Source organism: Centroberyx affinis, unplaced genomic scaffold, assembly GCF_046629955.1.
Source record: "Centroberyx affinis isolate AG114_WGS23_722 - 3 ecotype Tasmania unplaced genomic scaffold, CSIRO-AGI_Caff_v1 ptg001602l_1, whole genome shotgun sequence".
Lineage (NCBI taxonomy): Eukaryota > Metazoa > Chordata > Actinopteri > Beryciformes > Berycidae > Centroberyx > Centroberyx affinis.
This window is the reverse complement of record NW_027280047.1, coordinates 551-70063: the sequence shown is the minus strand read 5'-3', so window position 1 is coordinate 70063 and position 69513 is coordinate 551. Positions and strand designations below refer to the sequence as shown.

General features: G+C 43.0%; 5 protein-coding genes across 10 annotated transcripts; 4 read left to right on the top strand and 1 right to left on the bottom strand.

Annotated features, from left to right (window-relative positions):
- Nucleotides 1-4996: 4996 nt before the first annotated feature.
- On the top strand, nt 4997-25655 carry LOC139651178 (adhesion G protein-coupled receptor B1-like). The gene is made up of 31 exons (XM_071528033.1): nt 4997-5699; nt 6935-7084; nt 7178-7276; nt 7527-7691; nt 8328-8492; nt 10208-10372; nt 10534-10698; nt 10808-10909; nt 11245-11351; nt 11516-11710; nt 11918-11986; nt 13333-13441; nt 13992-14135; nt 14378-14447; nt 14771-14873; nt 15306-15349; nt 18047-18173; nt 21664-21767; nt 21884-21986; nt 22140-22290; nt 22428-22497; nt 22614-22680; nt 22819-22904; nt 23117-23288; nt 23415-23505; nt 23622-23666; nt 23904-24526; nt 24646-24681; nt 24798-24902; nt 25167-25217; nt 25458-25655. The coding sequence occupies exons 1-31, from the start codon at nt 4997-4999 to the stop codon at nt 25653-25655; spliced, it is 4584 nt and encodes a 1527-aa protein (XP_071384134.1).
- Nucleotides 25656-35766: 10111 nt separating this feature from the next.
- Nucleotides 35767-36860, top strand: atp5if1a (ATP synthase inhibitory factor subunit 1a). Its single transcript, XM_071528039.1, has 3 exons — nt 35767-35902; nt 36297-36409; nt 36548-36860. The coding sequence occupies exons 1-3, from the start codon at nt 35831-35833 to the stop codon at nt 36687-36689; spliced, it is 327 nt and encodes a 108-aa protein (XP_071384140.1). The 5' UTR covers nt 35767-35830; the 3' UTR covers nt 36690-36860.
- Nucleotides 36861-37381: 521 nt separating this feature from the next.
- On the top strand, nt 37382-45357 carry LOC139651179 (heterogeneous nuclear ribonucleoprotein R). 5 transcript variants are annotated; one of them, XR_011695695.1, is made up of 15 exons: nt 37384-37526; nt 38340-38500; nt 38617-38735; nt 38842-38949; nt 39066-39179; nt 39367-39543; nt 40035-40170; nt 40301-40506; nt 40611-40760; nt 40848-40969; nt 41092-41630; nt 43176-43236; nt 44228-44297; nt 44513-44666; nt 45081-45357. XR_011695695.1 is itself a non-coding variant. In XM_071528036.1 (13 exons), exons 2-12 carry the CDS (start codon nt 38344-38346, stop codon nt 43208-43210), a joined length of 1863 nt encoding a protein of 620 aa, XP_071384137.1. In that variant the 5' UTR covers nt 37384-37526; nt 38340-38343; the 3' UTR covers nt 43211-43236; nt 44228-44486. The 5 variants fall into 5 exon arrangements, 3 of the variants coding, with proteins under 3 accessions (XP_071384136.1, XP_071384137.1, XP_071384135.1); XR_011695694.1 differs by having other exon boundaries at nt 44513-44672; XM_071528036.1 differs by lacking the exons at nt 44513-44666; nt 45081-45357 and having other exon boundaries at nt 44228-44486.
- Nucleotides 45358-46890: 1533 nt separating this feature from the next.
- dnajc8 (DnaJ (Hsp40) homolog, subfamily C, member 8) lies at nt 46891-50283 on the top strand. The gene is made up of 9 exons (XM_071528025.1): nt 46891-46972; nt 47641-47742; nt 47910-47966; nt 48092-48158; nt 48339-48433; nt 48558-48629; nt 49124-49215; nt 49623-49698; nt 49820-50283. The coding sequence occupies exons 1-9, from the start codon at nt 46901-46903 to the stop codon at nt 49940-49942; spliced, it is 756 nt and encodes a 251-aa protein (XP_071384126.1). The 5' UTR covers nt 46891-46900; the 3' UTR covers nt 49943-50283.
- Nucleotides 50284-54805: 4522 nt separating this feature from the next.
- Nucleotides 54806-68438, bottom strand: clk2a (CDC-like kinase 2a). 2 transcript variants are annotated; one of them, XM_071528023.1, is made up of 13 exons: nt 68305-68438; nt 67175-67380; nt 66747-67032; nt 65490-65580; nt 64527-64593; nt 63491-63607; nt 62737-62903; nt 61694-61788; nt 60233-60362; nt 57789-57871; nt 57267-57346; nt 57069-57159; nt 54806-56864 (listed from the first exon to the last, which is right to left on the bottom strand). In XM_071528023.1, exons 2-13 carry the CDS (start codon nt 67378-67380, stop codon nt 56676-56678), a joined length of 1602 nt encoding a protein of 533 aa, XP_071384124.1. In that variant the 5' UTR covers nt 68305-68438; the 3' UTR covers nt 54806-56675. The 2 variants fall into 2 exon arrangements, with proteins under 2 accessions (XP_071384124.1, XP_071384125.1); XM_071528024.1 differs by lacking the exons at nt 65490-65580; nt 67175-67380; nt 68305-68438 and having other exon boundaries at nt 54808-56864; nt 66747-66818.
- Between the last annotated feature and the right edge of the window lie 1075 nt (nt 68439-69513).

The following is a 69513-nucleotide window of genomic DNA, read 5'->3' as shown; positions in this document are numbered from 1 at the left end:
CTGCGTTGATATCTGCGTAGTTTGGTTCTTAATCGCCTTTCTCTGTCTCCCTGCACATCTCCCTCCTTCCCTCTCTCCCTCCTCTCGGATTCAAACTCCCTCCCTCCTCCATGCACGGATACAGTCACTCTCTCACTTACACGCACACACACACATACACACACAAACACGTCTCCCCCGCACACTCCCCCCGTCTTGGTGCTGTCTCATTCACTTCAGTACGCCATCCACGCACTGACTCCAACTTGGAGCAGGGGGGGCGGGGTTGGATATAAACCTCTGAGAGCAGGCCACAAGCTACACTGAGACTGGACCCACTTGCAGTGCAAAGACCACAAGCAAGAAGACTCCGAAGCCGGGAGTAGAAGTACCAACATTATTTTTCCTGGAGCTTAGAGAGAAAAGACAAGACCAGATCTTTTGATTCTACGGACTGTCTGCTGGAGCTCCGTTAAAACCAATTCGTCACTCTGCTATACACCAGTTTCTCTGGATATAGCAACCAAGAAAAGTTGGTAGTAAACTCTTTGGAGTTTGGTCAGAGTCGTTTTATTTTCAATTTGCTTGTGAGAGTGGACTGCACTGAAACTTGGGATCGACCCGGTTGGGTCGGGCTTGGACCTGGCACATCGTTTCTGCCGTTTCCACACTGCGAAAGTTTTGGCCAGAGCGCTTCTGCGGTGCAGAGCTGAAGACTTCGAGTCAAGTCAAACTTCATTCAAAGAGAAATTCACACGCTGCTACCTGAACGCAGCTCGAAGACATTTGGGCGACTGGATAGAGAGCTACGAACAAGACTTTTAAGAGGCTTTTTCAAGGTAAGACACACGTCCCCGATATGCATGTTAACAACTTGTGTATTTGCTTTGAATGTGGGATTTGAAAATGTTTGCTGTTTGTCTACTTTATGTGAAATATCTATCTATCATGGTTAAAAAGCAAAACATTTTCACCGATCTCAATGAAGGGACCATCAGTACGCAGAGTTACCGAAGTAGATGAATGTTGTCTTGTTGCTTGTGTGTTGGATTCACTATGTACGAGACTGACCGCATTTGCTAAAGTTTCTGTGCTAGAAAGTTGTCTGTCGCTGTCCGTGGTGCTGAAACGCTGTCCGTGGTCTCTCAACTCGCTTTTGCTGCTGAAATGTCCGAGCAGCGTGCAGTTATTGCACTATTGTCTATTGTCTTCTGCACATATATTCAGTTCAATCAGTTCCATTCGTTCATAAACTTCTAGTTTATGGAAGAATGTGCATGCAAAAACAAACTGTTCAATGCATCTTGCACTCCACACTCGTTTTCTGACGGTTCATATTCGCAACACTGATATTTCCAAAATTGGCTTTTATCCTGTTTCCGTCCAGATCGTTTGAACTGCACGGAAGTCTTAGCAAAATGAGAGATAATGTATCTGATCTCCCATTTAAAAAGCTGTGATTACAGTATTTTGCCATGCCGCTGGGTAAAGCGATCTGGACGATCTGACTGTTCAGCAGCAGAAAGTTACGCTGAGGCAACAGGTTGCTCAGCTGAACTTTCTGCTGTGCCTACATGAAGAGGGACTGCTTGCACTGTTTAGATTATAGGACAGAATAGGGTGCGGTGGAGTTTGCAATACTATGACCTGCATGAGACAAATCCATATATTTTACATTTCAGTGCCACGCTGTAGCGTCTCTAAGTTCACAATACCCAGACATAGACTGCTATTACTATACATGTTACTGCTTGTGCACCTGCTGTCACATGTAGTCCTGAGTGTGTCTTTGCTGTAACGTCTAAAACACAGTCTGCCTCTGAAGCAGCAACACACTGAGCACCTACAGGGAGTTGTTGGAGACTTATTTTCTTCAATTCTCGGCTGGCAAATTTGTTGCTGTCTGGCATTGCACAGCACTCAGCAAACACTGTGAAACTAAGCAACCCAGCAAACGGGGTCGTATTTAGTTGCTCTGCTTGTTTTACTAGTCATTTACTTCTTTTTTTTTCCAAAGGGACGTAAGAACTAGAATTAGAATTACCAATTCATTTCCATTCCTGACAAGCAGCAAAGCATTGACCATCAGAGAGATTCTAAGTGGATCAAGGGATTTGTAATTAAATGCTGGGCCAACTAACATTAATATTTTCCAAACAAACAGAACCTCCAGTTTTTTGTTTGCTCTTTCTGTTTGTTGTTTTTGCTGTCACATGCATTTGTAAAGCAGCCACCAAGTGATCTAGTTTCTTGCACACGTGTGCATGTGCTTGCACATGGCATATGAAAAGAAATAGCGTGAGCAATTTGGGGATGAAGGATGACCCATAATGTTAGCAAAAGTGGCTTTTCTTGAGTTCGTTTCAGCTGTGGGAGTCAGCAAAAGAGAACAACTTGAAAAGGGAAGAATGAGTTCAGGAAACAGTAATGACCCCTCTTTCTCTGTGTCTCTCTTTCTCTCTTTCTCACACACATACACTCAGATGCACACACATACGCACACACACACACACTCATGCCTAAGTCATAATATATATAGTTAATTTATATACACCTAACATCAGGACATGGTGAAACATCCCATCTTAAACGTGTCCATAAAGCATCCAGACAGAAAAGTTCAAATATCAGAGTTTAATTGATCTGTATGGAAAATCATAAGACCAGCCTACCAGAGCCACACACAAGTGCTTTTTTCACATTACAAATGTTTGTCTACGTGTCAGATGAATATCAATCAGACAGTTAATCAAGTTAATCATGCAAACCACTGACTCAACCTCCTCCTGACATTCATCTGTAGCCAGTGAAAAATGCCATGAGGTTCTCATCCAATGCCTGCGCATTTCTTAGTGCGTACCAATGTCGCCTAGTTTTCCCTTGGTTATGCATTCCCCATGAGTTATGCAAAGCCCATCATATCTGTGATGAGAAGGGCTACTTCAGAACTGTGCACAGCAGCATAAACGAGAGCATGTGGCTGATGATAATTTTGCCCTTCTTTACTGTTTTTTTACACTGATCTGCAAAAAATAAGCCCCATCTCCATAACAACCAACTGCCAGCCTTTTAGGCTGCCTGCTTTGCAGAAATGTTGTTGACGACAGCAAATGGACAAGGAAAAGAAAAAAACAGCTAAATATATGGAGAAAAAACATATGGAGGCAAGGCGTAGAAAAGGAGCAAAGCAGAGTGAGGCATTTTTTTTTATGACAGCCGGACCTTTTTCCTTTCACTGTGTGCTTAATCAGATGCCCATTCATGGAGCTTCCGGTTGTTGGGAGGCGGTAGAGAGACATCCACCTACACAAAGCAGAGGTCTTTGCTCTGTTGCTCAGAGAGAGGAGAGAGGGAGAGAGGGATGGGAAAGAGATGTGAGGAACGTAATTATGAGTTGTCTGCCTGAAAAGTGCAGGTGCTTTTCAAATTGAATGTCGCTATAGGCAGAAATTCACACCCATTCATTCCCATATTCTGCTGCAATGTCTCTGCACTGCTCTTTTATGATTAGCCACATTGTTGCATACAGCAATTACATGCACTAATTGCAAAGCCTTACAGAATACTATAAGCCTCCTTCATGCAGATATACAGCCTCTGAATCCCAATCATGCCTTGTGTATATCATTTTGCAGTGGACGATCGCATTGATTTACTCTTCTGACGTTAGTCATTAGCAAAAGAAAGACAGGACAGCCTGGCACACGTGAGAAGGAGTATGCGTGTGAAAGATGTTGCTGAGCAACAGTGTTTCCTCCTGTCTTTTTGGCTCCAAGGAGCGGCTCCAGTCACCTCAGTTCATCCAGTCAAGCACAACGACCTTGATACTGATCCTGTGTGCTTTTTCTCCCGGGCCAGGCAGATTTAGTCATACAGGTCAGGTCACTGTCTCCACAGGATAAAGTATATAGAGCATGTTGAATTGAGTTATATGGAAATAAACTAAGTGGAGAAAATTTAGGAATACTTTATGAGAATGCATGCTCATTCGAATGCATGCCATAGCATTCGAATGAATTGTCATTTCCTCCCGTTGCATCAATTGTTTTTTCAGTGCCTTTTAGCAAGTCACTCAAGTTTAGAAGTGGTGGAACTAATGTGCATGCATCTGCCTTAACATGCATGCATTTGCATTAATAGTTGCAGGACAGTCAGTTGTCATCCATTTGTTTGAAACATCTGTTCTTCATGTATTGGTATGTAACTGAGGAAATATTGCCCAAGCAATCAGTGGAATGCCAAGGCAGGATAGCTAATTATGCTTTTGCCACGGTCACAGACTAACCATCAATCTTGTTTACTGCTCAATACGAGGAACATTGTATAATGTTCATGCATTGTATAAAAAACGGAACTGATAAGCGTCTGTGGTTGCCAATAGCAATGCTTCTATGGACGTCAGTCTGACGCACTTGGATCGCGGCAGTTCAGTGTGTGGGAGGAAAGAGCAAGAGCTTGGAGATACCAGCCTGCTGTGAAGGACTGTAATTGCAGTACCACAGCAATTATGTCCCAAAGTCTGGGCATTTTAGATCACTGAATCTGCACTGAAACACACTGTTAGACAGATCAGAGACAAATCCCTGCAGTGAGGGGGAGCTGTATAGAACTCAGATGATCAGGGGAATATTGTGTGTCGTGTCCAGTTAACATCTAGAGAGAAAACTCACATTTTACTTGGAGGATGCTATTATCCTGCATACTGTGCACACTGTGATATCTGGTGTTCTGTTCTGATTATTGAGATGTTGCAACACACTGACTAATGGATATTTTTTTTCTCCTTTTGATTTCCCTGTTTCCCTGCAGCACCATCTTTGATACAGACATGACAGACTGTCTGATTCACTAAAGCCCATAAACCCTATCTAGTTCTTCAGAGGGATCACAGCGATCAGTCAAAACATCTGAAGCAACTGAAGTAACATCACAACAAAGAAGACAGAGAGAGGAAAAAAAGCAGGTTAAACCAGCAATCACCGAAGCAAGAAGATCCTCCTCTATCTAAGCCGGCCCAATGGCGTGGTCAGCACTTTCCGGCCCCTGTGTGGCCCTCGTCCTGCTCTTCTTTGGTTTGACCTCCTGCACTCCGTCCGGCCCGGCCTCTGCCACCTGCGCCACCCTGGAACAGAGCCGCTTCTTCGGTGTGTTCTCCTCTGCTGTCGCCCTGCCCTCCACGCCGTGCTCCTGGACCCTGCAGAACCCTGACCCACGACGCTACAACGTCTACATGAAAATCACCAAGCCCACTGACTCCTGCGTGCCCCGCCAGATCAAGACCTTCCAGTTTGACTCCTTCATCGAGACTTCTCGCACCTACCTGGGTATGGAGAGCTTCGACGAGGTGGTCCGGCTGTGCGACGCTTCAACCACCGTCACCTACCTGGAGTCCAGCAAACAGTTCCTGCAGATCCGCAAGGTGGCAACGAGACACAGCCTGGAGATGGTGGAGGGAGAGAGCGACGTCAGCGAGTTCAAGGCCGAGTTTCTGGTTGTGGGGAAGAGGAACCCAAGCATGCCTGCCTGCCAAATGCTGTGCCAGTGGCTGGAAAAGTGCCTGTCCAGTAGCACCCATGACAACCCCTGCGGTATCATGAACACCCCATGTCAGTGCTGGGAGACCCCACAGAGGAAGCCAGGCAGCTGCTACAGAGGCGGAGTCTACGTTGAGAAATGCCTCCCAGTCCCCAGAGACAACGGACGTGATGCTGAGATCATGAGTAAGTTGGACACGTGTGCACAGCTGCACTGAGTTTGGGTTTTGTTTTGTTTTTTTCACAGAGAAAACATTTTAAGAATATGCATTGTGTAAGTAAGACCATGAGGTTTATCAAAACATCTCACCTCAAAAGAAACAAACAAAAACTGTGTAATCCCCCACTTTATTATGTTGTTTTGTAATGACATCCACCAGACTAGATTGTTGTGTTGTTGCTGATGGGGGGTGATGTTCTCCAGGACTCCACAGCTCCGTGGGCCATCTCCAGCCCCGCTATTTTCCATTAGCCCCTGTTTGTGTCTGAGGGGCTGTCGAGGGTAATGATCCATGCCTGTAGAGCCGGGACACAGGCAGAGGATGTGCCCTCTGCTGCCCCAAAGTAATGAGAAGTAAATCAAAGGTGTTAGGGAAATACGCCGGTGCTCCTTCAAGCCTAAGTGGCAAGACTACCTGGACCGCACACAGCACTAACTCTCCATTTTGTCCAAGGCAGGCATATTAGGTTGCAAAACCTTTGAGGGTGTGGGGCTGCTTGGCAAAGAGCGGGGGTTTTGGTGAGAGATAGAGGGTGTGTGTGTGGTAGGTGGGGGGCAGAAAAGAGCACAAAGCCCTCATAGTCAGCTGGCAGCGGAAATCGAAGCGCAGCACTTGTGGTAGCCATGGCAACACACCAGCCGGCCTTACGCACCGCTCTGCCGCCGTTCACACCGAGTGGTTGAAAGCAAACAATCACCATTTCAAATGGAACATCTATCAACTTGAGTGTTTGGTTCTGCTCACAAAGAGTCGTCCTTGTCCACATTCTCCAGTAATCACCCTGCGCATCGCACAGATATGACTCACTTCCTGTTCTTACATGCAAAGTTTACTGAGGCACATTAGTTTGAATAGACATCAAGGTGCAAAGTGTGAGCTCCACTACAATACTGCCACAATGCCACGTGAACATGTCACCCTCAGCATTGGGAAGTTTACTTACTAGTTGCAGATTCCTGAACACCTGTTTAAGATTATGATTAATATTCTAATCAATTGGATTACACCAACTCAGTAGCACAACTCTGCTGTACTTTACTTTTGGATTACCTCTGAAATCTACAAAACATTAAGTTATTACTTTTTGTTTTCAGTAACAGTAGATTACCTTTCACCAGTGTTTAACCAGATTACAGTAATCTCAAGCAATTTGTTATTTCCTAACCTCCAATTTGTTCCTCTCCCCATCTCTTCCTGCAGAGGGCTGGAGCGGGTGGGGCCGCTGGTCAGAATGCAGCCAAGAGTGCGGTGGCGGAGTCCAGGTGCGCAGCCGAGCCTGTCAGCCAGAGGATGGTGTCTGCAAGGGCATAGTTGAAGAAGGACAGGCCTGCAACCCTCAGCCCTGCATTGGTGAGCCCACCTGTCAATCATTTAGTTTGCAGCACTTGTCCGCAGGTGAGCCAGGTTCGATTCAATAATCATACATCCATCACATTCTCACAGGCAAAGTGCGCACCAGGAGCCAAGCCCTGCGGTCCATCATTGGCTTGAAGAGAGACAACGTTGAAGATCCTAACCACGGAGTTGTTGCAACCCAAACAGGTGAGATGAGACTGGTTCAGAAAGTTTCGTAAGTTTTTAAAAATTACTCTGCAGGTGAGATTTTTTTTAAAAAGGCTGGGCTTATAAGAACATTGAATCGCAGAAACTAAATGTGACAAAACTCAACAAGTAGGAACACAGTATGACAAAGTTCAATCTGAACTTTCAATCAGCTACACAGCTGTTTAGATTTAGCTTTCCAGATGTTAAGGGCCTTGTGTGCTGACCCACTATTCCATGCTGTTTGCAGTGGACGCCGTTACAGATGAGTGGTCCCCCTGGAGTGTGTGTTCAGTCACCTGCGGGGAGGGCTGGCAGAGCCGCACCCGCTTCTGTGTCACTGCCTCCTACACCACCCAGTGCACTGGACCCCTCCGTGAGAACCGGCCCTGCAACAACAGCGCTGTCTGCCCCGGTTAGTGCCTGGCTCCAGTTCCTAGTGTGTGTGTGTGTGTGTGTGTGTGTGTGTGTGTGTGTGTGTGTGTGAAAGAAGGAGAGAGAGAGAGAGAGAGAGTGAGAGAGAGAGAGAGAGAGGAGAGAGAGTTTGATATACACTGAGTGTGCAAAATATTAGGGATGCTCGATCTTTTCATGAAGTGCACTGATGAGGTGAATCCAGGTAAAAGCCATTATCCGTCATTGATTTCATTTAATAAATCTCTACCAATCACAAAGGAGATGTACTTAAAGCTAGAGAAGGACTTTTAAGCTTTGAGACAATTGAGATGTGGATTGTGCAAAAAGACGCTGCAACTCAGTATCAGGAAGATGTCCCTAATATTTTGTACATTCAGAGTAGCTGTCTGAGAGATAGTATGGAGCACTACTCCACCTAGTGGAGAGTTTACAAAATATACCCATTCAGCCTATGAAATTTAAATATTGATTCTGAACCTCTCTATAAAGCAGAGAAAGTACTAGACAATCACAATAGCAGTTGCACGTTGTTCATTTTCAAACAAACAAAGCATAACTATTTCATAAAAATATCACACACACAAAAAAAAGAAACTTCACATATAAACACTATAACTTTCTTATTTTTGCACAGTTGATGGTGCTTGGGATGAGTGGGCCCCCTGGAGCCTGTGCTCCTCCACCTGCGGTCGTGGTTATCGTGACCGGTCCCGCACGTGCAAGCAGCCCCAGCATGGAGGAGAGCCTTGCCGCGGCCCCGCCAAGCAAACCAAGTTCTGCAACATCGCCGTCTGCCCAGGTGAGTCAGAGAGCTCAAAGGGATTTAGCTTTTTTTTTACTGACATCTCTGATATTTTAGATTTTTTGCAGTGTTGAAAATAACACTATGACATGATATGATATGATATGATATGATATGATATGATATGATATGATGCAAAATACATACACATACACTAGGTCACATTATTTCCTATTATAAATCAAAATTGCCATTTGTCACACAGTACTGATCATTATTTCTGTGGGCTTATCCATTAGTCTAATAAACCACACTTACAAAGCTATGATACTTGACCCCCACTCTTCCTACTAACTGATTCATACACCTGAGTGGCAATTACACAACTTAATGGCATCACCACCAGCACAAACAGCAGCAGCAGTGGCAGGCTGACATTACATCTGACGCACCTACAGAACAAATGCCTCAGGCGTTAGTCAGTGGCTTTATAATAACTGGTGGTGACTCACACTCTCCTCATGGTCACTCAATATATTAAACCCGTAGTTCTTTTCTACTCCGCCACCTACTCAGGCTCTGAGAGTAAACTCGTTTTCGACTCACAACTACAGTTTGAACGTTGCACATTTTCCACCTATTGCCAGGTTAAGGAATTATCATTTGTGTGCTTAAAAAACTGATTTCTTGCTCCATCCAATTATATTGCCTGCCTTGTTGCAATTCCGTACTAAGACCAGCAGATGGCTCCGTGCACCACAACAGAATTACTATAAAAGTCTGTAGCTGGGGATGGGTTGTTGTGGGCAAAGTCATTACTGAGAGATGATTACACATTTCATCTGAAATTGAAGGGCTTTGAAAATTGATTCATCCTTAATAGTCCATTTAATATGATAGAAATATTTATTTTAACCAATTTTGGCTTTTTTTTAACACTTTGCATTTTACACCATCAATTTTCCTGTCTTTTAGGGCAACATTTGATAGCAATTATGATTGATTTCTTCTTTTTGGGCTAAGTACTTTGATCTTTTCAAGACTGTTATCCCCCAAAATTAAATCTGTAAATATGAGCACTATTAAGTATTTTGGTTGTTTTTTCTAACTACTTTTCTATGTATTCCCTCTTATCAATGTTTCTCCGCCCTTTATTAAATACAGATAAAATAGTGTTTGATATACTATTAAGAGTAACATTGAGTCATGCCCCTTGTCTGTTCCCATTATGACAAAAAACTGGGGCTTGGGTGAGTGAAGAAGTTCACTGGCCAGTCAGATGGGCTGAAAGGCTCCTAATGAGGGGAACTGTGGGTGCAACGGAAAACAGTTTCCTCCAGAGGCTTCCAATTAACCCCACCCTAGTGTTTGTTTTGAGAAATATTAGAAAAACACACTCATTATCTTCCATCCAAGGTCACTCATTAGTGCACAAGGCCAAGGCTGTGTGGGTCTGCACTGCTCTTCACAGAGTGATCCCCTCAGCTAAACACACTGCACTCAACAGCTCTCTTAATCCACACAGCGACAGTGATTTGATTTTAGTTTTGAGGACAGCGGACCTTCAAGGTTGAGAGGCACCTGTGGTGGTGCTTGAAGGACAATCCACTGAGCATCAACTTTCTGTTTCACTTAAACTCAGTCAAAGTAGGTCATGTGAAATGTTAATAGCATCAGTGAGTGTGCCGTGATGGCTGTGGCCTGAGGGTCTGTCTTGTCCTTGTGCTGCTCACTCACTCCCTGCGTATCTGCATCTCTCTGCTTCCCTCTAGTGGATGGATCCTGGAATGAATGGGCTGCCTGGAGTGCATGCTCTGCCTCTTGCTCCAACGGTACCATGCAGAGAACACGGGAGTGCAACGGGCCGTCCTACGGGGGCTCCGAGTGCCATGGCAGCTGGAAGGAGACGGCCAACTGCTTCCTGAAAGAATGTCCCGGTAAATAAACACTGTCCCAGTTTCAACATCCAGTCTAATTAGAGTAACTGCCATCCAAAATGTTAAAAGAAATGCAAGTGAAAGGTCAATGAATAGTGATGTAAGTCTATCAGACATATCAGAAGTCAGAGCTCATGGTGTGTATTATTCTCTGTCTTTAGTTGATGGGCGCTGGCAGTCATGGAGCTCTTGGGGCAGCTGCAGTAAGACTTGTGGTGGGGGAATCCAGCAGAGACACAGAGTCTGCGAAGGGCCTTTCTTTGGTGGAGAACCTTGTCCTGGAGAGAAGGGAGAGCAGAGGCACTGCAATGAGAGGAGATGCCCAGGTCAGTGACTCCAACATGTAGCAACACTGTAATATATTCCAGTATGCAAGACAATTTGCTCACATATTGCTTGATACAACATGATAATATGATGTTTGTAACCGTTCAGAGCCCCATGAGATCTGTCCTGAGGAAAATACTGGAGATGTTGTGTGGAAGAGAACTCCTGCTGGGGACATGGCTGCAGTCGGCTGCCCTGCTGATGCTACAGGTACCGTGGCAATAATGACAAAGGACCATATAAGTCTGTTTCAAAGTGTTTTCAAACAACCAACACACTTGCAACTGTGCATTCAATTGTGAATGTGACACATCACTTGAAAGCACACAACCTCTACTGGCCCCAGTGATGAATGTGCACAACACTGCAAATTAGTGTTGTGTGACATTTGAAAATCATCTAAAAGCCTGAAGTGGACGTAAATGTTTCTTCATCTGAAAGCCTCATGCACTTTATCCATTTTGTTTGATTACATTTGCTTGGACATATTTAATTGTTTATCATCTCCCATCATGCCAACCACAAGTACTTTCTCTTATAACCAGGTCTGATCCTGCGCCGGTGCACCCTCGACGCTGTAGGTCTCGCCTTCTGGGAGAACCCAACTCACATCAAGTGTGTCTCCAAGAACTATGAGACTATTCAGATGCTGGTAAGTCAGTTGACCCTTAGCCTGGAAAATCATTATCAGGAGTACCCTAATTAAAATGGTGAATGCCTCATCTGTTGTGTTCTCATATTGCTAATTTCCCAGTAGTGTACTCAAGCCAGAGAATGTCAAGGATTTAGATTAACCTCTCGGCTCTCCTCCTGTAGACTCAGGACTACGTCTCCAAGGCACAGAGGGGTCAGGGGGTGGACGGAGTCTCCGAGGTGATTTCACGCCTGAGATTCTCTTCAGATGAGGGGGCAAAGTACAGTGGAGACCTGTTGGCCGTCGTCGAAATCCTGAAGAACACCACTGAGCTGTACAGGGGAACCAGCCTGAGACTCAGCAATGCAGATGTAGAGGTAAGCTGAAATGTTATCTTATCTTATCTACAACTGAAAATAAAGGTTGTAGTGTTTCTTTGGTGATGTCTTCTACACTTACATATTGAGAACTAAGTTTATGGAGTAGTTTTCATAGAATCTCATGCTTCTCTGACCAAAAATAGTTTTTAATTAGGCTGCATTTGGTATCCTCTCACACCTCTGCCTCCATTTAATGATCTGCAGAACTACGTACAGACAATCAGCAACTTACTGAAGGAGGAACATCGTGACAAATGGGAGGAGGCACAGCTGGTAAGTGATAAGAGGGTGTATGCATGAGCGATCCAGTGTGAATATGAGTGGGGGAGAAAATAAGTCTGTTATGCTAGCGTTCCTGTGATGGGATGAGTGTGTGTGGGACAAATTAGGGGAGAATGTTTTCTGGGTGTGTTTGGCAAGTTGGTGTGAATAGTGTGTGAGTGTGAAAATGAGGGTGAAAGAGATGCAGTGAATGGTGACCAGTGACTCTTCTCTTCCACTGTTTAACACTCCCAAATATCCTTTTACTCACCCGACCATTGGATTAGACAGACTGCAATGGGAATATGACACTAACGGCTAAAACGGGCTAAGATGAGACATTAATGAGAGAAAAAAACACAACAAATGTCATGTCCAGAGCCCATCTAATTATCTAGCTCTACCTCAAAAGGCTGCACAGTGTTACAGACTTCTATCAACCAAAACCAAACCATTCCAACTCATCATGCACATAAGATATTCTTACAACAGATAATAAACATCCATTAGTCTTATGTTTTTTTTTACATTATTCCAAAACTTCTGATGTGTCTATCATGGCAATATGACCACCTGTTGACATCATTTTTCAGTATTTTTAATGACATTTGTCCACTCTCAGTATCTCTAATATACTATGTGAAGAAACACATTCGTAGTTGTCAAGCATCCTACACACACTTAAAGAAAAGACGTGCACAGAGAGGTGAAGAATACAAAAGGCCCTCGATACGCATTGGGAGCATTAATTGAAACTGTACAGTGAATTACCAAGGCCAGTGTGATGAGAGGTGGCGAGCTCTTCAACGCAAAATAGAGAAATAGGGCGATAGAATCACGGCACCCACTCTCCAATCTGTGCGTCTCTATGCCGGCCTACATACCGATGGCAGTTGTAAGGAGACGCAGACAGCGCATCACACACATGCACACACCTTGCGCCCACATTGCTGCAGTTCTGCGTCAGAGACACGCAAGCCAGCCAGCCCCCCCTCCCTTCCACTGAATGAGAGGGAGAGGACAAAAAAAAAAACGGAGTATGAATCAACAGCCTGCCCATTTATGGCCCTAAGGAAGTTCCGAGGTTGCATAGCAGCCAGTAGTGCTTTTTTTATATATTTCAGTGTTGAGTGCTCTGAAGAAATAAGAACTAGTAGCTGCACTGATATAACAGTGAGAGATGTAGACATATATATGCAAAGGTTTTTCTCTCAATACATAGTAGTCTTGCCTAAATGCTTAATAAAATGTATATAATGTGACCAAGCTCTAGATTCATTTTCCCTCTCTCCTGTTTTCCCCCTCTTTTCTCTTTCTGACTCTACCTCCATCCCTCTTTCTATCTGCTTTCCATCCAGATGGGTGCCAACATCAAGGAGTTCCTGCGCCTTGTTGAGGACTTTGTGAACATGATTGGGATGCAAATGAGTGGCTTTCAGGACATTTATGAAGTCACTGAGAATTTAGGTGAGCGCTAATTTCCTCTGCCAGCTGCTCTCTGCTTATGTCTAGTCAGGATGATTTGTCCTTTCTCCCGCCAGAGAGTGCATCAATCTCAATCATGCCTGTGAATGGGAGTCTATATAAGCAGCAAAATGCATCAATTATCACTTTGACACAGTGGCAAGTCCATCAGCTATACCATACATAGGGCCATCGTCAATATATTACTCAGTGCAGGCAGCTGATCATAAGTATATTTAGCATGACACACATATGGCTTTGCATAAGCTAATCAAGCTGTTACATACTGCAAAAGAAAAAAATTCACACTCTGAATGACTCTGTCTTGTGTTATGCAGTTTTTCTCACTCTTGGTTAAGGTGACATTCTCACAGGATTCAGTACCAAATAACTCCTCCGGTCAGACACACATGACGCATGTTGCCAAAATGTCCCTGGCACCACTTGCCACAGTTCATTCAGACAATTCTTCAGCCAACAGAGCCTGGGACTTAGAGATCACCGGTAATGCTTGCTAACGAGGCCCCCGTCTCTCTATCTCTGTCCTTCCTAGTGCTGAGCATCCATAAGCGCCCCACTACTATGAGCTCCAACTTCACCTTCCCTGTGAAGGGCTGGAGGGGAATGCTGGACTGGGTCAGGACCTCTGAGGAGAAGATCAGTGTGTCCCGTGACGCTCTGTCCATCGATCAGTCTGGTGAGACCCTTCACACTCACTCCGCACCTTTTTTGTTATCTGTCCTGTCGTCAGAACTGAAATTCAGGTAGAAATGCCTAAGTGCCAAATGTGTTCTCTGCTCCTTCTTCATGGAACTCACTGCAAAATTATTTTAAAGCGGAAAGAGCTGTCAGACATGATCGTTTAAATGAGGATATGGAGATAAACTGTTTTGCAGTCTTATGAACTTGAGTCTAATGAGGCATGTTTGTTCTTTTCAGAAGGCACCACTGCTTTTGTGACTGGCATCGTCCTCTACAGGAACCTTGCTTCCATTCTCTCCTTCCAGAGGTAAATACCACTGTTCCACCTTTACAAGATTTAAATTCTGTAATTGCAGTTTGGCGCCCCCTGTTGAAAGACAGTGTCACTACTACTGAATTTGTTTTTGTATAGTGATTTTTTCACTCTTGACATTTGTCAAGGACTGACAGCATGTGACAGCTACATATCTGTTTTACATGATTTTGAAGCTGTAAAAGCTGTAAACAACAATTAATTTCCATGTTAGTAGGCCTGAATTGATTGGCACGAATTGTATCAAACCTCGTCCATGTTTTTTTCTGCCTCATTTTAACCACACTAACTGTTTTCTCTCCTCTCTCTCTCTGCAGTAACACCACACTCCTCAACTCCAAGGTGGTGACAGTGATCGTCAAGCCCACTCCAACTCTTGTGTCATCTCCTGTTGAGATCGAGTTCCCCCACCTCCACAATGTAAGTGTTCAGTAGTTACCCATCTAATGTCGCCTTACAAAAAACATCCACCCCCCTCTGGGTGTTTGCTCACCACGGTACACAGAGTTTGACATTTTGTTGACATTTGCAGTGACACTATGACTTTTACTTTTACTTGTGTCAGTTGAAAACCAAAAACATCACAGCAGAACCAAAGCGTGAATGGATAATTATGAATAATCATGTGCAGTTAGGAGTTTGTGTGACTGATTAGAAGCTGTTTTTAGTTTAGGGCATGTATGACGGGGGACGGTGGCGAGAAATGTGGGCAGGTGGCTGGCCGCAAGCTGTTGCATCTCACACATCGATAGTACGCTGTTCCAACTGTGCACTGGTCACACGTCAAACCTACACATTTCCCTTTCTTCAAGAGATTCCTCACTCCGCCTTCTCTGTCTGCCTCTCTTACAGGGCACCATCAACGAGACCTGCCTCTCCTGGGACGAGAGTGAAACGTAAGTGGTGACTGAGTTTGTTTTCTCCTTAAACGTGTGTACACCCATCAATCATCATCAATTTCTGTCCTGGGTGGCCTCGTTGGCTCATCTGGTGATAGCGTTTGTTGTTGTTGTTTATCTCTTTGCCCGCCGCCGAGGTCCTTTCAGTCACGCATCTGTCACTGCATATGAGCATTCAGGCCCCGCAGCTCTACACTCACCAGACACAGAGCAATAATGTTGCATCTATTTTTTTATGTCAATCATTTCCGACAAGGAGGACAGAGCGACACCGAGGCACGTTGACCCATCTCTCCCAGCCAGAAGCACCAGGCTTGTTCATCTGTCTGACATACTTACTGCATGACAGATGGACTTAAGACACGACAACCTCAATGATCCTCAGAACAGCAGCTCCACTCTGATCTAACAGTCTGACTGATCGCTTTAGATGAACCACATCCAGAGCGGAGAAAAACACACACACACACACACACACACACACACACACACACACAGGCGACACTTCGAACCTCATTACATACATCAGTGAGTAAATTCATTGGAGCGTCCCTGCAGGTCAGACCGTAGAGTATCAATCTAAAGACAATGGCTGCTCGCCTCCTGCTCACGTTCATCTGTCATTGCCGAGGTTAATGGCTATGGCGTGTGGGAGTTCTCAAAGATGCTTAGATGCATTTGAATGAATTATGAAAAGGCGCTGCTAGTGGCCTGGCCCGGATCAATCAGCCCCGGGCCCACTTTGCCCTCCTGAAGCATACGCAGGTGGACCATTTGCATTTAGATAGATTTGTACACTTGTGGAGTACAGATAAGCAGTGAAATGCATTGAGCTTCCACCCGCACCTAGACAACCCAAACACCTTCCCACATACACTACTACAACATCCATAGCCACAACACACCACCAGAGCAAAGCAAAGCAAGAGTGAGAATGACTGAAGGAAAAAAAAAGAGTAGGAGAAGAAGAGAAAGAGGAGAAGATGTAATTAAGTCATATACTTTCAGGAGAGAGGGTGACGTGCCTCTAGTCAAATTAGATTCATTTTGGACAGCGGATGTGACTAATGGAAGGATACAGACAGTTGAAATGGCGAGGACGCCCAGGCTGATGGCACAGTTTGGGTCAATGTTTATATCCAAAGCTGCATACGTTTGGTTTAGAGAGCAGGCTCAACAGAGGAAGCACTCCATTTATTACCCCCTCCATCACATCCTCTACCAATAAACTTTAAATAATATAGAAGATGTATACAAATAAAAGGTTCTGCAGCTTTTCATGACATGAAAGCACAAGATCAGAGAGAGATAAAGAGTGCACACATGCATGTCCAAATGTACAAGCTGCCTTTTTTGAGCCCTCAGCATCTCTTACCCCCCCGGGAATGAGCAGGACCTACTTTCCATCACACTTCACCACACAACATTTAACCCATCTGCATGATGTGAAAAGTCAAACAAGGCAATGAAATACACATTAAACGGTGCAGCCGAGCCTTGTAAGATGCCGTGCCCACGTTAGCTGCCATGATATTTTCCGCCCTGCGGCCCTGCGCGTGTGTGGCACTCTGCACCAGGCTCATGTTAGGCTGGAGCTGCTGGCTATGAAGGCATTTTATTTCCACCAGTCGGTCGGTCACAGCCCCGGGACGCTGCTCCACGCCTCACCTCCTCTGTGCTATTCTACCTGCTGGCATCTGCTGCTGCTGTTTACACACAATAGCAGATCCTGAGTGCTTTATCTAACGTGTCAGAACAAATTTGAAATAGTCGATTCATCTCATCAGACAATAGCTGCAAACGTGGGTGCATGACTTGAAAGATGACCTTATCCATATTCTTTGTTTGTTTGTTTTTTTGAGTGTACAAAATATATTGTTTGCTTAGACCTTAGAAAGATCTGATCATTCACATCTTTCAAAGATCTCCCTCATATTTTTTGTCAAAATATATGCAACCTTTGTCTGGTCAGGCCTTGGCACAGACTCCAAGTATAACAGAATAATAGTGTATGTCTCTGGTGAGGTCAAGTCAAGATTTATTTATTTTTCGTTTGTTTTTTGTTATGTAAAGTGTGGATGTATAATGTACCACTCATGGATAAATAATCATTGTTCATATTCTCCTCATATTCCCATCCAAACCACCTTCTGTTACGAAAGAGGGAACACATTGTCCTTTGTCCCCTCTTGAACACTGGAGCAAGTGTTGCCAACCGTCTCATGTCTAGTGCTCCTGAGGAAAGATTGCCAATTGCGAGAAATGATGAAGATTATGCTAATAATGAATTTCATGATAGCCTATCAGTATTAATCATGGCACAGATGGCTATTAATCTCATAAATGCCATAGCCATCATCAAGGCTTGTCTTTCCTGAGCTGCATGCCACTGAGCACCTCAGGTTATATGAAACAATGTTTGTTTTACTGACTGAATCAGAGAGCCAATTATATCAGTATTTGACTCTTATATCCAATCTAAGCATTCCTCTGCATTGGGCTATTTACTATTTCAACCTGATGGGTGTATGACTCTCTATACTATACGAGTTTTTTTTTTTCATATCCAGGCTATATAAAATTAAAATGTGTTTTCCCTTAAGAGAGCTTCACATGAGAGATTTCAAAGCACATCTCATAGCAGTAGCAGTGTGCCCTAACCCGTCGCTGCCTCTCTCTGTCTTGCCTGTGCAGTTCCTCCCTGCTCGGCTCTTGGTCTGCTCGGAGCTGCAGAGCGGTCCCCGTTGATTCATTCAGAACCAAATGCGTGTGTGACAGCCTCTCCACCTTCGCCATTTTAGCGCGGATAAACCTCGACTCGGTAAGTGTTCTGCCTCTTCACCGTGTTTTTTTTCTTCCCATCTCCGCTATATCTTAATGTTCGTTCGGTGTGTGTGTGTGTGTGTGTGTGTGAGAAAATGTGAAGGTAGTCGTTGTTTTCGAGCGATTCGCTGTAGCGCTGCATGCCCGTCTTTTGTCTCTGTGCAGGTGCCATTGAGCAAAGAATTACAGCCTGGTGTTTTATTGAGGCAGATAACTGAGCAACATGTTGAGATGCAGAAATGGCATATAGGTTTCAGAATAACGGGGGGGAAAAATGTGAATAGCGTATTCCCTTGTCGATTTTGCATGGGCTTAACTTGGCATTCGTTTGCAATCAAATTAATAATTGGCTAAAAAAAAAGATTATTGTAGCAGCAGAAGGAGATAGCCGATGTCAATTATTTGCTTATGTGAAAAGTGAGCAAATATTCATTTTAAAATATTCATTTAATCACAACATTTCTGATTCACTAGCCTGTTTTCTGGGGTTGAAATGCATTTTTTGGAATATGCATGATCTTGCAACAGCGCAGGGTTTTGCATACAGAGTTTGAGCAGGAGAACTTGGGAGTGCGCACTGGATGCTTTTGATTACTGAATTCTGACATTACGCATAGCTGTATATTTCTTTGCTCAAAGACAATGTGTAATTTCCCCCCGTAGATTGTGCGCCTCCGAAGCAGCTCGCTCTCTAGTTGCCCTGGTAACGGCTTCTGCAGCGCAAACTCGGTCTGTGTGATTTTTTGGTAACTGAGATGCTGAGGAGAAAACACACACAGCCCCTCCCTCCTCTGAACACCCCCTCCCTCTCCCCCCCCAGGGTGAGAGAAAATGGTGTGCCCGTTTCTGCTGTGCAACTGAGTTTGCTGCTGCACACAAAATAACAACCACAATCAACAGATGTCTGCCTACATCAATTCGGAAATGCATATATTCCCCTTGCTGTGTGTTTTAATTGTGCATTCAATTGCTTTCCTCTAACCATATTGGCAATGGATACACACACACACAGGTATGCAAAACAGGTTGTGAAATTCAGTCAGTGAATTCGGGCTGCATAATTTTTCTGCACTGGATGCTGCCAAACCCATCCAGTCTGGGCTTTTTCTGTCCCCAACCTGTTGTTTACACCCTAGATTTAATTTGTCTGGCTGTTGCCAATCTGAACAGCGCCTCCTATATTTGGTATAAGATGCACATACTCCCTCCTTTCAACCTCCCGCGACAGTAAAAAGGCAGCTGCGCCAATCATTCTGTCTGCCAATATCTCTGAATTCCCGATTACCTCCCTCTTCCTCCTCCCACCTCTTTGGCCACAGTGGCGAGTCTCACTCTGAAAATGCCAGAGAGGGTGACCAATGAGAGACAGACGTCTGGTCATGCATTGATGGTCCCTCCTCTCCCCCACCCGCCTCTCCATCCATCCTTTGATGTGTGTGCTGTGGACATTTTCAATAACGTCCGCCTGCGAGCTGTGTGAGGAACACCAGCGAGGAGCGAGACAGAGAGAGGAGGAGTGAAGAGATGGGAAAAACACCCAGATACTGCAGTGTTTTAGCTCTCATTCGACATGGTCTGATTTCTGGACTCCTGCATGATCATGTGTGTTGGACGCATGACGGCCCGGTGGGAGCAGCCCACCTAGTTAAGTCCAGCGCATGCCCTTGACCAATAGACCCCAATTAGTGTTGTGTGCTCTGGGTAATCAATTTTAAACACAAATGAAAATGTTCACTGGTTAAGGGTTCCTCTGTGGGATTTTTTCCTCTCCTCATTTTTTGCTTCCCCTGCCAGATTTGTGGAAAATGAGAACATGGGATTCGTTCAAGGACAGGCAGAAGACATGCCTCATATTTAGGTCACACTGGCTGTCTGGATTTCACTCAGTGGCCCATGGTGCAAGCATCAACCCAGATAGAGAGATTGGGAAGAGAGAGGGGACAGAACATACTGTATTGCCTCAGTTATTTTTTTCCCCCAGATTCAGTAAAGGTAGAAGCAGCTCACTGCTCTGCTATCTGCCATCTGTTTTGGGGGGCTTCTGATGTAGTTGGATAGATTTCGAAACAAATTTGCCACACTAAATTAGTCTTTGGCTGCCGTAGGCCGGGCTTCACCAGCTGTGCTTTGATATCAGCAAGGTCTATGTGGAGCACAGATGGAGATAGAGACAGAGGAACTGTATTCTTCTACCGTTTTGGCCTCAGAGACACAATCAACAATGCCAAACGGATTTGATGGCATGCGTTGAGTACGCTAGCAATATAACAATTTATGGCCTTTATAAATCAAATGAAGGCCAAAGCAGTTTCTATTTCTCTCCCCTCTATCTGTGCCAATTTGACATCAACAGATTTATTACATTTGAAGACATTTTCTCCCTCACCTTTAGCAAGCCACTTAGCCCTTTCTCGCCTTTTTTTTCTTTCTCAACACATTACAAGCCCTTATCAAAAAATGTAATCACACCATTTGTCAATGAAGGCTTCGTCATTTGCAGCCCCCACCTCTTATGATTTCATCCGGCCCACATACTCTGCAGTGATGGAGATTAATCAGAGGTGTTAGATTAACTCAAATCCTCACGAAAGCCCCTAGAGTAGGTGTGAGACAGACAAAGGCTACGCAGGCAGTGAGCCTACCCAATTAGCTTTCGGGAGCGTGTAGGTGTGCCAACCAGGCAGCGAGGGCTTTGTTTGCGGCATTGCCCCGTTGCCCCTCCAGCTGAAGCAACAGCAGGGAAGACGGGGCAGAAACATCCCCTCCTCTGCGGCTGCCACCAGGGGTTCGCTGCCCTGGCTGTCTGAGACATGGGACGGTCACCGCCGCTGGCAGTGTCAGGCGCTAAGCTGCTGTCAGAGATCAGCAGGGCAGGGGGTGGCAGATTAATGCACAGGTGATAATGGTCCACCTGTCCACTCCTGCAGGGACGGGCAAGGAGCTGCATATTCACACACACACACACAGCAAGAAAGTGCAAAAATACAGCTACAGATTTAAAAGGGGAGGGGGGAAACGAGAAGCTCAAAATGGCTGTCGATAATTAGAGGGTTGCTGTAGCAGCTCAAACTAATGACTGAATGCAGCAACCCCACATGGGAATTAAACACCCCCCCCCCCCTCCGCCTAGTGGAGGGAGATATATGTGCTGTATCCTCCTCGCCTCATTTGCTGACTCAAAAGCTCAATGGAGAAGCGCAGTGACCTCGGCCATGTGTTTAGTTGGCTGCTCCATCTTTCTGACATGTTCACCTTGGGGTCACCTTGCCTCAGCCGTGGCCTAATTATGCCATTCAACTGTTTGCCTACAGGGAGCTGTCTGCTATTGCAGATAGCACACACCCAGAAGCCTCGCTAGTGTGTGTGTGTGTGTGTGTGTGTGTGTGCCTAGACTGGTTTTCTCTCTGCCCGTTTTTTGCGTGAATGTGTATTAGTAAGCAGGGTACAGCTCTCTCTAAGAGGCATGTGGTCTTGTCTCCTCTCTGCAGATCATGGACAAGGCACTGCTCCCGTCCGTGACTCTCATCGTTGGCTGTGGGGTCTCCTCTCTCACCCTGCTGCTCCTCATCATCATCTACGTCTCCGTCTGGAAGTAAGTGCCCCCTACGAGCAAAGTCCGGCCATGTCAGCGTCTAACTTTGTACGCCGTGCGCTGTTCTCTCTCCTCCACTCACTCACGCTTTTCTTCTCCTTTTTCCAAAACTCCAGGTACATTCGCTCCGAGCGCTCCGTTATCCTCATCAACTTCTGCCTCTCCATTATATGCTCCAATGCCCTCATTCTCGTCGGACAGACTCAGGCTCGCAACAAGGTAAGGCGCAGCACCAGCCAATCGTAACCCCTCTTTTAAATCTCTCTGAAGCTCACTGCTTTGGGGACTTTGAAAGTAGCAGCACCACTGACACACTTTCTCCTCTCTTTTTTTCCCCCCTCTCTATCTCTCCCTCCTTCTGGCTTCCCTCAGGTGGTGTGCACTCTCGTAGCCGCTTTCCTGCACTTCTTTTTCCTCTCCTCTTTCTGCTGGGTGCTGACAGAAGCTTGGCAGTCCTACATGGCTGTCACAGGTCGTCTGCGCAACCGCATCATCCGCAAGCGCTTCTTGTGCTTAGGCTGGGGTAGGAGCACCTGCCTTTGTTTTCACAGCTCTCTTTTAATTCTGTCTCTGCTGTATCGCTTTTCCTCAATTTGCTTCTCTCGTCTTATCAGAGTTTGACTCTTTATGTTTTCCCCCTTCTTATTTCCTATCTTGCAGGGCTTCCTGCATTGGTGGTGGCTGTTTCTGTGGGTTTCACCAAGGCTAAGGGATATGGCACTGTTAACTAGTAAGTTCACTCTCAGCCCGCCTCCTTCAGCACCTTCTCTTTTCTCTCCATGTTTTTTTTAAAACACTCTTCCCTTATGCTCAAGTATTAATATTTTTCCTCCCTCTCTTTTCTAGCTGCTGGCTGTCTCTTGAGGGTGGGCTCCTTTACTCCTTTGTTGGCCCTGCCGCAGCTGTTGTTCTGGTTCGTATTCCTTTACATCCTGATCCATCACAATACATAGCTTCATATTATAAAAAAATAGTGCACTTTGAGGGAGTCTGTATTGAAATGCAGTACCCATCATGGCATTGTCTCATCCATGATCTTTCTTGCTAACAGGTGAATATGGTCATTGGTATTCTGGTCTTCAACAAGCTGGTGTCCAAGGACGGCATCACCGACGTGAAGCTGAAGGAGAGAGCCGGGTAGGTCTTATTGATCTACTCTGTACACCAGAGTACGGAGCTTATCGCCCTCATCAGTGCCATTACTGGTATATTGATGATGCGCTTTGATATCTTGCCTAACCATCAGACAAGAGAATAATGCTTTGTCAGTGAATAATAGGGAAACGGTAGTGTGGTTTAGTGCAAGCCTTTTTTTTAATCCAGGCTGCTGTTGTATTCCCATCCCGCAGGGCGTCACTGTGGAGCTCCTGCGTGGTTCTGCCTCTCTTGGCGCTCACCTGGATGTCCGCTGTCCTGGCCATCACCGACCGGCGCTCTGCCCTCTTCCAGATCCTCTTCGCCGTCTTCGACTCTCTGGAGGGTTTCATCATCGTCATGGTCCACTGCATCCTGCGCAGAGAGGTAGGGAAAAACTGAAAATTATGACAAAGTGGAGGCAGTCAAGTGGTTTTGGTTGTTTGTTTATGAGGTTAAAATTATATGAGGTGCAGTTTGAATGTAACTGACAGTTGTCCCTCTCTCCATTAGGTTCAAGAGGCTGTAAAGTGCAGAGTAGTCGACCGTAAGGACGACGGCAACGGAGATTCTGGCAGTTCCCTTCAGAATGGCCACACCCAGCTTATGGTAAGTTTCCTGGCTTATTGCCTTTTTAATGTCTTGAGTGCTTCTTGTATTTTATCCCCAAATGAATATGTGCATGCATTAAGCACTGATAGAACTTTTTTCTCTCCTTTTATCAACAGTCTGATTTCGAAAAGGATGGTGATTCCAGCAGACAAGGTGAGCCCCCTTTTACATCTCCTTTTACCTCTTCCCCTTAACCATTTTTCCATTTAGAATCCAATTTCTGTGAGACATGCACTTAAACCATCTGATCACGTATGAGAGAGAGCATGTTTACTGAACCAACCTTTCAGACAAAGTGCTTCAGAAGATGACATGACCCTGTATGAGTTTTAACTCTCTCTTGCATGAGGAAGAGACTTAACACACTGTCTTGGCTCTTTGTCTTAAAAGGCATGAAGAGTTCCTCTGAGGAGAAGATGCCCCCTCCACAGCTGCCCCTTCCCATGGGCTCCAACTTCCACACCCTGCCATCCAACCCCAACAAGAGCCACATGCAGGCCGTCCCAGAGTATTCCAGCCACACCCTCACCCTGAAGAGAGAGAAGAGTCGGCTGGCGGGAGGCGTCGACCCGTCCTGCGGGAAGCCCGTGTACGTCTGCGACGGAGAGCTCTTCAAGCAGCTGGACGCCGATCTCGCTCGCAGTCAGGTCGAGGGCAGCATGTCCGATGGCAGCGGCTACGTCCTCATGCCCAACACCACCTCCACCCTGAGGTCCAAGCCCAAAGACGACACAGCCAAATACAACATCAGCGTGGAGCAGCTGCCCCAGAGCAGGTTGATGCACCTCAGCGGGCCCTTCGCCGAGCCGCAGGCCGCCTTCGCCATCAAGTCGCTCCCCGCCGACCAGGTCAGCGTGTCGTATTCGGAGAGAGACTCGCCCGTCCAGAACATCCACAACATGTCCAGCGAGTCTCACATCACCCACAGCAGCCTGGAGAACACCTTCGAGTCCATGAACTCCATGATGTCCAAGAGTGAGACGATCTCCACGCTGTCCATGAGCTCCTTGGAGGTAAGGCAGTGGTTTCAGGATCTGATGGTGTACCTCTTGCACAATAACATTTTCACACATTGTTTCTAATACATATTTGAGACTAAACTGAATTTCTTTGTCTTCCCCTCTCTTTACAGAGACAGAAGTCCCGTTATGCTGAGTTAGATTTTGAGGTAAATATTGTTTGAATTGTGTCTAGGGATTACAAATGATATATGATGTATCCAATGTATAATAACGAGTGTACACTTTTATAATAGATTGTTCTTTATTGCTTTGTCTCCTGCAGAAGATTATGCACACAAAGAAGCGCCACCAGAACATGTTCCAGGACCTAAACAGGAAGTTACATCATGCCGACAAAGACAGAGAGTCCCCTGCTTCTGACAGCAAGGTAACATAACATGCTAACGTCCTCAACATCCATTCCCATGAAATCATTAATTTACAATGAATGAAGGACAAACGATAAAAAGAGAAAAATAAGAGAGGCAATTCTAAGTGAAATAATTTGAGCAGAAGTTCTTAGTCTTAATTTGAATAAGACTATTGTTGGTGGTGTAACAATGACCTTAAAAACAACCACTGTTTTTTCTATGGCTGTCATTGCCTTGAGGCCATTTGAATAAGGATGTATTTCCTTCCTTCCTTCTTACAGTCTGTGAGATGGAGTGTGTCTTCAGGAGGAAGTGACAAAACGAACCACAGCGTGAGTGTTTATATACAACCTCACAGTCTCAAATTTATACAAACAAGACACACCATCCAATAATTACACTTGCCTCAAGATGGAATAACTCACCCAAATGACAACATGACTATCACTATCATTAATATCAAGTCACCTCTGAAGAAACGCAGCCCCATTTTTGTATCAATTAAATCAGGAGCACCTTAGGGTTGATTAATGACATCAATACTCAAGCTTTGCCTCTTTGTCCCCCAACAGGACAAGCAGCAGCCCCCTATGGAGAGGCCGTGGGAGGGAGTCCGGGGATTACCACAGTCGCCCCCTGCATGGGTGCGCAAAGACCTGGAGCCCCTGGCCGCCTCGCCCCTGGAGCTGCACTCGGTGGAGTGGGAGAAGGCCGGCACCACCATCCCTCTGGTGGGGCAGGACATCATCGACCTGCAGACAGAGGTCTGAGGGGGAGGAGGGGGGCTAGCGAGCCACCTGATTTCACCTCGGTCACCTTTTTGGTTTGGAAAGAAAGCAGGGATCCTGTATGGATAGAGTAGAGGAAACCAACGAAGTGAGGAAGTAGGTCCCAGAATCCATGTCTTCAAACCCTCAGCCAGAGAAGGAGGAAGGGAGAGGAGGAGAGATGGAGGAGTCAAGGTGATAGTGTTGTTTGATGTAGCTTCTCAGAGTGGACTTTAAAAACGTCACTTGTTAAGAGTGCTGTTGAGGTCAAAGGGTTAGTTGAGCAATGAGTGGTTTCCATGGACCAGGACTGGCTGTGGTTCCATTGATCCTTCACTGGGAGTCTCCCTGTACCCTTCTGCTTGGGTTCAGAAGATGTGGTCGACATGTCTGTGCTTCTTTTATCCTTCAACTCACTTTGGAGAAGTTAAAAAATAAAAAACGGTGCGTCCTCCCCTCATCTCGGGAGGACCGACCGGAAACTCTCGGCTGCTCCTGCTTTCAGCCAATTTACCTTCCAAAAAAAAAGGACAAGGCACGAGAGCATAAGGGACCAGCTTCATGCTTGGAGTCTAAATCTGCACTTTGGTAGATGGGCACACTCACTTGTGTTGTGGCTTATTGTTAATTTGTTTATTTGTTTATTTGTTTCTACTGCTTCACACGTGGAACTGCTTCTAAAGAGCTTCACATTAGACTCTTCCATGAGACTCTCTGTACTGAGAATACAACGTCTATACTGGAGACCAGGCTTGATCATGCTGATAGAGCTGAACATTATACTTCTTACTGTTGTTATCACCATTATTTTTCCAATGATTATTGTTAACATTATGATTATATTTATTTTTACCTGATTATTTATGTTTCTAGCACTGATTTTTATTTTTTATTCCCCTCATGACTGTCAGACATTAATTTAAGATTTTCTGTACTGTGATCAACAACATTAGGCTCCAAAAAAAAAGACTCAATACTTCTCTGATGTGTTGTGAGCCCATACGGACTGCATCGGGACAAACATACTGAGTGGTGATGGAGGTGGTGGTTAGTTGCCCAGCTTGTCCTGGTTTCTCCAGCGTTCTGCTTACATACCAAAACACCAGCACCGGGATGAACACAGACTCTCACACGGGAAGAGCAGTGCACTTCTGGGAAATGCTGGGTTGAAAACACGAGGGTGGGACCGATAGAGCGACAGATCCCACTGCCCCTCTCAGCTGGCATAAAGAATGCAGGCTCTTCCAAGTCGAATATGTGGATCAAGGGTCAGTGAGACCTTTCATCGTCACCCTTTTGTTTCTCAGCCTTGCAGGACTCTTGGACTAAGCTGAGGCTCCTGGCTCTGATTTGACTTCCACAGTGTCAGGTCCTCAAGACTTCAACACATATTTGTGTTTTCAGCCATCAGTGTGAATTAGTGCAATATGATGGGCGCTTGATGCTCAAGCAAGACTGATACTAAGATTTAGGCAGAGTTTTTTCTTACTGATGTTTCAAAACTTTTATAACATGTTCCTCATATTTACAGAGCATATAGATGCTTTATGAGAATATTGTATAACAAATCTGTATTAGTAATTCAAGGAATTTATTCACTAGAGGTTTGTTAGCACAAGACTCCATATTTGGAGCTCTCTGTGACAGGTAGATAATTGTACTTCTATAAAGCAAACATTATATAGAATGAATGATAGCCTATGAATATCTCTAAACTGTGCTTCAGGATATTTGTTCTTACTTGACGCTATATATATAGCGTAGAGTAACTGAACCTCATGTCTTCTGTGTGTTTTTGATAACCTTGTCAGTAACTCAACAGTATGTACTACCAACCAATTCCCCTGTCCCTTCTATTCCTCTTTCCCGCCCACAGCCCAATTCATACCTTGAGTTACTTGTATTGAAGACCCCATTTGTATCTTCTTGTCACTACTTTGTTTTTTTATTTTCTGTTTTTCCTCCTGTAAATGTACAATTTTCACAGCACAAAATGAATGTGACTTATTTCTAATAAAACACATCTATATTACATGAAGAGAGTGGTCCTCAATTCCTGAGAAATAAATGAGTTAAAATGATAAGTAGAACCTTTCTCCTCTCTCATATGAGGCAGCAATAAGCTGTGAAACTACAACATTTAATATAACATAGTATATTGTTCCAGAATCATAAAACAAACAACCTCCAGAGTCAAATTGCCATGTTCTCTGACAGCAATATCTAAAGCCCGAACCAAACAAGCGAGTATCTAAAAATAAAACTGTACAAAATGGAAAATGCTGCAATGTGTTGTGAGACAGAACAGAGAAAATGGATTGTGTATTAGTTATGTGTTTTTTCATAATGCTTGTCACATTAAAGCCTCTAGCAACATTTTGCACACTAAATATAGAAATGATTCGCAGGTACAAAGAAAAGCAATCTTTTAAGATGATAAAAGTGCAACACTCCTCTGTTCTATTTCCATGCTTTGCAGCAAGGCAGTCAAACCATTACAGAAAAAACACAGGCGGTGCGGCCCATTGTAGGTATATAAAATTGAATAATGAGAAAACAAACAAACGTGACAGAGGTTAGAATATCATTTGTGACCTCTTTTAAAAATAGGAAATGTTCTCAAAACTTTACACATCGTTTGGCTCGCTTTGTCTGCTGTATTGCCACTTTACTTTGCCTCCTCCCTTCTTGTTCTCAATTTTAATTGAGCTCATGTACTGTAATTCTCCTCCAAGACATGAGAAAGAAAAGATTTGCATTATCCGTCTTTTGTGAGGTCAGCTGGAGAGCAAACTGGCTGGTGTGCGAGCTGAGCTGTAAGGCCATGTTTCACTGATCCAACTGAGGGGGAGAATGTAACAGGCTCCTGTTGGAAGAATGTGATTTGGGTGATGAACGTCATGTGTCTGACCACATCAAGGATCAGCACACTATATGCAGAATTTTCACTATGGCTCAAGAAGTAATTAACGTGTGACAGCTGTGGATCAATTTGTGTTAATAACCTATTTTAATACCAAATGTAGTCTATGCAAGTTCTATGTGTGCATTCATAATAATCTGTTTGAACCCTGCAGTTTTGCAGCGTTTGAAAACAGCTTTTGAGACACTGCAGCCCCTCATTTTCTACTTTATTCATTCCATTCCATGATCTTCAGATAGTTGCAACTTCAATGATCAGAGGCAAACAGACAGACAGACAGACAGACGAGCAGGCAGGCATACAGACAGACAGACAGACAGACAGACAGACGAGCAGGCAGGCATACAGACAGACAGACAGACAGACAGACAGACAGACGAGCAGGCAGGCAGACAGGCAGACAGACAGACAGACAGACAGACAGACGAGCAGGCAGGCATACAGACAGACAGACAGACGGGCAGGCATACAGGCAGACAGACAGACAGACAGGCAGACAGACAGGCAGACAGACAGACAGACAGACAGGCAGACAGGCAGGCAGACAGACAGACAGACAGACAGGCAGACAGGCAGACAGACAGATGGGCAAGCAGACAGGCAGACAGACAGACAGGCAGACACACAGTCAGATTTTAGCTGTTGTATTGGCTTTTATAGTTCTAATCAAGCCGAAGCCAATAGGTGTCATTAGATATTTCTCACTGGTGAGTTTTGATTGATTGCTTGTTGATTAACAATACTGGTCTATGAAATCTGTATGCATACAGCATCTCTCTCTTGGATCTCAGCAGCATCAGCTAGTAGTAACAACATTATATCCAATCAAAATCACAATAATAAAATATGAGGCAAGTGTGTGTGTGTGTGTGTTTGTGTGTGTGTGTGTGTGTGTGTGTGTGTAAAATGCAATGCATTTGCAATACATTACAGAAGAAACACAGAGCCCCAGTGCTAATAACATCCTAAAGCTGTCGATTACTGCCCCCTCACAACTCCCAATCTCATCTCCACACCCCCCCTTGTGAAATCCAGTATCAATTAGCACCTTGCTGGCAACAACATCAAGGCCCTGGCTGTCGCTTAATTGAAGGCTGTTGCTATAGAAACAGCAGATGCTAATCCTCAAGATGGGCAAAGAAGAGAAGGTCTTTAAACTCCCAGAGCGACTGGCTCTGGCGGAGAGAGGAGACACTGGTTCTTTCTTCAGGCAATCATGTTCTTGCTAATGATAGTCAGCAGTAATAATGTCATGCAATTGTCAAGTGTGAAGCAGCAGCGAGGTCAACTCTGAATTGTGTTCACTCCTTCTGGGTACACACAAATTGTAGTTAATCTCTTTAGTATGCTTGAGAAAAAGAAAGTACAAGAGCAGAGATCAATTTTGATTAACACTGTGTTCAGCCTGGGTGACAGTCAGGGATGAGATGGAGGGTACTCTCAGTGTACTCAGTGAACCCACTTGATTCACACCTTGATGATTCACAGTTAACTTTCCCTTTTCAAATTACATAAATCTGCATGATATAAATTCCTCACACACATTACGATTACAAAAATAGTATTTTCAAGAAAATCTGGCACAAAAAATGCACCAGAGTGACCTGGTGGTGGAGGGCTGAGGCTCATGTTGTGTGTGTTGGCAAGCAGCCGCCCTGCTGAAGTGTTTTTGAACAAGACACACTGAATCCCACCGGCACAGTTCTGCAGCAGACCCTGACCTCTGACCTCCCTGGAGGGGGCAAGCAAAAACAGAATTTCCTCATGAGGGATCAATGAAGTGTCACATTAAATCAACACTATTCTGAAAATATTATTGATTCCATTTAGAATTGTGGTTATTCACGTTAATGATGATCACCGACTTGAGTTCATCATGGTGCTGTGATGGATCGACTCGAGTGTTTCAACGCAAAGCTCTTTGCAGAGAGCGCCATGTTGCACTACAGGGAGAGAAGAGAAGGCTGAGCAGAGCAGTGAAAGTGCAGAGAGCTTTGATAACTGGCTACTTTCTATGCATGCAGCCATGGATTATGCTGTGATACGCACAAAGCCATTCGCATGCTGTCTACGGTTACATGATTTAGTATTTGAGGCACCAGGGTGGCCTAGTGGTTAAAGAGACCATGTTATAACTGAAAGGTTGTGGATTTAATCTCTGAAACCAGCCACTGTGTGTCCATCAATATCCATTTCACCTGTCAAATCATCCTCAAGCAAGACACTGAACTCCTGTCTGCTCACTCATTGGAAGTAGCTCAGGATAAAATTTACTGTTCTGTGGAAGGTATGTCATGCTGTGTTTATTGCCGGTCACAAGTAATCACATGGGGGAAAATCTTTCTTTACCCTTCAGGTTTTGATGATTACCTCCATTCGTTGTTTCTGGCTCCTTCAGCTGAAATCATACCTTTGTCTCACAGAGAGAGTGACACATACAGAGGGTAGACTCTAATGCTGGGGTTGTTTCTGATGGCGGAATTTCTGTTGAATATAAATGGATATCTAAAGCAATCACAGACCACTTACTGAATCAGCACATCAGGGAGGCAGGAACAAGGAGGAGGGGTGTGGGGGTTGATATGGGTGAGATGATGGTCTCTCATTGGCTTAATAGGAGCACATCTATACTACTGTTCTCTCTCTCTACTCTGTCTCCCTCTCTCTCTCTCGTTCTCTCTCACTCTCTTTCTCTCTCTCTCCCTTCTGATTGCCGTTGAAAAAAAGATAATTGCGCCATTGAAAAAAAATGCCTCCCATGTGACTCCTTTACCTATGAATGACAAAATGGCAACTGTGGCGGCTTACAGCTGTGTTTGTGCGTCATAACCAAACGCCAGCAGTCTCCTGAGAGCGGTTCCCTGGAGGGTATGACCACTCACCTCACTTCTAGACCGTGTGTAAACCCCAGGGGTTGTCTGGACTGAGGGAGGGTAATGACCAGCTTTGGTACTGGAGGAATGCTGAGGGTCTTAACGTTAAAGTGAACAGGACATTATGCACGATAACATCAGCTGGAACTTGTAAAGAGGGTAAAGAGGGTGAACTGAGCTTCAGTCAAAAGAAAATGAGAGAGTCGATGGCGAGGCCATTAGAGCAGTCACCAACTGAGGAAAATTATCAAAGTAGTTCTGTGATAGTACTACATGGCCAATCATCAATATAACAAAGATTCAAGCCTTTGCATCATAATGTAACAGTTATTTAATGATGAAGACAGTTTGTACGTTAGAGTAGAGACTTCTTAGTATCTTAGTGTGATGGGGAGGAGATCTTTAGACAGAGAAGTGAAGCACATAGACTGTTTAAAAGAGAACAGCCTTGCTGGATTTACAGTGTTTCTAGGCCCAGTGTGCGCTTGACACAGTTCGTTAAATTAGTCATTTCGCTATTAATTATTGCCAAGCTGCCTGTGAATCCAGTCAATAATGTCTATCACTGTTCCTTGACCAAAAAGACCTCTCATGTACAGCACATAAAGAATCTGGACCCCTTTATCCATCCTGATGGTCGCCATGGCAACAGTGGCAACATCCAGGCAGCTCATGAGGGCTATTGGCAACAAAGAGTTTCAGCACCAGCAGACGAAACTCTCTGAATTAGAGGAGCTTGAATGTGGTGTTTTACTTAGGGACCATGAAGTCTAAATACTGGTCTGTAGTCATCATCTTTCTGCACTTTTTTTAAAGAATCAATTGGACATTATACTTGAAGCGCAACATTATTCCAAAGATACAAATATCATAGCTTACAATTCTCTGCTTTGCAGTGCAAATGTGGTTGTATTTCCCTTTACTGCAGAAATGTGGTCCACAAGATAGAGTTACAAGGAAGGGAATCTGTTGTACATTTCAAAACCTTATACTCAAATGGCTCCATACCATCACAATGCTATTACCTCAGCAATTTGTGTTGAAATCCTGAACAGAAGGGCCAATTACAGCCCAGCAGGTACATATCCACATACTTTTCTCCAGAGGGAGGAATGTAATGAAGATGGGACTGCTACTTCATGCAATTATTGATAGTGAACTGGTAGAAGGAGGTTGATTACAAGCATTACAAAAGGTATCCAAACATGTCTACTGCACCAAAAAGCCTCAGAAATCCTTCAGATTAAGTGTCATCCTAGCATTGCAATGCAAAAATGTTGAAGAACATTATGACAGGGTTGCAATGAATGAATGTCCTTGCAAGCAGAGGTTATGAAAATGAATTGTTCATACAGGAACATTGTGCCACATCTTGTAAGCTCTGCATGACCTTACTTTGTCTTTGCTCAGGTTGGTGCTGTTGCCAGGATACTATTTCCTATGGCAACACTTGAGCTGGCGAGGTGAGCAGCATTGAAAAGATCCAGGTAACTGGCTGCTCTGTATCCTGTGGACCGGAAGTCCATACATGGCCATACAAAAACATGCACTAACACACATACACACACACACACATACACACACACACACACACACACAAACACTCACACACACACACCTCAAAGTTCACCGTTTTGCTCATTGTGATAGCTAATATATTCTCCCAAAAACAACAGAATGATTTTCTGTTCAATTCAACCATAATGTATTGTTTTTTCTGAGGTAATGCTGCATTAAAAACTATTCATGGGGAATTCATCTATGTCTCTATCTGTTTAAAATGAGAAGTAGTGACAGAAAGTGTGAGGATATTATATTATCCATATATAATATATATATGGATTTGTCAGTAATTTAGTCAACAGTTTGCAAAATCCTGTGTTTACCTGTGTATAATTGCTAGATATATATTAGATGATGCATGCAGCAGGATCAACTACCTCTATAGATCTGCTGTAGCCTGTTTTTACCTATGAAATTCAATTTCAATCCTCATTTGAAACAAATTGAGAGAGCAACGCTTGCTTTTGTCCATTACAAGGAAAGAAGGAATTGTTTTATATTAATGGTAACGCATTGTAATTCCATATTCAGAGCAACTGTCAGTATGAGAGCATACTGCCACCATTTGTTGCAAGAGTGTTACTGCGTCAGTGCTGCAGTTCCAGTATTGATGTGGAAAAGGTAAAACTAAAACAAGTACAAAACGTTTATATCTAAGCCTTGAAAGTTTTGAAAAGGAAGTAACTTCCTTAGCTTAAGGTGACAATAAACCAAGAAAGGTGCCCATAGTTTTCTTGCACCTTGTTCTTTCTCAGTTGCACAACTACCAGGCTTGTGTACATGGATTTATTTCCTCCTTTTATGTGTCTTTCCTCCATATAAGCAGGCCAAGGCTCCCTCAGTACAGAACACAATGGGCCAACAAACTATCAAGGGTCTTCATGATTGAAAGCTTGCGTACTGCTTTTCGTTTCACAAGAGCTTCCAGATCATCATGTCCATTGTTTTTTTTGTGATCAATTGTTTTTAATTATTTATATCATTTAATAAAACAAGGATCATCAGAACACTTCTATTTGGTATATGATAGTACATAGTCGTAGACATTACACCTTCCCTAAAATACACCATATATTACTTGCCTCAAGCATTAATCAAGGTGATGGTATGCAATATTCAAGATATACATACATTAAACAAAGCAACAACAACAACAAAAATAAATAAGTAAATAAAAATAAAACAAAATATTAGTGAGGCAAGACTAAAGAGAAAGGAGAACACGTATGAGAAGAGCCAATGTCAAACATAAGGTAGTGTTTCTGACTGACCCATCGAGCCCACTTGTGGAAGCAGAGGAATAGATTTACCAACGATGGTAGAAAGTGTTTCACAGACAATTTTCCAGAAATCCATTACTTTTGGACATTCCCATATCATGTGAATATATGTCCCTGGCTTACCATAAGGGCAAAATGAACAATTAGGAGATTGAAGTATTTTCATTTGGGAGAGTTTCCTTGGAGAATGATAGAATCTGTGTATGAACTTATAATGAATGAATTGGTGATCGAGACTCCTTGATGAAAGAATGCCTCCATAAGTGTTCATAAGTGTCCATGTCCATGACCATGACCATGTCCATTGTTGAACTACCCACAAACAGTTTGGGTCTTTCTGAGCGGACGGGACATACGTCACCGCGGCGGCGCCACGCCTCCACTTGCTCGTTGACCATCAACTCTGCTGGCTTCACATGACGAAAGGCGAGCTCATCCGACACTGTGCCGGGATGAGCATTGTCTGCCAGGCAGGGCCCTTCATCGCTGGGTCTCCATTATGACTCATCTGCACTAAACACCCACCACCTCTCTCACTGTGCAAAGCTTCCCTTTGTGCTGCTGAGTGTGTCTCATCCAGCACTTGAAAGATGAGTGCTGTGTCCCATCCTTTTGAGTAATAGGCCCATAATGCAGGAACGTCAAAACACAGCGTCGTCTATAACCAGCGGTTACAGAATATGAACAGGAAATTATTGTACTGCAATGTAGAAGAGTCTGAGCAATAGAGGAAACAGAGGGAACTCTTTAAAGGAGAAAGCTGTTTTGCATGTTCTCCCCGTGTTCCTCCCACATTCCGCAAGTCAGGTGGATTGGAAACCCATAGGTGTGAATGTGAGTGAGCGAGTGAGTGAGTGAGTGAGTGTGTGTTTATCTGGGTTTGCCCTGTGATGGACTGGCAGTCTGTCCAGGGTGTTTCCCGGCCTTCTGCACAATGCATGCTGGGATAGGCTCCAGGCCCCAGTGACCCTGAGCAGGAACAAGCACGTAAAAAACTGAATGAATGAATGAAACATTATATTCCTAGTGATAGCGTTACCCGTAGCCTACAGGATGCTGTGCTTGATGGGTAACACAAAAACATAGCAGCCATTTTCCAGACTGTCTTAGTCTTATCAGAGAAAAGTTACTTTACTGACTGACTTCACTCAACATGCCCACAGTGGAAAATATTCTAATGAACTCATCAAATTCAGACAAGACTTCAGGCAAATTAAAAATTGACACATTACTCTAACTCGTAAGTTGTGTACACATTCACAAAGGTTGATGCACAAGTCCAAACATTCGTGGACGAATAATGTTAGTGATTTGAGCCGATAATACTAAAATCGAATCCATTCGACTCCACTGGACACAACGCCTGCAATTCCTGCCCTTACCACCGGGTGGCAGTAACGAGTCGATCAGTCGACCAGCTGGATGTTTTCCTCCACGCCCATGATGTCGAGACGTTTATGGTAATTCAAATTTCCGCATTCGGAGGTGCAGTAGAGCTGTGCTCTGGCAGTTGTAACGTTACTTAGTATCAGACTGATAATGGCAAGGTTTCTTACCAGGCTTAACTTTAGGGGATGCATTGCCACTCAGATTAGAATGGCATCTGACCAGGTAAACTTGTGTCGACTTGTTACAGATGGCGTTTTGAATGCTAACTTTGTTTGACAGCAAGCTTGCTAACGTTAGCCAGGCTAGCTAACTATCGAGCTTAATAAGAAAGAGTGAGTCGACATGTTGGAGCTACAGTCTGCTACTGGACAGTGGATGAACTAAATATAAGTGCTTAGTAAACGTATTTACCTATTTTCAGGGCTAAATAAAAAATATGTGCACGCTCGCATCTTGGCTCATTGCTGCAATGTCATCACTTGAGAAATATTTATAAACTACAGAGCTCCTTTCTCAATCAATGGGTGTTTATGTAATCTCTCTAATTGCTGTCAGCTAATCATGGTGTAATTTGATTCAAACAATGTCGATGAAGCATTCCCTCTGCTTACTGTAGCTTGGTGAGCTGGGCAAAGGAGCAGGGAAAGGAGGAGGCGGGGGAGGCTCAGTGAGGGAGGCAGGAGGAGCTTTTGGAAAGCGAGAAGCAGCGGAAGAGGAGAGATACTTCAGGTGAGGTGCATCCCATCCTTATAATAATCCAGTGGGCCCAAGCCTGTAATATGTCAGGGTGAAATCTCCTGACCCACTTTCACCTGAGGAAATGTTTTCCAGTTTTTCACTTCTTCTTCGCTCTGCTTGAACCTGCAGGCAGAAGGAGAAGGAGCAGCTGGCCGCCCTGAGGAAGCATCACGAAGAGGAGATCGACCATCACAAAAAAGAGATTGAGCGCCTGCAGCGGGAGATCGACCGCCATAAGGGCAAAATCAGAAAGCTGAAACATGACGACTGAATCTTGGATGCCAGTTATCATTCCTCTTCATCGACACTCCGACCTTAAACACGATCTTATTGCCAAGTCAATGATTATCAGATATTGATTGATAGGCTGCCGGTCAAGGCAGATGCTGTATGAGATTATGTATGACACAAAAAAATATTAAAGTGCTTAATTTTTCATTTACATGGAGGTTTTTGTCGCCTGTATACATGTGTGAAACTCATTTGCATCTCTCCCATCTCATTTGCATGTCAGTCAGCTAGATTTAGATTGCACTCTATGAATAATTTTGTTGTCTAGGGAAAATATGTTTTTCATATTCACGTCTATGTAAATGTCCAGAAAAAGGAATCTGATTGGGGTTAAGTCGTGCCAGTCAAACCTTGATATACGTGGTTGGCTATCTGAAGATAAAGCGCTCGATTTCTCTACCCCGCGCTGTCCGCTGACAGCCTGGGATCCGCTCAGGTTGAATTACATTGTCACTGGGCCGAGTTTTTCTCTCTTTTTCGGGTTTGTTAATGAAAAATAACAGTTAGCTTTGTGCCTTGTGTAAAGTACGTTTTGAGCGAAATGTAATGTAATTGTTTTTGTAGTTTTGGTTAGGCCACATGACGACGCGTCTCCCGCATTCACAAAACGAACGCACCTCTTGCACGCAGTTCCTCCTCCAAATCTCGCGTTGATCGCCGAGCGGTGGCGTTGTTCGGGCGACGACGGGACCGTCTGGAAATCTGTCTCGTGGGTAGACCTAAACGTATTATTCATAATAGCTGTTTTCCGTACGTCTAACACGCTAATTGTTACAGAATTTAATTCACGCTACTGTTATTTTCCCGAAATAGATCGGTAAGTCTTGCTAACTACGTGTTTGCGCCTTTTACGGCGCGTCTGTATTTGAATTCTGAAAGGTGTCTTTCTGCACCGCGAGGCCTTCATTTTAGCCATAACGATAAGCTCGTTGGCTAGCCAGCAAGCTAACTAACTGTTTGGTTTCGCACACATCGAGAGTATGATTTGTGGTTTTCTGTTTGACTCTAAATGTTGTAAAATCTATTTGTTTATATTTATTAACCATTTTCATGCATTCAGACTCTCTGCATTCAATTGTAGAATGATATTTGTATTTACCTCGTTAGCTAGCAAACTGCATGTGAAGGGGGCGGGACGCTGGCTTTTAGAGGTTTCTTTGAAAGGGGTGATGGCAAGATTTGCCAGGCAGACGTGACATTACTGTGCCTTGTACAGTACCTAATAAACCTGTATAAATAGTTGGTGCATCTGTTAGTTCAGATTGATGTCAGTTAATTGACCTTGTTTGTAACAAAAACAAAGTATTACTATTCGTTTGCAGGCTAGGCTCTTGTTTCAGCTTTCACATTTGTTCTGTGCACGTTTCACATCAAAATATTGGTTTGAAAGCGAAATAGGCCATCACCCAGAACGGGCCATTTATTTTATCTTAATGCCAGTCGTCACAACACACATTAGTTTAAAAACTATACACCAACTAGTAGCCAAATTATGATTGTATTGATAAAATCTTTCTTACAGTTTGGGTTATAGAAATGCTGGATTTGTTGTCCACTCCTCTCGTTGAAGGGGAAAAAGATAAACAATATGTTAATTTAATTACTTGTCTTATTGTTGTTTGTTCTTAAGGAGAATGGCTGCCGCTGAGGTGAACGGTAGCTCTGCCCCGGTAAAGGAGGAAGAAGAACCCATGGACGTGTCAACAACACACACAGAGAACTACCAGACGCTCATCGATGCCGGGCTGCCCCAGAAAGTGGCTGAAAGTCTGGATAATATCTTCCAGACAGGTGGGCAATTGGGTTAATTATTGCCTCAGCAAGCTATGATATTTCATATTTATCAGTTTTGCTTGAGTTCTGGGTATCTACTTGAGCCTGAAAATGACTTTGCCCTGTAACTGCAGGTTTGGTGGCTTATGCTGACCTGGATGAGAGGGCCATTGATGCGCTGCGTGAGTTCAATGAAGAGGGGGCGCTTACCGTGCTGCAGCAGTTCAAAGAGAGCGACCTGTCCCATGTGCAGGTAAGGACATGGATTGCATTCTAATTCTGTTTAAAATACATTTTGTGTTTGTTTTGCAATGTTGTTACAGATAATCACGTTTGTTTGTTTGTTTGTTTTTATCCAGAACAAAAGTGCTTTCCTTTGTGGAGTCATGAAGACTTACAGACAGAGAGAAAAGCAAGGAAGTAAAGTGCAAGAGTCCACCAAGGGCCCAGATGAGACAAAAATAAAGGTAAACTGTTTGGGCCAAGGCTTGTGGGAAAGTAGGTCAATGCAGTGGCTATGAAACTGGACCATATGAACGTGCATCTGCCGACATACCAGTAATGTTTTGTTCTTCTTTTTCAGGCTCTGTTGGATCGGACAGGATACACCCTGGATGTCACCACAGGGCAGAGGAAATACGGAGGTCCCCCACCTGAGGAGGTGTTTAAAGGAACACAGCCTGGGATTGGAACTGAGGTAAATAATCATAACAGAAACTTAACAGACGGCATCACTTGATTAAGGGCCTTAATGTTTTAAGTAATGTTTTAGGTAAGGTGATAAGTATCAAGTCTGTGCTCTGGTAACACTATCTTGACATCTAATTGTATTGTATGCTTACAATCCTTAAACCTGTCCCACCTGTTCCATCCCTGTGTCTCAGGTGTTTGTGGGAAAGATCCCCAGGGACTTGTATGAAGATGAGCTGGTGCCCCTCTTTGAGACGGCTGGTCCCATCTGGGACCTCAGGTTAATGATGGATCCTCTTTCTGGTCAGAATAGAGGTTACGCCTTCATCACATACTGCACCAAGGAGGATGCACAGGAGGCTGTGAAGCTTGTAAGTCAGTATGGCAGGGTATTGAAACACCATATCTATCCACGCTGTGCCAATTTTATAATTTTCAAGGCATTGAAATGTATCCAGAAGCTTCAAAATTTTGGATCACATCAATTAAGTCACACCTTTGGTTTTCTTACAGTTTTTTGCATTTTTCTTGAAGAGATCTGCTACTCATGGGCTGATGCTATTCATAGAATGAAACTTGTAGTAATGTTTAATAAATAATATACTTTTGTTTCATTTAAAATGGAAAAATGAAAAAAACAAAAACAAATTTTTAGAAACGGTATCAGACCCTGTATAGGTCTCAAATTCCAACACCCAGTCCTATATGTCATTGATTCTAGTTTTGTTTTCCTTCTTGCCATACAGCTATCAATAGAAACAAGGGTTGGGATTCAGCTCAGCTGTGGCTGGCTTCACACACCTGTTGTTCATTCATAATTCATTTCACACAACAATTGTTGACCTCTTTGTTTTATTTTCAGTGTGATAACTATGAAATCCGGTCTGGGAAGTACCTGGGAGTGTGTATATCTGTTGCAAACAACCGCCTGTTTGTCGGATCAATTCCAAAGAACAAGACAAGAGAAAGTATATTGGAAGACTTTGGCAAAGTTACAGGTCAGTCTTAAGTCAGTTTTGTCATTTCTGTGGCTTATTAATATGCTGTCATTTTTCCTCATGCAGTAGTATTCAAACTTGAGCTTTAGCTGTTAACTTATGTTCATGGTATTATTTTTCTATCTTCCAGAGGGTCTGCAGGAGGTGATCTTGTACCACCAGCCAGATGACAAGAAGAAGAACCGTGGCTTCTGTTTCCTGGAGTATGAGGACCACAAGTCCGCAGCACAAGCCCGCCGCCGCCTTATGAGTGGCAAGGTGAAGGTGTGGGGGAACCCAGTCACTGTAGAGTGGGCCGACCCCGTCGCCGAGCCAGACCCAGAGGTCATGGCCAAGGTAAGCAAGTGTCTCACTCACTCACTCACTCTCTCTCTCTCCAATACACAACAACCATGTCCCGTTTTACATGGTATTAGAAGCATTGTTTTTTCCCTACATAGGTTAAGGTACTCTTTGTAAGGAAGCTGGCCACACCAGTGACTGAAGAGCTTCTTGAGAAAACCTTCTCTCAGTTTGGAAAGCTGGAGCGAGTGAAGAAGCTGAAGGACTATGCTTTCGTCCATTTTGAGGAAAGGGATGCTGCTGTGAAGGTGGGTTGTCCATGCTTTGCAAAAGGTACTTTGCCTGTCACATAATTTATTGTTATTCATTGTCATGAATTGTTTTGTTGTTGTTAGGCAATGGAGGAAATGAATGGGAAGGAGCTAGGGGGAGAGGAAATTGAGATCGTCCTGGCAAAGCCCCCAGACAAGAAGAGGAAAGAGCGCCAGGCAGCTCGGCAGACCACCAGGAATACAGGGTGAGGCAGAAGAGCAGAGAGATCTGATTGGTCAACTGTCTGAATAGCTGTTAAATCCGATAACATTCAATCTAAAATAAGGAATTCAGTGAAAGTGATTGACATTATTCTCCCCTCTGCAGGTATGATGACTACTACTACTACCCGCCTCCTCGTATGCCCCCACCAGGCCGGGGCAGGGGCCGCGGTGGCCGCGGCGGCTATTCCTATCCACCAGATTACTATGGATATGAAGACTACTATGACGACTACTACGGCTACGACTATCATGACTACCGTGGTGGCTATGAAGACCCCTACTACGGCTACGAAGACATGTACAGCATGAGGGGCCGTGGTGCTCGCCCCAGCAGGGGGGGGCCTCCTCCACCTAGGGCCCGTGGAGCGCCGCCGGCACGAGGCCGGGGGGGCTACGCCCAGAGAGGGCCACCCATTGGTGGGCCGAGGGGCGGCCGCGGCGGGCGGGGAGCCCCCTTCCAGCCGCAGAGGGGCCGCGGTCCTCGTGGGGCCCGGGGCAATCGCGGGGGCAACGTTGGCGGGAAGAGGAAGGCAGACGTGTTTAACCAGCCTGATTCCAAGCGCCGCCAGACCAACAATCAGCAGAACTGGGGGTCCCAGCCCATCGCCCAGCAGCCCCTGCAGCAAGGGGCCGACTATTCCGGTAACTATGGTTACAGTAATGACACCCTGGAGTTTTCACAGGATTCTTATGGGCAGCAGTGGAAGTAGATGCACCAAAAGGTATTTGTCAAAGTAAGCGACAACAAAAAAAAAAAGAAAAAAAAATAAGGAGATTGGGCCCCAATTTTTGATTGACTTTTTATTCTTCATCCCTCATGAAAAAATCTATTCACAGAAAAAAAATGGACAGACCCCAGAATTGGCTCAAGTTGATTGGCTGGAAAGCGTTTTGGCTGAAGAAGTGAGCGTAACCGTTTTGCTGAATCATTTCTTACTCCTACGGTTACATTGGGACATGTGTCTTAAAACACACAAAACACTTTTATTGTTACCTTTTGTTCCTGATTCTTTTAAAGCCACCAATGAACATTTAAAAAAAAAAAAAGTGGACATTCATTTTCAAAAGTCTGAGAGGACATTAAATCATGATATTGCCTTGCAGGAAGTTTGTGTCCATGCCCCCTCCCTCCCCTCCCCTACTTGTACTCCCTTTATTTGTGGTTTCTCATAGTTGCTTAGGGACTTGCTTGTAAATAAATGCATATGGTTAGAGCTTCATATTCATTTTTTGCAGTGGTGGAGAAAAGAATCCACAGGAAGGAAGGAAACAAAGTTTTGTAACGTTCAAAGTGTATGCCTAGCATTTCTAGAGGTAGACAAATTGTGTTGTTTTTTTTTAAACTGATATCATCATAACTTCCTATGTTTTCTTTGAACTTGCCCGATAGAATTTGGTTTGGCTTATCTTAAGAGCCATAGCAGTTTGTTCTCTGATGTTCTTTGTATTTATAACTTTTACGTTTGTTCCGTTTCAATAAAACTCAGTTGAGCATCAGTCAATTGTCAGATACCTCAAATTCAATGTTGTCATTCAATATTTGATTTGATTTCTACCTCAATTTTCACATTTGGATGGAGATCTTCTTTTACAAGTCAAATTTTTGTTTTGCCTCAAAGGATAAGCAAAGACTCACTGAAATTGTGCAATCAGACAACGGGACAAGAGAACTCTAATGGTGTTTGGGTGATAGAAGGATTTAACAGGATTTTAACCCTTTATTTTCCAGTGCATGTTATATTAGACTGCAGTCATTCCTTGCTCTCTTAATTCTTGTAGTGAATATCACAGCAATACCAAGAACCATTAAAGAATTCTGTCACACTTAAGATACTGTGGGAGCTATATTCAGTTAAACAGCAACCTTGACTGTTGAATGGATTTGTACAGAAGGCCTAAATCATCGCTACTCAAACGACAGAAGAGTTGTTGAACAGTCATTTCTAATCCCACAATCATCATGCACAGCTTCCCAACCACGGTTTCTCTCCTTTTGAAGACGCTAAGGATTTGACCATCCAAAGGGTTAAAATTCTTTCAGTTCACATCTGTGCTTTTGCCGTAGCAATTGCTCATCTATTGCAATTTTTCTTTCCATAGCAAAGTGCTTTGAGAATCTGCCTTTTGGTACCATGATATCATTGTATTTTGTTTGATGTCTCTGTCCTCTTATTCCAACCTGCCTAGGTGGAGAAGCATTGAGAGCGGCACCGCTAGAGTGAGGAACTCACCTGAACGGTACTCAAGGGTGAGCTAGCCTTGCACAGAGTACTGTCTCCTCACCTGCAGCTAATTTTAATCACTGGAGAAACTAGTCATAATTACACTATATTCTTTTTTTCCTACTAATATACTGTACTATGAATCATACATTTTTATTTAGTGGGAGTCGGATTCTTTTCAGGTCGTGAAGAATGCCAGTTACTTCAGTTGACTGAAGAATCAGTCTGTAAATATTTAAAGTCATTGTAGCCCGGAAGTTTCGGGGGTTTAGTAAACATAAATGAACCGTGCCAGTTCCCTCCATAAGCCAATTGACCAGCCATGCACAATCCTTAGTGGCCAAATGTCTGTTTCATTAGGTTGGATTAAACTGCCAAAAGGCGGACAGTCAAGGATTTGGTAAGCGCTGTAAAGCCCAAAACCCTGCAGACACCTGTTATATGTGTTGGCCTGCTGCACCATAATCACCTCAGCTGTCTCATGACACATTCCTGGAGGGGGAGGGGGGCATTTCCCCTCTTACACCGCTAGAGGTAGCAATTTTATACAAGCACGACTAGTAGTCCATTGTTCTATTAATATTTGTCATTTCCTTTATTGGTCAATTCCTGAGTTGGAAAGGTATTGCATGGATGATGGATTATAACTATAGTAACTGGTCTTCAAAATTCTTCAAATTGCAGTGGGTTTGCTGAATTAAAAGTTGCCAAAATTGGCTGATGTTGGAACAATGGATGTGCCTCGAAACTGATGTTTTTACTCTTTAAGACCACAAGATGGCAATAGTTGGTCTACAGTAATGTGTTTTTTTTATTTATTTATTTTTGGTTTGCAGACAGGTAAGACACTGACGTAGGCACTCGAGTCTTATTGCTGAAAGCTGATTCTATAAAATTAAACATATTTAGGTTTGTATTGAAGAATTCTGTACTTTATAGTGCCGTTTAAAAACTTGGAAGTCCTTGAACAGCTTCTCAATTAGAATTGTTTCTTTATATGTTGCCTCTTGTCACCAGGCAGTAAGGGAGCTGCCCTCTGTCCATGTGAATGAAACAAAGAATTCACACGAACGGAAAGGACTTATTGGTAAGATGTTCATTATCTGAACTAATGCCTAGAATTGATTGTTTTTACATTTTTATCTATTTGATGCTGGGTGTTTGCTGTCACAGTCGTCTCTTTATGACCCCTTTACCTCCCAGGGCATTAAGTCACAGATCCAGCCGAAGTGCTAACACAAAGTAGTATTTCAGATAACCAAGATTTGTTAAAATGCCCTTTTCTGTGTGGCCCTTTTCTAGTTCAGTCAGGAGACTATTCTCCATAAGATGCAAGTCTGGGCCGTCGCAGGTTGAACTACTTACAGGACTGTGCAACACTCAGGTCCTGTTCCCCATCGTAGCTGCACTCATTGGTGCACTAGCTGGCTTCCTTGTTTACAACTCAAAGCAGAAGGTAAAGGTGAGAAATGATTGTGACTTGGTGCAATTACATCAGTATTTGTACATGCAGTGGCTTGTAATGTTTTGCAACTTCTCTGTCTCATCTGTTTAGATTTGTCGCATTTATACTTGTATTGATGTTGATCTTTCCATCTTGGGTGACTTTAACATCAAGTTGCAAGTAGACAAAAGGGGTGCATGTAATTAAAATTAAAAGATAAAAAAATAATAGGCACATTCCAAGCTATTGCATTTCCAAGCAGGTATTCAGGGTGCTGTTGGTGTTATAGTTGCTTGCTTAGTAAATCCACACTGGTCTATATTTACAGCACTTTGTAATCTTAAAAAAAAAGTCATTATTTTTTGTTCTTATTCTAATTATTCTTAGTACTGATGTAGACTTGTATCATGTTTTCCCCCATTGCAGAAGCGGTGGGAGGATGCAGCCTTGTTGGTTCAGCATTAGGCCCTGACCCTGAGAGAGGGTCTTGGTGCAGCTCATGGACCGGATGTGAGCCAGAGGCTGCAGGCTGTGAAAGACCCAGAGCTCCATCTAGGACAGGAGGGTCAGCAGACAGACAGCCGCTTCCTTAACCAGCCCGACTGGTCCCAACATGCAACAGGACAACCTTTTTAATGGCGGGCATTGAAGAAAGATTACTGTTGATCTTAAGAGAAATTATCTGTATTGAATACATTTTATTTACCAAAGTAAACCATTTGTGTGTGCATATGTTTATTTACAGATAAACGTTATTGAAATAGTTTTTGCTTTATTCCTGAATACATTCAGTGAGTATGTCCAAGTCATCTTTTATCACAAAAAATAATTAAACCTGCTTATAATCCCGTTTATAATCATAATGGCAAAGAATTTCATTTTCAGAAAAAGGTTATGATTTTTTAAACATTTGGGCATTTTAAAATTTTTAAACATTTGGGCTCAGTTGCTTTTGAAGTCATTCAGAATTTAGTAACACTGTTTACTGTGGCAGTGTTCCTAATTGACAAAGTGGTTTCTCACTGTATATCAGACTGACTGACGTTACCAGGCAACCAACACCAGTTACATTGCCAGTTAGAGGGGACTTGGAAATGGCTGTGTGCAATCCCTGTGAATCCCTAACATGGTCCCAGGCTGGAACAGATGATGATGGCTGGATCACTAAAACCTTGGTGAACTGTCAATGTCCTACCTGTCCCGACACTGCTCATCCCCACCTGCCTCACCATGACAAGTGGTGAAAGGTAAAACAAAAATAAAGGGACTATATCTTCTAATGTAGGATTGGCCTTGAAAGTCCTTGAATTACATTTTGAGAGGAAATGGCCTTGAAATTTAATCAATCACATTTTAAGCGCTAGAATTAATTTGTAGACTTTCTGAAATGGTGAGCAGGCCGTTTCAAGCAGATATTGGCTAACGTCATGATCACCGTGCGACATTTGGATCAGGTGGTTGTAGTAGGCTAGTGCATGGTGCTGCTAGTCCGGTGGTCCTATGGATCTATGACCGTGCAGCCCGATGTTCTCCTCGGGAATCATTTATCAGTGGGTCCGATCTGAAACACGGAGGCTACATTTCTGTCCAGTGAGATCGTAGCCTACGTGAACAGCACATTTTGAAATGTCTCAAACGTTAAATCACGATTTGTAAACCCAAACTCTGCTGTAACTTAAAAAAAAAAAAATGGATTGTAACCCCAAGTTTAGTTTCTCCCCTCTCAGTTTTGTAAGTAGGCTACAACCTTCGTGTTATGATAATCTTACTCCTTCAATTCTCATTTAAGATTAGAGTGAACAGATACACGTATTAATCTGATCGATTGCGTTTTAATTTCGGCAGTTTGTTACACTCGTAAAACACGATTCGTACAAAGATAACGTTAATTGCAAATCCCCTCGCTGCTGCTGTAGTAGTGCATTTTCTTGCAGTTCCTGTCTTGTCCTTTTCAAAATAAAAGTATGTGTTTAATCATGAAACCACAGAGAAGTGCTGTAATAATACATGGAAGCACTATATTAATAGCAGGAAGATCAAATATGCCTTATTGCTCAAATGTCTAGTCCGAAGAGGGCATCGTCCGAATTCAAATCTCAATTTAGGCTAATTTATTTTCGCAAAAATGTAGCGAGAATGTGGATAAAGGAGGTTCTATATTAACGATGTGGATGTGTTTAGTTTCCGCATTAAATGAGTAGTAACGTCACGTGACGCCCCTACGTCACATGTAAACCTGGGTCAAGATGGCGGCCGCCGGGGGAGAGCCCGCTGCTCAGAGCTCCTCAGATGAATTATTTCAACACTTTTACACGGAGGTAAGATAAACTCTGAATATGTTCGCTGTGAACGTCGCAGTTGCTCGTCGTATACTGGCTGAAGTCGGTTGCTCAACGGTTCTCACGTTTGTCACTTGTGAGGCCTCGCATGAGACATGAGCATCAGCTAACGACAAGAAGCTAACGCTAATTGTGCAGAATAATAACCGATGTTTTGTGAGCACCTTCATTTCTCTGCCTAGCTGCCGCCAAAGATCGTCTATGGTGCTTCCTCTCAGCTTCCACATGTAATTAACGAGCCAGTGCAACTTTGTCATGGCAGTTTGGCTGAATCACAATTGGCTGGATGTTAGTTATTTGGGCAGGTGCTGTTGACCTACTAACTGCTATCAAGCAACGGAATGAGCTGCAGTGCAGTGTCTAATCTCTTGATCATTCATATAAATTACTGATCAAACAAATGACCAGCGAGGTCCGTCCTGGAGAGCTGTAATCCTAGATCAAGAGGAGCAGGTTTACACAGTCTATTTGTAGTCCATTTCATTCACCAGTATTGATCCCTGAGTGTTGGCTATATGCATACACTGGCTGAAGAAAAAAGAGACATAAGATGTCAAAGGCAGTTCAGTGTCAGCTGTACTTGTCAGTTTCACACTGGAGGTATCTTAAGGTGTTTATCATGATTGTGTGTTTGTTCTGTCTAACAGGTGAAGCAGATTGAGAAGCGGGACTCTGTGTTAACCTCAAAGCAGCAGATAGACAGACTGCTCAGACCTGGGGCGTCCTACTTCAATCTGAACCCCTTTGAGGTAACTGTGAGGCATTACTGATGACCTAATGCTACACAACCTATTGGGTTTTTTTACATACACAGTGGTGCTACCGTTGCCATTGCAACAATTGGATTTCTGTTGTGCTGCTTATTTGGGATAAACTTCATGATTTTGACTCAGTGCATTGCACTATTTTCATTCAGGTGCTGCAAATTGATCCAGAAGCAACAGATGAGGAATTGAAGAAAAGATTTAGGGCGGTAAGCAAAACGTGAAACGACAGTTAAACTCATTTCTCTGTATGAATGCATGTCTTGACTGTGGAGGTGTGGGATAATGATGTCATTTTTCCATTTCCTAATCTTTGGTCTCTTTATCTGTTTAGTTGTCCATCTTAGTCCATCCAGACAAAAATCAGGATGACCCAGAAAGAGCACAGCAAGCCTTTGAAGGTATAAAAAGCTCATATTTACATCAAAGAGTCTGATTATTTATGTTCTAAATGTACCAACAAATTGCTATGCATATGTTGAGATTACGTTTTAAACTGCTGCTTTTGTACATGCGCTCAATAGATTCAAGAGAATAGATGTACAGGTTTGATTCTACCTGAATATGGCCATGTGTTGCAGCTGTGGACAAGGCGTACAAACTCCTACTGGATGGGGAGCAGAAGAAGAGAGCAGTAGACGTGATAAATGCAGGAAAGGAGTATGTGGAGCATATGGTGAGTGCTTACCCAGTTTCTCTTCCCTCGGAAATGTCTGCCGTTTTACTCCCTCATGTTATCGTGATCGTTCGGGGTTTTGGTGAAATTTTCTCTTCTTCTGCCACTCTGCGCCCTCTGACAGATGAAAGAGAAAAGGAAACAGCTGAAGAAGGACGGGAAGGTGCTGTATGTGGAGGAGGATGACCCTGAAGTGGTAAGGCTTCACAGAGATGGATCACCTGGGAATATATGTTCTTTGACTTCATCCTAGATTTCATCATATGGTCATAAAAAAAGATGTCTATCAGCTATAATTTGGGTAAGGATAGAAACTGCTTTATGCTTTTGATATTTCACACATAATTTGAGAAAATAAATAGGTGATTTTTATATCAAGGTACTTTTTCTGAATTATAACTTTCATTTGGATGTAGCTGTAAGAAAATATTGTAAAAAATGTAATATATAATGTATAACAATATAACAGATGTCAAATATTTTATAATTGAGGCCCCTGACTCATACAGTTTTAAATGTGTTGAAATGGGCCATGTCTGCATTCTTAATCTACATTTTCAGTTTGATTGGTTCAGCCAATTATCAAAATTTTCAAAATGTGGACGTAGTACATATTTATGGCATGGTCAAGTCCATCAACAAAAGGACATATAGGGTACACCGTACTTATTTCTTCTGCTTTTTTCCCAGTTCAAGCAAGCAGTGTACAAGCAGACCATGAAGCTGTTTGCAGAGCTTGAGATCAAGAGGAAGGAAAGGGAAGCAAAGGACATGCATGAAAGGTAAATCTTTGATTTGGCAAAACCAGGTCTCACCTGTCTTTAAGGCTTAAGATACCTGTATTCACTTCCCTTAATCTAAATCTCCCATTCATGTCTAAGGTCGATTTCATTGTTAAAACCAATATGGGATCATAGCGTTTACATGGATTCATCTGGTCTGTTTCATGGAAATTCAGGTGTTCCTAATATTTTATAAACTCAGCATAGTACTGTGTCCTAGAAAAAAAAATACTAATTTGTCATCCATTATCTATATGTAGTTTTAGCAGTAAATATACTCTATAAACACACCATGAAATAGTCACAAACTGGAGAAGAATTCCAAACTGGAGGATCACTATTAAAACAATATATTTTCATCCAAAAGGTAATGCATTCATTATTCTTTATTCCACTTATTTCCCCAGGAAAAGGGCAAGAGAGGAAGAAATTGAGACGGCAGAGAAAGCAAAGCGAGAGAGAGAATGGCAGAAAAACTTTGAGGTGTGTTCCTGCACGATTCTTGTGATCGATTCTAAATTGGGGGAAAATGATGACTTTACGTTTTCAGCAATCCCTAAGAGTCGCTTTTTTTTTTTTTTTTTTTTTACACATCATTTGTCAGGAAACAAGGGATGGGCGTGTGGACAGTTGGAGGACCTTCCAGGCCAAAGGCAAGACTAAAAAGGAGAAGAAAAACAGGTCCTTCCTCAAGCCCCCCAAAGTCAAGATGGAACAGAGGGAATGATGCAGCGAGATGGGACTTCACAAGACTCCATCCCAACGTTTCAGCTCCCTCAGAGCAGTGTGTCCTCACCCCATCGTCTGCAGTCACGTGTCTAGTCATTACACCGCTGTCAGGCTCTGTGTCGTAAGGCGACGCCCTCAGCCCGACCCTGAGAAATGTAGTTTTGTGCTCGGTTTTCTAATGTACATATTTGTGATCTGGACCCTGAGAGCGTACTTGCCTCGCTTGATAACAAAAAAGATGTATCTTCCATTTCTGTAACTGACGAAAGTGGTTTGTCATTATTTTTGTTTTTTTCTTTTTTTACTTAATAAAGCTTGTTCTTAGCAAGCCTATTTTGCCGTGGTCTACCAAGCTGTCTTGAATTTGCAGATAATTTAAAAATTCAGTAACTACAGCTAGGTGCAGGAGACAATGTGAATGGGTATGTGGATGCATTATCACTTTGAGGGTAAAGAAGTCATCAGTATAGCTCACCTTCTCACTGGTTGAGTAAATATCGCTCTATTCTGCCATGACATGCTTTCAGGTCAGTGCAGGAGAGGAAGATTATTTCTAGGCAGGCTGCCAGTTTACAAAAATCTTCCATTGCAGTTGTGTTGCACTCAGCCTACATTATGAATGCAGATATTGCAACTAGTGTCTTGATCACCCCCCCGATTAGTGCTGCATGTCAGTATATTTCTTTTTAGTGCTGTCAATAAAAACACCAGATGGTGCGGTGTTTGTTACACTTTTGTTTTTCCCCATTTGTTGTTTTGGAGAACTAGAATGAAATCTAGAATGACCTAGAACAAAATCATTTCACTTTTTATTTTTTTGCCTCTGGGTGTTTTGGATTTCAAATGAGTCTTTGAAATGACATTGGCTCAGGAGTGTGTGCACTGGATGGGTAAACTAGTAGACAAGTTAAGCGTGTTTCAGTACAGTATAGTTTTACTTAATTCACAACCTTCAACCATACATTATTTGATAAAAATACAGTAATCTTCATTTGGCAGACCCAAGTAGACATACAAATTGTGCAAAATTTTAACAAAATGTTCAACCTGTGCAAAACATAACTCATTGTCTATCATGTCAAGGAATCAAGAACAAGTAATAGCTCTGTCCTTTAAACAGTTATTAATTTCTAAAGAAAATAAAGACAGTACTCCAAACACAAGTATACTTTTCCCAACCCTTTTATCTTTGGAAATAAAGATGTGAACCTCAGCTTCATTTTTAGCTAGAATCACCAGTCCACCATGAGTCCTTTCTCTCTCCTGCAAGTCCAATATCTCCTGTTGAAGTTTCCTCAGTAGGGGAATCTCTTGAACAGCAGACAGTCTGTTGGATGTCACATAACTTTGCACGGATCTGCACCACCGGCAGCAGGAGCAGCGAGGGCAGGAGACGCCTGAGCGCCTCCCATCAGCCCGTCCAGACTGAGGCCCTGGAACGCTCCGAAGAAGGAGTCGTCCTTCACTGCAGCTGATTTCCTGGCAGCGGCCGTCTGCTGCAGGAGCCAATGACACAAAAAGAGTTAAAAACATCACGTGGATACTGACAAGCAAAATCTGCCTAACTTCTATATTTCAATCCTCTTTTCTGTTCACCTACCCTTGGGAGGCAGTGTTGGCTCCTGAAGTGGGTCGTTCTGACAGACCTTTCGGCGTTCTTCTTGGCCAACGCGGCTTGCTGTCGTTTCCTACGGCAAACGGCACATGGCAACATCAGTCGCGGCACATGGTCAAGCAGCTTATTCATGTGAGGTAATCGCTTATCCTAAGACGAGTACAAAGATTAAGCAGCCAACACCAAGTCTGTCCGGCTAAGACTGTCAGCTGAATACCTGGATAGTAATTGATGAGTTTCATTCCAAAATTAGATATCCACTGTTTGAAAAATGTGACAAACTTTTACAAAATAACAGCGAAAAAATATATTGTACTTTTTACAGGATACCAGGTAACTTTAATCACTTCCATAACCTTAATAGACTGGATTTTCTATTTTGTAAAGATAATGAATGTTATTAGATCAGGTAATGATAGATTTTTCCATGGATGTATGTATGTAGATGTATTCATTTCTGTATGTAGATGCTCTTCAACAGTAAACTGGTCTTGTCAGCCACTGTTACCTTTCACTGTTTAGTTCAGCCTGGTACGCTCTGAGCCAGGAGTCTGGCACTTTCTGGCTGCTGCAGGGAAGGCTCTTCCTCCTCCCAGCGCTCCTCATGCGGCCGAAGCTGTTTCTGCGGACGGACTGGCTCCTCTTGGCCCCTCTCTTGCTGCTGCTCTTTGTTCCAGACATGCAGCTGGTGAACTGCTTGAGGGGAGCACCCAGCGACTTCATGGAATCCATTTCCAGAGTTGGCTGGTGTCGATATGTTGATGTGCGTGTGTCAGGTAGTGCTTCCCAGCTTTTGTGGCTGTGTTGTTTCAGTACATAGGATTACACACTGATGTCTTGACTCCTTGTAAGCCCAGGAGAAAATTCAGCGCTGTCACTCTTCTCTTTAATTTACACCTGGAATGAGTTGTAGATCTGCAAATACAAGGAGTAATCATGTCAACTAAGAATATTATCAGCTTATATTAACAGCATTATTAGCTCATTTACACATTACATTGCACTTCTTTTTAAAAATGTAAAGATCCTGCACACCATCTATTGAACTTTGCAATGAGAGCATCTTTACTGAAGATGTTTCCATCGACTTAGTCTTCTACACGCCTGTTGTCTTGTAAACTGTGGAAAAACTCTACTGTTTGATGTTTACAAAATGTACAAATTAACAAAATATGCATGGCAGCCTCAAAGAAACCACGGTACACACCTGCAAATGCCAGCCGCTGTATCCAAGTTCAGCTGCTCGTATCATTTGCCCAAGATGTAAAGTGCAGCATTGCTTCCAGTAGTCCAGTTTGTGTACTTGTGTGCACCTCGGCTCTTGCTGTCTCCTCTTATGGGGATTTGACTGATGACCCGTCGTCCTTAAAACAGATTAGCTGAAGACGCAAGCATCGTTTATCCCATTATCGAGAGTGGAGATGCAAACAAACCTGTGTAGGATATAGGGTTGTAAAAATTTTAAACGGATATGAATACTCATTTGCAACAGTATCGATACCAGCAGTGCTTTCTCTTAATGAAAAATCAAACCTATTATTTCTCCGCCTCCAATAGCCACACACACACACACACACACACACACACACACACACACTGGATTTCCCCCTGCGTTGTCGGATATTAAGGGACTAGTTTGGGTCTCTGTGTCTGTGTTTTTGCTTAGTTGCTTACAGTCTATGCTGCAGAGGCCAGGAGGCAATATGATGTTTCACATGCTTGTGCAGTATAAGCTCACTCCCCTCAATAAAAAAAAGAGCAAATCATGACAGCGATCGACACCTGTCAATCAAAATGTGTTGTTTGATCTCAGACAACTTTAAAATATTGTTTTCATGTTAAAATTATATTTTAACATGAAAACAATGAGATAAGATACAAAAAAATAAGATTGAAAATTCATTTTTTCCCCCGTGGTATCGAAAATGGTATCGCATATCGATATTTTCCTCGGTATTGTATCAAAGTTAGAAATTCTACTGTCCTGACAACCCTAGTAGGATAACAGCCGTTTGTTTACATGTTGAACACTCGGATAACTCATATCGAAAATAGGGGTTAAAGTTGAATGGGTGGGCTTTATTTAGATCAATGATCACATTCTCGCATAATAAAATAATTTCAGCTGCAAACGTGCACAATTTATGAGAAATTGACAACTAATGAGGTAATTTGACCATATGTCAGAGAGGAAAACAAGACAGGTGGAGGCGGACAGACAGACAGACTAAAAGGTGAGTCACTGTTTTGCTTCACTGATGCAGAGAGAGAATTTCTTCCTCCTCCCAAAGACAGGAAAGCTGCTTCATTGACTGGGGAAGTTAAGCCTTTGAGTCACAAAGTTGAATGACTCATTCATTACCAGCTCAGAATTGAGCCCACATCTTCTGGAGAGTAAAGAACCTGGATCCATCTACAATGCAACATTTGGCCTTGATTGGGCCCAATGCCCTGGATGATCAAGATGCTACTGTTGAAGTCAACAACAAAACAAAATATCAGCATATTACTTACATTAGAAAATCACTAATAACTTCAATTCTATATTCACAAATTAAGAATTTTAGATCAAAGATTTAAGAAATATATTCTTCAACTTGAAGCAATGACTGAATTGACATTACTGAAATGTAGCTGACCCCAACCTCATCTGCAGTACAATTCAGCTGATTTCAACAGCAACATCATCATACTTTGTGTTTGATATATGTCACATCTCTTTTTAGCTCTTATTCTCCAGTTTTCCACACAGCAGATTGGATGGAACTAAAGTGTATGAGCACAGGGAGAGAGACAGAACAGGGACAATGAGGTGGAGGTGGAGAAATGAGAGCTGGAGTGACAACTTACCAACAGATGGGGAAGCTTGCATGACAGCGTGGGGACACACCTGTTGTTGCTGATCCATGTCTTTACCACCCGTCCCGTCTCATCCAGTCCTGGCAGGGCTGTGGCTTTGCTTTTCTGTGTCAGGAGTCAATACTCAGGCAAGGAACTCACAGCAGAAAAGAAGGGAGGTTATTTTCCAAACAGAAACAAACTACCAAGATAGGAACAGAGTGACAGAACGCATACAGCTCATATGATTGCCAAGAGGGCTTAGTAGCAAATGAGGACTATCCATATTTTCATTATTCCTGCAAGCCTCATCTGGTTAAAATTTGACTTTTAAAAGGCATATTTAATTCTAGACCTAACAGAATATAGGTTTGCATGTCTGGGCAGAGTCCCGGACAAACTGCCAAGAACTGACAATGTTAAAAAGACTTCTGAAACTGACTTAAGGCAAAATGTTACATTTAATGTGATAATATAATCAAAACCTTTTAAAGCCTTCTGTTTAGATATAATTTAAGACATTTAAAGACTTTCTCAGGACCTGCAAACACCCTGATTGCTCCTGTGTGCGCGCCCATGCATCCCAGACACACATCTCTGACCTTTTTGACAATCATCAGTGCCACAGCAGTGGTATTAGTGAGGTAAGAGATGGACTCAGACACAGTGGCGGTATTTAAAGACATAACACCTCCCCTCGACTCTGCCAGAGTCCAAAACTGACACTGAGAGCACCGTAAGCCTTTGGCAAGGAGGCCTTAACTTTAATTCTACACAATCATACATATATACAGTTTTATACGCTTTAATTTCATACAAAAACAAGTCATGTACAGGTGGCGGGTGGGGGGCTATGACCTGCTGTAACTCAAAATAAATATCGTAAACAGGAGCTGTGTGTGTGTGGTTCATTGGTTACCAGCAAGAGCTGTGTGCTTAATCTCAACGGAGAGACCAGAAGTCCGACCATATCGCACATGGAAAAAGGCAGTTCATGTGGTATGTGTGTTTGGAAGTATGTGAGAATGTTCCCAAGACTAATGATGAGGAAGAACTACTAAGAAAAGAAGTCACTGAGCAATACATTAATGTCCAAGTGTCACCCACACCGCCCCCACCCCTACACACACACACACACACACACACACACCCAAAAAGCATTGCATAACGTAACAGAAACAGATATATCTATCAATAAGACAGGCTATAGAGGCCTATATGTGTGGAGTGTCCATCACCATTATCATCTCATTGGCTAATAACAGGCCAAATGGATGGAGAGTACGGGCAAGAGTCTCCATATAAGGGATGCTCATTTTATACAGAAAATAAATGGAACACTGAATGAACAATGATGCGCAAGGAAAAGTGCACGTGTCACTTGACAAAACGTGAACAAAAATTTGCGATACTTGTCACTGCTGGAGATATTGTCAACATCGTTTTTTTAGGAACTTTGGAACCGTCACTTGTGGAGAAATATTTCATTAGTTTGCTCTCCTTTCTGATTGCGGCAACATAAATTATGTTTTCCCTGTTGCATCTGCCTTGCACAAACAAGGAAACGTGATATTAAATGTTAATGATTTGATGGTAATCATAATAGAATATCTCGCATGTCTTCGGTGATGACAGGGTGTCTCCAAAATTGCGTTTAGAAAGATGTGGGTGAAGACTTGCATCGCGTATACAGCTCTATCTCCTTTTCGATCTTTCCTCAAACTTCAGAATCGGAAGACACTTTTTCCCCAAAACTGAGTTTTTATGTCTGACTATAGTAGTGTTCATTTCCTTAGAAAGGTCAGTTATTTTCTTTACATGCTGATGGAAGGAGGGGAGGAGGGGAGGAAGGACGGAAGGAAGGAAGAAAGGAGGATGGGGAGGAAGTCAAAAAGGAAGACCGGAGCTGCATAGAGGGCTACTGTTTGGGTAAAAACAATCTTCCCATGGGCATTTGTCTTCGGTTGAGGCTGAGAGCGCTAGAAAAAAATGGGGGAAAAATTCATTTTGGCTCTCTTCCAGTCTTTCTCGGTTTCTTTTGGTCCCTCTGCTGCAAAGACTAGCCTCTCGTGGCTGCAGAGGTGGAAGTCAGAGGGGCAGGGAGGAGGGAGCAAGAAGTTCAGATGTCCATGCTTTAATGATGAAGACAGAAAACATCAGAAGCCCCTATCAATTCAACAGTTCCACTTTAAGTCGCCGCATCGCTCTGCTCCACATTAAAAAAAACGAACAAAAACTTAATCTCCTCTGTCATTCAGAGTCTACGGGGGCTCATGGGTCACCGGCTGATGTCCCGGTTTCCCTCCCAACTCTTGCTGGCTGTCGCCTCGGCCATGCCGCCGCTCTCGAAGAAAGGGTGTTTGAGGGAGTCGGCCAGCGCCAGCCTCTTGGAGGGCTCGTACTCCAGCATGCTTTCAATCAGGTCGAACAACTGGTGGTGCTCCTCCGCCTCCGACAGCAGGTACCGCTGAAAGAGACAGAAGGAAGAGAGACAAAAAAGGAGACGATGAGACAAAGAAAGAAGGGGAATAGAAAGAGAGATGGAGAGGAATTGTAATAGACAATCAAGAGAGGTACTGCAGTGCAAAACAAAACAAACTGTTGTTCTTTTGGGCCCTGCTAATCATCATGTTGATTCATTTCTTTGCCGCTACCCCTCCACTCCTCTTACCCGCAAGGGTTTGCAGTTCTCCCTGACGTATTTCCCAGCTGAGGAGCTCTCGTCCCAGTCCAGACGGCCACGGTAGAAGTACTTCTGCTTCCTGAGGGGGGTCAGGGGAATAAGTGTGAGCAGATTGTGTGCGTGCGTATAAATATAGGTGCATGTTTGATGGAATAAAAAGTCATGTTTGTTTGTGTAGTTTCTGACCGTGTCTTCCGAATCATCCTGGAGGGCACTGGTCCCAGGATTCTCTCCATCATGGCCAGATGCTCCCTGTTGTCATGAGTCTGAAGGAGACATTAATTAAACTTGAATTAAGTGACCATCATTTTCAGAGAGAGAGAGAGAGAGAGATATTCAGAATGAACATCAAGGACAATCTGTGTTTAACTACTGCAGGTTCTGCTGCTACACATGGTGGCAGGACTGACAGCCAAAAATAAGAACCGCATCCAAGGAATCCCTACCAGATTAACAGCTGTGTTTGCATGCTGCTGCCGCGTATGTGTGTGTGTGTGTGTGTGTGTGTGTGTGTGTGTGTGTGGGCACCATCTACACATGCATGCTGTCTGTGCGAGCGAATTACACATGTACTTCTTTTACTATTTGGTCAGATCAGGTCAGCCAACTGACCAACCAGCTCTCTCTCCTCCTCCCTTCATCTTAAAACCTGAATGGGGCCAAAGTCATGGATGTAGCCAGTTGGCAGCAGCAGGCTTGCTGTTGTACCTGAAACAAGGTGAAGCCCAGGTAGTACTCGAACAGGATACAGCCAATGCTCCACACGTCACAAGGCTGGCTCCATCCCAGCTCTGAGGGACAAAAACACATAATGAATGGTGAGACTGAAAAAAATGCAGGGGAATTGTTTTATTTATGGAGAATACTCATAACCCATGGGATTAATTCTTGCTGTCATCCCAAATGAAGTCAAACAACATTAAAGCATTTTAAGATAAGATTGCACTTTACTGATCGCCTAGGGGAAATTCGGGTGTCACAGCAGCAATTGGCAGAAAATTGCCAAGGCAGTACAGGAAAGGTAAAATAGCTACATTAGGATATCCAGCTTTCTTTCTTTAATACCAACAACCCTTGAATAACAGGGCAAGGGTTGCATTAATTCATAGAAAACTTTAATTTGTGTGAAGACTTCAACCCTGCTACACTCTCTCTACTCCTAGGAAGAGGAGGAGACTAATCATCTCATCTCATGCAGGGCCAAGTGCCTTCAAAACCAATCAGTGATACTTAGTGTGTTCTCTGCTCAAGAGCGTTGTTTAGATCGGGTCTGGCTGGAACAAACATATGTACATGCCAACATTGCCGTGGAATGCTAGAGAACACCAAACTGGAGCAAGACAACTATGAAACTCCTGGTATCGGGGATTCACTGATCAATCGGCCACCAATCATAAATCAGCCGACAGACGCTCTAAAAGGTCATTGGTGAATGGCCAACCACCGTTTCAATTTATGCTTGTGTATCATTTGACAGTAAATTAATAATTTTTTAATCAAGAATTGGCCCAGCCACTTTTTAAGTGGCTTTGCTGTTTTTAATTTCAGAATTGCTGGGAGCGCAGCACAGACAGAGACCGGGTCATTTCATTTTCCTCCTTTGATTTGAACAGATTGTTTGATTGCATTCATTCACTTCATTTTTTACAATTAACATTGACAGCTCACCTATATTAATTTCTGACATTTTGTTACGAATATCAAACCCTCTATGATAAGAAACAGTTGAATGTATTAGACAGAAGGCATAGGCTATGCTAATAAAATGAAGAAATTTCATGTGCTACTCGAGGCAAGAGATGAATTAGCACCTCAGACATTAAGCACATACTAATGTAGTTAAGTGTTCAGATAAAAATGGATTTATTTACACATGATTAGGCCAGCAATGCTATTCAGCCATAATAACTATCTGTTAAACGCAGTGCTCAGGGTTTCCCCACGTTCAGGACTGGCAGAAGGCACGGAGAACACCCTAAACTGACGTGGCACAAAAACACCGAAAATCTGGACATTATCAGCTGGCAACTGAAATGATTCTTAAGATCACTAAAGGTGTCATACAAAGTTTGACCTTCGTATTGCTATGTAGCCTGCACCTTCCACATGGTCCTCTGCTCTATGATGACCTCTAGTGATTCTGGGTAAGCCCAATTATGCAGCCTGCCTAATCAGTTTGTAGATCCTGTTCCTATCCTCAACTGTAACACTAACCATAAACTACTGATAAAATACATATAAAAGTTTCCTGTTCCCTTCAAATGACCCGAGTTTCCTAAGAAAGAACATCCTGGTCCAAGCCTTCTTGGCTTAGTGATGGCACTGATGTTTTCTTTCCATTTTGGCTTGCGGTCCATATGGACCTGCAGGTATTTATAGGGGGGGACCATTTCTATGTGCTGCCCTTTAATGAAAACAGGGTGACCTCCTCTCTCTGTTTCCTAAAATCAATTACCAGCTCTTTGGTTTTGCCAATATTCAGGTTAAGATCATTTGTATCACACCCACTGACAAATCTCTACCTCCTCCCTGTAAGTCTGGCATTTAAAATAAAGGCAACAAGGGCAGAATCATCTGGATTTTTTTGTAAATGACAGGATGTCTGACTGTGTCTGTAGTCTGTATACAAGGGACATAAAAAGGAGGATAAAACTACACTCTGCAGTGCACCTGTATTAGTGACAATGATGTTCAATGTTGGCAAATTTATATTTCAGCGTTTGATTTTTTTTGTTTAATATTCAAGACTTCACACAAGGAAAGGATTTAAAATTGTGTACTTATTGTACAAAGCAGTCCCTGCATTTCCATGTTATACTATGATGCTTAGTGGCACACAACTGGTATGATGGGACCACTTTTGCTTGGAAAACTCACAGATGACACACAGATACATGACCTACTGTTCCAAGTTGTCTGATGTAATTTTGGTGTTTGAGTCTGACGGAGAGACTTTCTGCAAGGTCAGCTACAGAACAGCATCCCTGGACTCACCGTCTTTGGCAGGTTGCATTGTATATTGGACATTTTATTTGGAACAAATTGAGCATCCACTGTTTCCTTTCAAGACTCTGTTATAAGATCACCATCCTGCAGTGTACATGTTTCTTTATTACCATGAGGGGACGCCAAATGTCCATTGTCACACTCACCCAGTATGACCTCCGGGGCGCGGTAGTGCCGTGTGGACACAATGGTGCTGTGGTGCTCGTGGTCGAAGGTGGCACTGCCAAAGTCAACAACCCGTACCGCTGTGCTCTTAACCGTCCGCTCATCTCGCTTCTGCAAGGAGGAAAACATAAGTGTTTGTCTTAGAACAGTTGAGCCTTACTGATATTTTGGCACAAAGTATTATGTAAATGATGTCACTTCATAGCAGGGGTCCAATGGAAAATCTTTCCAGCTTTTCTTTTTCTGCAGTGTGACAAACATTTTTTCCACACTCTAGCTCCAGGTACTGCATGTTTATTCATTAGCCCTCCAGGCAATATGTAATGCAATACTTTCCATTCAGGACAAAACTGTATAAAAAAACAAAAACAAAAAAAAACCTCTGCAAAAGCAAAACAGACTAGGACCTCACTGTCCTCTCGTCCAGCCATTCCCTCCATTTTGGAATTTACCAGCCAGTGAACCCTAAAGATTGTTTGCTGTAGGAATGTATCAATTAACCGATGTCACTATGAACCACACTTTAAAAACGCCAAGGTTTTCTAACCATAAACATTTTAGAAGCTACTGTATCTCTGTCTACGGTTCATTGCTCCTGAATGCAGCCTTGCGCTTGTATGAGACGGCGCCTGACAAAATGTCTCACAGGAGTGAATCGCATTTATCTGTTTGTTTTGGGGCTACATTAGCTAACACAGAGAAGAGAACATCCCAGCCTTTTATCCACCAAAAGGCAACTGAAATTGGCAGTTTGGTTGCATTTTGCATACCTCAAAAATGACCAGAGGGTTGTTGAAAAAGACTACTATTCAATTTGCAAAACATGCTGACAAAAAGTCAAGGTAATAAAAGAAAGTTTAAACATGTTTAGCGTTGTGGCAAGTTGCTTAATGAAACTTAAAGCTGTCAGGGGATTAAATATAAAATTGTCACAATCAACGAGGTAGCGGTGAGTTAAGAGTTGGGCTTTCAATGTAATGTAAACCGACATCAACAAAGCAGGAACCGGGATATTGCAGCGTCCATCAATTACTTGGTATTTTAAAAGGTTCACCAAAAAAAGTATACCACTGTTTCTTCTCATCACTGTCTCACAAGTATTGCAGGACTGTCTGTCTGAGTCGTCTGAAGTTGTTTGGTGCGATAATTTACTTCCTGATTCCAAGTATAGTCTAGGTGTAAAAGACTAACCTATTACACTAAGACAAATCCATTATTTGTGGTTTTCAAGAGGCAGTTACTGCATTATTATTTGTTTCAAAAGGCAGCTATTTTTTTTATTTTTGCAGGAAAAATGCTTGTTTGATTTTCTCCATCCATAGTGTTATAAAAATAAATCAACGCAAAATAATTCTTCCCTCACAATATAATCGCACCATCAAACTCTCAAGTGGTTACATCCCTAGTTTACTGCCCCGTTCCTTTGCATCCCACTCTCTCACCTTCTCTACATTGTAGGTCATTGTGAAGTCTGAGTTGACAAATAGGATGTTCTCAGGCTTCAGATCTGTGTGCGTCAGCTTATTGTCATGGAGAACTATGGAGGAAAAAAACAAAACAGTGTTAAGAGTGAATGTCTCCTTTAGCCTTTCACATCTGATGACCAATGACCTTAAAAAAATAAAAAGTTGCAACTGATGATCCCCATGGGGAAACTGGGTCATGGCAGCAGCAGATAATCAAATATAGATACAAATAGAACAAACACAGACTATTTAACATAATACAGTAAGTACAACAAAAGAACACGCTGAGGATAATACAGCAAATAAAACTCAGACGGATTTTGCCGTTTGAGACGAAAGAGACTAGGCCAGTGATGCTAGATCAATACTTTTCCTTGAGAAGCTTGATAAGTAATAGCCGCACAGTCCTCAAGATGGTCTTTGAGCCCTCATGCAGCTACAGGCTGTCTACCACAAACAATGGAGGCTTTCACTCAAGCTACTCCACATGTAGGTGAGTGACGGGGGTGGAGGGATCAACAGCAATGAACGAATGAAGAGTGTGCTTGTTGGAATGCTAGACTTTATTTTGGGGCTTTAGGACCAAAGGCTTGTTACAACAACATACAAGTAAAGCCTGCAGGACGGTGCATTGTAGTTATGCAAGTATTCATCGCTATGTCTATGCTGAGCATGCTGTATTGATTAGTTTAACTCCTTGTTATATTTTACACGTGCTATATGCTTTGCCTTTGTGATTATTTTCTGTTACTTTGATGTTATCATATGTTGCCTGCTGAATGTCTTTACATACCCTAATTATTCTGTCACGTACCTATACAATTTCCTAAAATAGCATAAAGGAATGCCAAAAAATATTAAATTACTTGAAGTGTCTGTGGTTCCAATTCTCTACTGATCTGATTCTCTCATGTACTAAAATGTAATAAAGGACAAAAAACTTGAGAGATAAATTAAAACTAAATAAATCAAAAAGGTCTGAATATTTCAACATGTACTTCTTCTGAAGGGGAACTTACACTTGACGGCGAGACAGATCTGGTAGGCCATGTGCCTGACCTGGCTGATCGAGTAGGGGAGATAGTTGTTCTCCTTTAGGAAGTCAAAGGTGCTGAGAGCTAGCAGCTCAAAGGAGATACACATGTGGCCGTGATAGTCGAACCAGTCATACATTTGAACACACAGGCTGAAAGATAAAAGAGGAGAGAGAAGGTTTGATGATGATGATGCAGTGGATAATCTATGTAAACACTATTTCACTGATACAACAGCTAAAGTAAACCATATTATAAAAGACAGATCTAGCGCAGTGTTTTCCATATAATGTTAATATTGGCTCACACAGGTCAACCAACAACCGCCCAAGTATACTTTTGTTTTACAATCATTTCAGGCGCTGTGAATTACAAAGCTGGCATTCAAACCTGTCGTTTATCAACCATGTTATTAAAAAGTATTAAAATCAGATGGCAGTATAATAGAGAGATAATGTTGCTGTAGTAAGTTAGGCAGTGCTAGTCTCATTAGCTTATACTAGAGTAAGAGAGTGTAGTGTCTGGAAACAATATGAGATACTGAACTTGCTAAATGAAATGTCAGTAACAATGCAGCCACACCCCTGCCAAGGTAAACTGCCAAACTGGAAAACACTACAGCTGTTTGGGTAAGGGTAAAAAGATCATGGATTCAAGTTGAAACACATATAGTTAAATACATATAGTGTAAATTACTTTTGTGAGCCAAAAGTTGATGTCATACTCAGTCAGAACTCACTATTTGTTTTCAGGGTCTTTCTCATTGATCCTCTCCAGTACATTGATCTCCAGGCGAGCCGCCTCCTTGTACTTCTCCACATTCTTGATAATTTTCAGAGCGACATGGGCTCCTCCCCTGTTTAACACAAAATAGTATGAAGCAAACAGAGGTAACAAAACACCACACATGGGGGAATAAATGCAGTCTCCAGAGAAGGATCTGACTGCTATACTGAAATCCAGACACAACATGACAACATGTTTCAGTTTGAACTTATTCAAACTGAATAAAGAATTATTTAACAGTCAAATAATTTGCCTCTGGCAACAAAGTCTCTGTGAATTTTACCACACAAAAAAAACTATGTGGAATAGTCATCTATTTGGGTCTAGGAGAAAAAGATCAATGTAAACTACCTAGTAGTAGTACAGTTTCTATGGAAGAGAGACCTCAATATCAGTTTAGTTTAGTTAGTTCATCACTTATAAGATGAGAAGTCACTCCCCACTCTACGCAATCATCCAAAAGGTTCCATCTAGTTAATCCAGTTCCTACGGTGCTGGATAGGCACTGAATTTACATTGAAGTATCACTTGCTAAAGGCGCTGACCATGAAAATGAACTTCCTTGGTGTGCATTTCTAGTGCTGCCATAGGACAACACTTCTTCCATAATTAATCTGATAGTAAGAGAGGCACAGTTTGCACAGAGGCCCACAGTCATAGCAGGCTAAAATACAGCAGAGCTAATCTGCCTGCAGTAAAACAGTGACATGTGATCAACAACCACAACAGCAGCAAAAACAGGATCTGCTTAAAGCTGGGGAAGAACTGATGGAGGGGTTTTAAAAAAACACCTACTCATTGTGAACAGTAAACAAAAGACTCATTCAGCTTAAGTCTAACCACTGACAAATACTATGCAAACATACTAATTTCTCAAAATCAAGCAAAGTGAACAGGTATTCCCTAATGGCGTCTTAGAAATAGGACCCCAGAGAGGCTCTCAGACTGAGGCTGACAGCTGTTGTTTTTCAGTTTCAGCTGATACACACCTGCGATGGTCAATGCACTGCATCACCCTCCCGAAGGTGCCTTCCCCCAGAGTGCTGACAATCTCATCTGCAAGACAAGACAGAGAGAAAAGGGAGAGAAAGAGAGCGGGAGAGAAGGAACAGGAGAATTAGACATGTGGACCAAAGTAGGGATACATAATGCAAAAGTGTGACAGGCGTATCAATGCTATCGCCCATCCCCTTTTCAAAAGGCTGCCTATTCAACCTGGCAGGCTTGAAACACTTTGAGTTAATCTATGATAATTGAATGCATAGCACTACAATACATGTGAAGAAAATAATAAGGACGCAAATAGAGTGCTCCCTTCATGATGACCAATTGCAGCCATCGAAAATAAGGGCGCATCCTGTCAAGATGTGGCTGTGCTTTGCCCAAAAGGACACAGGGGTAAAACTGGACAGAATCAAAAATGTTTCGTATTCCTACTAAAAAGTGAATGATGCAAAGAATGGCAAAAGTGATCATATAGATTCAGTGTCTGTATGTATTCTGGTAGTACTAGGAAAAAACAAAATAGGTGAGGTGGGTGTGAGATGTTTACTTAAAAAAAAAAAAAAAAAAAAGAAAACCGCTGAAACCCTCATACTGAGAGATAACTAGCTTGATTAGTTACAGATTTAAACCTGTAACTGAGTTTTAAACTAAAACGCGACAGAGACGATAAGCAACTGCACATGAGATGCTAAGTTTAGGAAAGTCAAGTAGCCTGTGAAACACAGAACATGTTCCACATCTAAAAATCCTAAGAACAAAAAGAAGAAAGTATCTAAAGTCCCTCTCAAAATCTCCAACATTCTTGCAATCCACCCTGCTTTTTCAGCTAGAGCGAAGAGCATTCTAGCAAGGCATCATCATCATCAGGCACTCCCATGTCATGTAAATGCTCTATGCTTTAATACTCATATGGAGAAGGGTTACGATAGAGTAGTGGCAGTGAGTACATCTCTCTTGCAGGACGTCCCCACTCCGACAGATCAGGTGCCCTTCCTCGTCGTCCCTCACACTCAGTGCCCGCGTCCGGCTGTCGCTCCGCTGTTTTCAGCCCCAAACCGCCATCAGCAGGTCACGACACGACCGGAGGGGACAGGGGGTTTTCAGGGGCAGCCGTAGCCACGGCATCAGGCGGCACAGGTAGAGGAGGAGGGAGGAGGAGGGTGGTGTTGGTTGTAGTTGATGTAGTAGTGGTTGTAGGTGGGTTTGGTGGTCATGGGGCGATTCACGCATGACACCACGTGAAGGAAATATATAACGATAGGGATATAGTGCAAGGGAACAAGTCAAAGATCACATGTTGTCCTCTGCTCCTCTCCCCCCTCTACCTTTAAACCACAGCTGCTTACAAACAAGGAAGCAACCGGCATATCCATTCATCAACGCAAAAACCAATAAAGACAGTAGTATAACTAATTTAAAACTTATCAGGTTGCCTTCTCAGTTTAAATAAGACTATTATCCAAGATGGGAAATAAAATGAGGACCATAGGCAATCAAGCAGAAAATATTTAAAAGGTAAGTCCAAAAGATATACTACATCAAATTCACCCCGTTTCTCACTTTTATGTCTTTATACAAAAGTGTGGCCATACATAACCCACACAGAATACTGCATGTTAATAAATCTAGGACATTTTAAATGTCAATTCATTTAAATAAAAATCTGAATTTAAAGCAATATTGCACTTTGATAGGACATTTTCACTTTTCAGCATGCTCATCTCCATTGAAGTTCAGGAGCAGTCAACCTCCAACGCTCGTTGCTCTTGGAGCCTACTGTTACCACACTTACCTGGGTCTACTTTGCCTTGTTTATATGTTGTAAATGTGATCCTTTTAACTAAGGTTTCAAAAGGAAGGGGTAAGAGAATGATGGTGACTGTGCATCCCCAGAGCAGCAAATATTGGTGGTTGATCATTCATGAACTGCTATAGAAGTATGAGTGCAAAAATTGAAAATGGTCTACGAAAGGGAAAACGCCAATTTAAGCAAAGCCCATTCAGACAAAAAATAAAAATAAAATCCTGCCGACAGAACAAAAACAAAACATAAAGATTGTACTACTTACCAAGTCCAGGAGCTGTGAAGAAGAAAGGGTTAGAGAAAGAAAGAGACAGAAAGATCTGAGTGAAAGAAGACAGAGAGATGGAAAGAGACAGGAGCAGGAGGGTTAAAACACAATCTCGGGTCGGGCTGTACTCACCGAGGAGGATGGGCTATAGGACCTGGTTCTACGCCGCCTTCGTTTGTGCTTACGCCTGCTGCCTTTCCGCCGATACGACTCGTCCCGTTCGCGTTCCCTCTCACGGCCGCGTCGGTAGTCGTACATGCTTGGGGAGAAGTCGCGTGGATAGTAACTTTCAGCTGCTCCATGTGGCTCCCTTTCCCTGTCGCGGTCTCGTTCTCGGCTCTGATCCAAGCGTCTGTATCCCTCGCAGTATCTTCGGTCAAAAGGCCGGCGCTCTGTTGAGCGATTGTCATAGCTACGACTGAATCAGAGGAAAGAGGCATACTGTAAAACCTGAAAACTGACAACCAACTGATTGTCCAAAAGCACAATTACATCCACAGGATTGTCACTATTTTCAGCATAGAGACCCACAGAAACACTCACCAACCACACAAACATACCTCCTTGAGCGTGCATAACTTCCTTCCTGTCTGTGTCCCCGTCCCCTTCTGTCTCGGTCTCTGTCTCTTTCTCTGTCACTGCTAGAGGAGAAAGAAGGTGATCTCCGGTGCCGTTGTCTGCGCCCTCTGTCCCTGTCCCGGTAACGATCTTGGTAGCTGCTTCGACTGTCTCTGTCCGAGGACGAGTACCGTCTCGTGTGAGGCATCTAGGAAATATGGAGGAACATAAACAAGGCATTATCATTGCAGTTATGGGTTTTTATTTGAGGTAGCAGTGTTTATTGGGGTGGGAGCAGGACTAGAACAGCTTGGTAAACAAATGAGGGTTATAAAGACATGCTGGTGAGAAACGTGGTTGTTTGGGAGGTCTAAATTTAAATACAACCAACCACTGAAAACATAGTTCAACACTGCAAGTTTTGAGTTGGAGCATTAGGATTTAGCATCCCATCAACCTGTGCACAAATAGTGGCCTGGCAGCTAGACTGACAACTGTTGGAGCGGGGTTGAAGCCTTCAAATGTTTGAATAGACAAAATCCAGTGAAATCCAGTGATGGGCAACTCTGGTTTTAAAAGTTAGCATTATGTTTTAATCTCTGCCTCAAAGCCACGAAGAGCATGATCCTATCTATCCTACACTGGCTAGCTAATGTCGCTCTCAAAACAAAAGTAACGCTAAACAACAAACTGACTTTATATTTACGATTATGCCAGTGAGATTTAACGTTAACTAAAGTTAACGTTAGCTTACCAGCTGCATAACAAACGTCGGCTAATGTTGATTTTGCTAACGTTTGTGTGTCTTTATTCGTAAGATGGTGCAGTAACTTACTAGCAACATTTCAGTTGGTTTCAATGAGCTTGTCAATCTCAATAAGCAAATTTTGTCACTCTTTTCAAACAACAACAACGTTAACGTTAAATCACCAAGCCAACCAAGATTCGGCAGCAAGGCTAGCCAGTCTTGCTAGCAACGTTAGCTAACGTAACTAATTTGACCGCCATCTTAGCCTACGTTTATCAGCTAAACAGCTAACATTTACGCTAGCTATCTTGCTAGCTATTTGGTCCGAATTTGATTCGATTGTGGCTTATTTTATTACAGAAACTGACCGCAAATTACATTTACCGTTTTAGCAGCGAGGCCGGTGCGTTTGTCCCACAAGAAATCCGTGGTGGCGCTTCAATTCCCCCTTTCAATCCTTCTCGCTAGCCGATATCTGCAAGCTCTCTTGCTAGCAAGCAGCCAGCTTTTTCTGTCCGTCAAGCGACCACAGCTAGTTCAGGTTCAGACTAGTGGTGCTACGCCTCCCTGGCGGAAAATGTAATGTGCGTTCAGTACGTAAACAACAGTCATGATAGCTGGCTTGACTTGTTCGGCACCTTTCTGAGGACTATGTACACTGCCAACCTTTTAGTTCTTGAAAATAAAACACTAAAATCTATATTAAAGTCTAAATGTCATATTTCCCCTCATTGGATCTAAGTTTATAAAGTCCGGGAATCAATAGACAATTGTGATAGCGTGTTGTGTGTTGCAGACATTTATGTTTGACTAATCACTACATTACATTACATTACATACATTTTTTCTATGTTACTGGTCTGCAACTTCCATGTTTGTCTTGATGCTGCTTTCTTGGCCAGGTCTCCCTTGGAAAAAGATTATTAATCTCAGTGTACTAAACTGGTTAAATGAAGGTTAAATAAAACAGAATCAATATGTTTTTATTTAAGGAAATATCTCATTAAACAGTAATACAAATATATAACCTTTTTGAACAACAAATATGCCACATTCTTTCACAATTTGCCACAACAATTTTTGGAGCCACAGCGACAGCATAGACCTCTAGAAACACCTTCAGCACCACCTATCACAGATCTGTAGTCCCAGGTCAGCTCTGTGCCAGCTGTGATGTGCCTGAGGTACACAAGACAGAGGAGAGAACAGACAACGTAGTGACTGAGAGAGTAAAAACTCGCAAGAGAGTGATCATTTTTGTTTATCCATTATCCTACACATCCAAACAATGAACCATTCAAATAACTTTATCTTCTTCATGCATAGACAGATGGTAGAGGGACATTCAACTATCACAGTAGCAGCAAACTTGGACACAATAAACAGCATAACAAAATGCTAGAATGAAAGCTAATAAAAGAAATAAGAACACTGTAACTGCCCACATGAAGTACCACTGCAGCACTGACAAACATATGACACATTAATTATATGAACACTTTTCCCTTTCCCCTTCCCCAAACAAGTTGTCAACATTTGGCACAGTAAACAACAAACAAACTATGTCCTCCTTCCATTATGCAATACATTAAT

Excerpts from the sequence above, each read along its gene's own strand:
- dnajc8 (XM_071528025.1), top strand. The coding sequence starts at position 46,901 with ATGGCGGCCGCCGGGGGAGAGCCCGCTGCTCAGAGCTCCTCAGATGAA. Across the intron at positions 46,973-47,640 it reads TTCAACACTTTTACACGGAG|GTGAAGCAGATTGAGAAGCG; the intron begins GTAAGATAAACT and ends TCTGTCTAACAG. Across the intron at positions 49,216-49,622 it reads GCAAAGGACATGCATGAAAG|GAAAAGGGCAAGAGAGGAAG; the intron begins GTAAATCTTTGA and ends TTATTTCCCCAG.
- atp5if1a (XM_071528039.1), top strand. The coding sequence starts at position 35,831 with ATGGCAAGGTTTCTTACCAGGCTTAACTTTAGGGGATGCATTGCCACT. Across the intron at positions 35,903-36,296 it reads TTAGAATGGCATCTGACCAG|CTTGGTGAGCTGGGCAAAGG; the intron begins GTAAACTTGTGT and ends TGCTTACTGTAG. Across the intron at positions 36,410-36,547 it reads GAAGAGGAGAGATACTTCAG|GCAGAAGGAGAAGGAGCAGC; the intron begins GTGAGGTGCATC and ends TTGAACCTGCAG.
- LOC139651179 (XM_071528035.1), top strand. The coding sequence starts at position 38,344 with ATGGCTGCCGCTGAGGTGAACGGTAGCTCTGCCCCGGTAAAGGAGGAA. Across the intron at positions 40,171-40,300 it reads AGACTTTGGCAAAGTTACAG|AGGGTCTGCAGGAGGTGATC; the intron begins GTCAGTCTTAAG and ends TCTATCTTCCAG. Across the intron at positions 40,970-41,091 it reads CAGACCACCAGGAATACAGG|GTATGATGACTACTACTACT; the intron begins GTGAGGCAGAAG and ends TCCCCTCTGCAG.
- LOC139651178 (XM_071528033.1), top strand. The coding sequence starts at position 4,997 with ATGGCGTGGTCAGCACTTTCCGGCCCCTGTGTGGCCCTCGTCCTGCTC. Across the intron at positions 13,442-13,991 it reads TGAAGTCACTGAGAATTTAG|TGCTGAGCATCCATAAGCGC; the intron begins GTGAGCGCTAAT and ends TGTCCTTCCTAG. Across the intron at positions 15,350-18,046 it reads TCCTGGGACGAGAGTGAAAC|TTCCTCCCTGCTCGGCTCTT; the intron begins GTAAGTGGTGAC and ends TTGCCTGTGCAG.
- clk2a (XM_071528023.1), bottom strand. The coding sequence starts at position 67,380 with ATGCCTCACACGAGACGGTACTCGTCCTCGGACAGAGACAGTCGAAGC. Across the intron at positions 64,594-65,489 it reads GGACGTCCTGCAAGAGAGAT|ATGAGATTGTCAGCACTCTG; the intron begins GTACTCACTGCC and ends CTTGTCTTGCAG. Across the intron at positions 62,904-63,490 it reads AAAGACCCTGAAAACAAATA|CCTGTGTGTTCAAATGTATG; the intron begins GTGAGTTCTGAC and ends TTTATCTTTCAG.